The sequence below is a fragment of the Azolla caroliniana genome, unplaced genomic scaffold (assembly GCF_043228905.1).
Source record: "Azolla caroliniana isolate FFs.n. ecotype wild unplaced genomic scaffold, voAzoCaro1.0.p SCAF_22, whole genome shotgun sequence".
In the NCBI taxonomy this organism is placed as follows: Eukaryota; Viridiplantae; Streptophyta; class Polypodiopsida; order Salviniales; family Salviniaceae; genus Azolla; species Azolla caroliniana.
In genome coordinates, this window is record NW_028230457.1 from 2,975,579 (window position 1) to 3,036,526 (window position 60,948).

Sequence of the window (60,948 nt, forward strand, 5' to 3'; positions counted from 1 at the left end):
CGACCACTGGCTAGCGGAACCAACAGCCAACCCTCTGTGCAGATGCAACAACAGGGTACCGGAAGCCAATGGCTCCGGTGGATTGGAGAACATATTGCCAGAGTGGTGCAGTACATAGAGGAGGAAGAGAAAGCGCAGATGGACCGGTTGCTAGTCACAACCGGAGAACTAGAGACGGCCCGGTCAAGGATACAGAGCCTAGAACAAGACTTGGACCTGGCCATAGAAGAATTGGCCGCCTTAACCGGACCACAGATCCAAGCACCGGTGACTCCGGTAGATGTACAGAATAAAGACACACCAGCATTTGTACATAGTAATAAGACCCCGAAGATGGTGGTGGCGCAAGCAAAAGAGCTTGCCGAATTGAAAGATGAACTGGCCGCACAAGAATCATTACGCACCCGAGAAAGGGACTTGAAGAAAGCAGCAGAAGAAGAACAAAGAAAGACTGTTGAGAACCTCCGCCGGGCAGAAGACAATCTGTGGAAAGGACATTAGGCATATGACCGGCTTAAGGAGGAGAAAGAGAAAGTGTTGCAAGAAAAGGATAAGGTGTGACGGATGGCGGAAATGGAGATTGAAAGACTTAAAGAAGAACTCCGTCAACAGAAAGATCGGGAAGACTGCAAGGAAGTAAACCCACATGTTTCTACTGAAGTCGTCGACTAGCAACATATAGTAGAGAGATCCACCCATTGCAAGAGTCACCATTTTTCCAGAGAGATCGATGTGTATTAGTTGTAGAGGAGTCTTTGTCCGATTTTGACTCTCTTTTGGAATAGCTGATCTTTGATGCTTGCCCATCATACAAGCATCACAAACATGACTTAAGTCAGATAGGGTTGGCAACCCAACTACCATATCCGACTTCTTCATCTCCTTCAACACAACAACATTGAGATGCCCAAATCTCTCATGCCATTGCTTTGTGTTAGTACTTGTGTTGTGGTCAGTAGAAATGGTAAGTGCGCTCAGCTCATAGAGATTGTTGCACCTTACCCCTATTCCTACAATCTTGTCAGCAGAATCTGTTATGTCTGCACCCGATTTCTTGAATCGAACATCAAGACCCTTGTCGGTCAGTGCAGAAATGGACAATAGATTCTTCTTGAGATCTGGCATGTACAACACTTGAGAGAGATGCTTTGTCCCGCTGGTCGTTGCTTTGAGGGAGACGGTTCCGATTCCTTTGGCTGGACATCGAGCATTGTTCCCGACCACAACATTGATGGGCTCTTGTAGAGGTGTCCAAGAGCTATACCAGTCACGATTACTGGTCATATGTCGGGACGCTCCATATGTCGACAACTTGGGTGTCAACTAAAACACACACTTCTTCAGTTGCGACCCATAACTCAAGCTCATGTACGACGTTGTTGGGGGACTCGGGCTCTCTCCAAGAGGTCTTACTAGAACCATTCTTCTCGTCCGTCATCTTCTTTCGACAATCCTTGATTGTGTGACCCTTCTTGTCACAATAGAAACACGATCCATTGAACTTCTTCTTTGGTATCCTATTCACATTGTTTGAATTGGATGCTCCTGTACCCTTAGTCCTAGAGACAAATGCCGAATCTTCCCTTCCTTCTCTTGTCTTCGGCCGAAGCTCCTCTTCAAGTAGCATCGCACTTAGTTCATCAAATTTTAAAGGAGTGGGTCGAACCTGAGTGTTCAATGTTGTCACAATGCCATCATACTTGAAAGGAAGTACTCGAATGCACCGACGAGCCATATCCTCTTGAGAGACGACTACTCCCAACAGCCGCCAGTTGATCTTGAAGATCCTTAATCCTTTTTACAAAGGATTCTACTTTCTCTCCATCAACGAGCTTCTCTGCCGCAAGCTGATTTTCAAGGTTTTGTATCCTTGTATAGTTTCTGGTCTCATACTGGTTGGCCAATATGCTCCAAGCTTCATGTGCCTTGGTTGTATGTTGCACTAATGTTAGTACAGAGTCACATACACCAGTGACTATGGTACACAACGCATCAACATTCCTTCTCTTCCAAGCTCGAAGTAGATCAGCATTTGGAGGGATTGATGTGGTAGGGTGTGTAGGGTCAAAGGTCGTCATGGGCTCAGGGTCTCCTTCTGTTGGTCCCATGATTGTCTCCAACAACTCGTAGGAGTTCAAAATGGCAGACATTTTGAACTTCCATAGAGTGTAGTTGGTTCCATCTAGCTTTCCATCAGACAATGGAGGTGGGCGAATGCGTAGTGGAGCAGCTGCAACATTCATGGACAAGGCCATTGATACTCTCTCTCTCTCTCTATTTCTCGGTGATGCCAGACATCAACTGCATGTATATACCTAATCTAGATCAACCTCTCTGCTCTGATACCATGTTAGAAATATTGAGAATCGATTAGATAGGTATATAGAGTTACAACTACAGAGATGGGATATATGAAAACAAAACTTCTATTACATATGAGAGTAGCTCACAATGGTAGTTTTCCCATACACTCACACCTTAGAGCTTAGATAGGATATGGACCAGCTCACTACAAAATTAGTGGGGACTAATAATCAAGCCAACCACTGTGAAAAGAAAGTGGATTGCTTTCTATGTTTGGTCTAAGTATAACATTATATATGCAAGTCATTTGATAGTAGTGGAGATATTCATTTTCTATCAACTGACTTGTCATTTAATATGACCAACTCCCTAGGTACAGGCTAGTGCTAGATAGTACTTATCTTGAAGTCAATGATGCATACTTCAAGACTAAGTACATCGTAACTTGCCCACAAAATATTCTAGTTGACTTGATTAGCCAATCTTATTACCTATTTCTCTCTTTCCTAAATACATTGTGTCCTACGCATCTACAGTTTCCTAGATTAACACCTTATCGACCCATATGGTCGAGTTGCACACTAGCCGCTCCTCATTTGGGGCGCTATCACAAAATGTGCACTCTAAGAGCACATATGGGGATAGATTTACAACTTGGGGCTGATCATTGATTATATCTAACAATTATGACACGAAACGGACTCGTACCGACACACTACCTCTTCGATCAGGAACCGGCATACCGCCGCGGTTGTCTTGTTCTGCAGTGCACAGCCTTCCACCTGGTTTGTTAAGTCTTCCCGCGCAAGCACCAAGTATCGCATCTGTCCTACTCCCATCGGCATCGTCACCAAGTCCACCATCCACTTGAAATGGACCGCAGGCGGGTAAGTCGGGTGTAGCTCGTCCCGATGTCAGACTACGGAGTGCATCTGACAACTTTCGCAAGTCATCACGAACCGATGCACGTCCTAGTACAGCCCCGGCCACCAGTACTTCTCCTTCAGCTTCTCGAACGTGGCCCACGTCCCGCGGTGCCCGTCCCAGGGACCCTCATGAAATGCCGCCAGTAGTTCCTCCTGTTCTTCTTTCTTTGCCACTACACGAAGCGGGATGTCGTTTTTCTTCTTTGGGTGCCTCCATATGCACTCATCCCGCAAGAAGAATCGGTACACCTTCTTCCGTACCCGGCTCACCCCTTCTCTCGTCCACACTGCGTCCGGCGTCATCGCCCGTAGGAACCTCCTGATTTGGAGCCACTCCCCGTCGTACCTTCTTTTGTCAAATTCGTTAAGCGACGGAGTGTCCCCTTTCCTCGTCGTTACGTTAGCTGACCCGAAGAAGTCCTTGCCGACTTCTTCGTCATCCGAAACCATGCCGTCTTCGTCGTTGAACCTCGCTCTCGAAAGCATGTCGGCCATGACGTTATCTTTTCTGGAGATGTGTCATATCTCCGGGTTCAGGGACTTAATGTACGCTATCCACCGGAGCATTGCTAGGTCCGGCGTCGCGCATCCGGATACCATGCCGAGTATCGGCTGGCAGTCAATCTCGATGATCACCTCCGTCCCGATCAGATAGTCCTTGTCGGCCTTAACTGCCGAAACGATACCCCAAAGCTCGCGCTTAACTTGGGCGTACCCTCGTTGCCACTCGCTCAATACCTTCGCCCCGAACCGGATCGGGAATCGTACGTCGTCCTTGTCCTCCTGACTTATTACCCACCCGATCCCGGTTGGGCTCGTGTCCACTGTCACGCAAATGGGGACATCCTTACCGTAAACCGCTTTACGGAGAGTCGGCGCTACCGTAAGCGCCTCCTTTAGTCTCCGTAACGACTCCATGTGCTCCGTCCTCCACTCAAAGTTGCACCCCTTTTTCAATAGTCCGTAGAGGGGCTCCGCAACATGTGCGTAGTGCGGGATCCAGATGTGGTAGAACGTGCATGCTCCGTGACCGACCCGCAATCATCCATCATCGTGGAGATGGCCTCTACCTTTGCCGGAGACGGCTTCCTACCGTAGGGCCCGCACAGGTGTCCGACCACCAAGATCTCCGACTGCCCGAACGCCAATTTTTCCCCAAAGAAGGTGAGTCGTGCGTTTTCGAGCCTCTGCAGCACCTTCTCGCAGTCGTTGATGTGGTTCACGACGAACCTCCGGCATCCGTCTGGCCCGACAGTCTCGTCCACATCATCCACCGGACACCCCTTTATCGGGATGTCATCCAAGAATGGCATGGTGATGTCCGGGATGCAGTCCCTCAGCACCTTGTTCATTGCGTTCACCATATGCACCACCGAATTTGTCCCGCCTTATGGTAGGGTACACATCCGTACTAGGCCGAGAGGGGTTCGCATCGTCGTGATATCCCTGCTCTCCACGGCTAGCTGGAACTGGTCGTACCCCGAGTATAAGTCACCAACCGAATAGATCGACCTTCCAACGAAGGCCTTCGCGAACTCATCTATGGTCGGTCCGATTCCTGCATTACGGATGGTCACCCTGTTGACCAGTTGCAGGTCCTGAATGAAGCGCAGCATGCCGTTCTTCTTCGGCACCGTAAACCACCGGCTCGAATATGGGGCACTCGACGGTTCGAGACCCATCTCCACCTTTTGTTTCAGAAGCTCCATCAATTTCGGGATGTGAGCTCTCGGTACCGGGATCGGTTTGAGATTCCACGGTACATGCGGTACCGTGAAGATTACCATCGGTTCGACGATCGTCGGGTCCACGCACCCGATCTCCTCTGGCGAGAACGCGAAGGCTTTCCCATGCCTTCCGAGCATTCTCCGAAACCTGTCCTCCTCAGCCGGCAGTAGAAAGCCACCCCCACCAACCTTGAGCTCCCGTAGCGTTATGTCGGTGAACCGGTGCCCTATGCCAGCCGGATTCCGTAAACTTGGGTCCGACGCAACCACTTTTATCTGCTCCTCGCTGCCCTCCGGCAAGGGTGCCGCGACTGGCTTCACCTTCCAGTCCACAGTCTTGTACTTTGTATCCACGCGGGCCGTCCGATCCGACCCGATCCTTTCCCCGAAGTCCGTGATGACTTCATACATTCCCATTGAACTAACCGGAACGGTCCGGTCTTCTCTAAGGTCTTCACCGATCACCTTTTGCAATTCCCCCAAGGTGTCGTCAAAAGAGACCGCCTCCACGGCGTCGTTGATGTCTTCGTCGGGGGAGAGGACTCCGCATCCCCTGAGCCGCTCCTCCGCTCGCTTCCTCTCCCGGCCGTTGACGTCGGTTATAGTACAACCTCCGTTTTCAAAGAACCAAAACTTTCTACCTATTGTACATGTGTGGGGTTCTTCCGATATGTCCGGACTACCACGGCCCCACGCCTTGATAGCCCTCTCTAAAAATCCCCTCGGCTGCCGTTGCCGAGGGTCTCGCGATTCCTCTCATGATTTGGACGTACCGTCATGAATTGGACGGAATGCCAACCGTCCTGGCTCTTGATGCACGCGTACGCCGAACCGTTGTCCAGCACTTTCGTCTCCATGCGTGTTGCCGTAATGTATGGTTCGTCGAGAATCACCAGGTGCGAGGATGTTTCCTGCAGGAAGAAATGTTGATCTATCTCGACGTCACCGACCTTTACGCGTATATTTGGGCACGCACCATGCAGCTCCTCCGTAGCACGCGTCGCCGCGCGTATCTTCCACTCGTGCTTGGTGTTGATCGGCCATTTACCCTTCTTGTAGAAATCCATGGACATCAGGTTGATTTCGGATCCATGGTCTAGCAAGGCCACCACCGGTTCCGGAACGTCGTTGATCCGCACAGGGGTTTCCGTAGTTGCCCTGGCCCAATGCGGCTTCGCGTAGTGGCTTTCCGCTAACTCTTCTTCTAGGGCCGCGTCTTCTAAGTGCGTAGTCCGCACCTCCACCGGCTTCTCCGGTTCTGGCTCCGTGGAGAGCCTCTTCCGCTTCACCAAGTCTACGATGGAGTCGTGGAACTCCCTCTTGGCGTTCCCAACACCTCTCGCAACGACAGCTCCACTTTACTGTCGAGGATCCGCTCTTCAAGGACCTTCCGTAGGTCCGTTGCTCTCTCGATTTCGGTGCTCAACCGAAACCCTGCCTGCTTCTTTCCGTTCGGCGCGCCTGGGTTGCCGGCACCAGTCGGTTTCGGTCCGAACTGGGTCTTGTACCTCGGGGGACCCACCCCCCCGGCCTTTCCTACCCGTTTTTCTTCCACCAGAACCTCGTAGTTCTGGCAAGCGGCTTCTACGAAGCCCGTTTTCTCTTCGACCGGATCGTCCCATCCGGTGACCTCCTGGACTCGCTGTTCCGCACGGTCCGCCTCTTCCTTCTTCAGCCGAACTCCGGAGAAGCCTTCTAGCACTAGCGGCCAGAATCCGGAGTCCTTCACCTTCCAGGACTCGTCACCCCCGACCCGAATTCCCGCCGACATTGAGTAGTTAACGGCTTCTACATGCCGTGTCGTGGCCTCTTCCATCAACCTCTTCATTCCACCGCGCCCCGTATTTAGTTCTAGGGCTCTCCGGGTCTCGCTCGCGTGCACCCACCCGTTCCAGAGGTACACCACGTTGGACCTGAGCGCGTCGGCGAAATCCGCGCAATCCTTCCGAATGTGACCGATCGCGTCACACCACATGCACCGCTGCCCAGCCGGTGGCCTCCGGTCCCGAGGTTGTTCGTCGCTGCCTCTTCGTGCTTGTGCGATCTACAGATCGCGCACCATCTGTGTCAGCTCCTCCAGAGCCGCTCCTCCGGATGGGCCTCTGACTACGTCATTCGATGCCGACCCCAACTCCAACCAAATTCGGGTCTCTTCCTTCCTACCGGCTGGCACCGATACCGGCTCCTCAAGCCTCCCCGCCGGAACCGGCCTTGACCCTGACGAGCTTCCGTCGCTCCAATCGCGCCATTTGTCGAAACAGCTACAGACCCATTTTACCACGGCCCAATCTGTCGTGAGCCCTTCGTCCGTTTCCAATAGGGGACCCACCTTTTCCCTATCGAGCGCGTCTACCGACTTGACAAACAGTAGTACTCAACTCGTTTCGAGCACGGTCCGGTTCAGCGTCGACAGCCGCGTTGTCGGGGTTACTACGCCCTTGCGTGTAGAAAGGAGGAGGGACCACGGGGGTCTTGAACCGAAGAGCAAGAGAGAGAGGAGTAAGAGAGAGAGACCCGATTACACAGAACCGAAGATCCGATTGCGCAGAACCGACGATTGCACAGGGACACGGCCCAACAAACAGAGATCACAAATAAACGCCGACGCAGATGGACGCAACAACGAAAGATATGTACTTATGAATGCAAGAAAATAACAGACTAAAGTATTACAACCCACGGTGGGGCACGAAATAGATACTAACGAAAACGAACAGGGCGGCGAACAGATGCCGACCCCTGTATGTCGCGACGCACAGGAAGGGAAAACAGGTCGGAGGTGCTGCAGGACGCACTCGGGGCGTTCCACGGAACAGCGCAAGCCTCCTCGAAACCTGCACTGGTACGCGATGGAGCAGAAGACAGAGAAAGCAGGAGTGAGAGAGAGCTCCGAAATCGGTTCGGCAGCACTTCGTCCTCTCCGCGCGAGATACCCCACTTCTATTCTTCCTCTTCCCTTTTATAGCCCGTCAAGAGGCCGTTTGGCATTAACTGCATACCAACCGAATCTACCCACCTAGGATCCTCGTATGTACCTACTTCGTCCTTAGGTACTTCTTGGGGCGCGTGTGTGCGTAGAGCCGTTTCCCACGCCTTGTTCCTCCGATTCCTCTTGTGGGCGGTTTTCTTCACGACATCCGCCCCCACCTAACCGCGCATCCACCGGCATGCGCCAAAATAAGTTGGCACGGAGAAAACCGGCCCGCCTTTACTCTTCGCCTGCCGGCCCTTCCTCGGCCTCGGATCGGTCGTCGCTGCTGTTCAGGAGAATCGGGTCGGGTTCGTCGTCATGCCGCTTCTTGAAAGCTTTGATCCTCTTCCCGGCCACGGGTATCGCTATTCTCGTACCGTCGAGCTCCGCCAGATGATACGTCCCGTTGTCGTTGGCGCTCTGTACCGTGTACGGCCCGAACCATCTCCGTGCGAACTTCCGCGTTGATCGGTGCTGGTTGTCGAGGCTGCTGTCGTAGACGAGCACCCAGTCACCTTGTTCGATCTTCTTCGGTCGGAGTCGGTGCGTTCGGTCGAACCTGGCCTTGTTCTTTATCCTCGCCACTCGGATCCTTTCTGCAGCCGTCTCCACGTCCTCCGGTCTCCGTTCGAGTTGTCGTATACGCGCTGCCAACAAGTCCTCCCGGCTCATCTCGTCCCTCCAGTCGACCGTCGCCCATGAGGAGATTGTTTGTTCCACCGGCATGATCGGCTTCTGGCCGAACATGAGCTCTGTCGGCATGTACCCGGTTACCGAACTGTGCGTAGTCCGGTCGGCCCACAAAGCATAAGGTAGAAGTCGCGGCCAGTTACCGACTTGGCCCCCGCATGCCCGAACCAGCGCTTTAACGATCGGCCCGTGTCCGCGCTCCACCTTTCCATTCGCCTCCGGGTTGTACGCAGTGGTGAGCGAGAGTTTGACTCCCACCCGATCGAACAGCTCCGCGGCCTCCTCGGCGTCCAACTCCCCCCGGTCAGCCACGATCTTCCCGACGCACCCGTACCGGCATATCACGTCCTCGATCAGGAACCGACACACGGCCGCGGTCGTCTTGTTCTGAAGGGCTCGGCCTTCCACCTGGTTCGTCAGGTCTTCCCGCGCTAGGACCAGATACCGCATCTGTCCTACCCCCATCGGCATCGTCACTAGGTCTACCATCCATTTGAAGTGGATAGTCGGAGGGTACGTAGGGCGAAGCCCATCCCGGTGTCGGACTATCGAGTGCATCTGACAACTCTCGCAAGTCGACACGAACCGATGCACGTCCCGGTACAATCCCGGCCACCAGTACTTCCCCTTCAGCTTCTCAAATGTCGCCCACGTTCCACGGTGTCCAGCCCAAGGGCTGTCGTGGTAGGCCGTCAGCAGCTCCTCCTGTTCTTCCTTCATCGCCACCACCCGGAGCAGAGCGCCGTCCCTCTTCTTCGGGTGCTTCCATAGGTAGCCATCCCGGAGAAAGAATCGATATGCTTTCTTCCGGATCCGGTTGGCCTCGTCCTTCGTCCATGACGCATCAGGCGTCATTGTCTTCAAAAACCCGCCGATCTGCAGCCACTCCCCGTCGTACTTGCTCGCGTCGAACTCGTTAAGCGCCGGAGTGCTCATTCCGTCGGTCGTTATGTGTGCCGCCTCGAAGAAATCCACGCCGACTTCTTCGTCTTCCGAAACCATGCCGCCCTCGTCGTCGAACCTCGCCCTCGAAAGCATGTCGGCCATGGCGTTGTCTTTCCCGGAAATGTGTCGTATTTCCGGGTCCAGGGACTTGATGTACGCTATCCACCTGAGCATCGCCAGGTCCGGAGTCGCGCATCCGGAAACCATACCGAGAATCGGCAGGCAATCCGTCTCGATGATCACTTCTGTCCCTATCAGGTAGTCTTTGTCGGCCTTAACCGCCGAAACAATACCCCAGAGTTCGCGTTTAACCTGGGCGTATCCTCGCTGCCGTTCACTGAGGACTTTCGCGCCGAATCGGATCGGAAACCGATTGCCGTCCTCGTCTTCCTGGTTCACGACCCATCCGATCCCGGTCGGACTGGTATCCACCGTTATGAATACCGGGGTACCGTTCCCGTATACCGCCTTCCGGAGTGCCGGTGCCGCTGCAAGGGCCTCTTTCAGCTTCCGGACCGATTCCGCGTGCTCGTCTAGCCATTCGAACCTTCGCCCCTTTTTCAGCAACCCATACAGTGGCTCCGCGACGTGTGCGTAATGCGGGATCCATATGTGGTAGAACGCGCATGCCCCCAGGAATCTCCGTACTTCCGTGACCGAGCTGCAGTCGGGCTTCATCGCGGAGATGGCTTCTACCTTTGCCGGAGACGGTTTCCGGCCATACGGTCCGCACAGGTGTCCGACCACCATGATTTCTGACTGCCCGAAGGCCGACTTCTCCCCGGAGAAGGTGAGTCTCGCATCCTCTAGCCTTCGCAGCACCTTCTCGCAGTCGTCGATGTGCGTCGCCACGAATCGCCGGCATCCGTCCGGCCCGATCGTCTCGTCCTTCTCTTCTACCGGGCATCCCTTGATCGGGATGTCGTCCAGAAACGGCATGGTGATGTCCGGGATACAGTCCCTCAGAACCTTGTTCATCGCATTCACCATGTGGGCCACCGAGTTGGTCCCTCCTTGCGGCAGTGTACACATCCGAACTAGGCCGAGGGGAGTTCGCATCGTCGTAATGTCTCTGCTCTCCACGGCTAGCTGGAACTGGTCGTACCCTGAGTATAGATCCCCGACCGAGTAAATTGACCTTCCGGCGAAGGCCTCCGCGAACTCGTCTATGGTCGGTCCGATCCCTGCGTTCCGAATGGTCACTCGATTGACCGGCTGCAGGTCCTGGATGAAGCGCAACGAACCGTTTTTCTTCGGTACGGTAAACCATCGATTCGAATATGGGGCGCTCGACGGCTCGAGAATTCCCATATCAACTTTCTGCCTCAGCAGCTCCATCAACTTCGGGATGTGAGCTCTCGGAACCGGGATTGGCTTGAGGTTCCATGGTACATGCGGTACCGTGAATATCACCATCGGCTCCACGATCGTCGGGTCAACGCACCCGATTTCCTCCGGCGAGAATGCGAAGGCTTTCCCGTGCCTTCCGAGCATTCTCCGAAACCGGTCTTCCTCCGCCGGCAGTAGGAACCCGCCCCCACCGATTTTGAGCTCTCGGAGCGTCTCGTCGGTGAAGGTGTGCCCTATGCAGGCCGGATCTCGTAGACTAGGGTCCGATGCAACCCCTTTGATTCTCGACGCGCTGTCCTCCGGTAAGGGTGCCGCGACTGGCCTTACCTTCCGGTCCACAGTCTTGTACTTGGTGCTTACGCGGGCCGTCCGAACTGACTCGAGCCCTCGACCGAAGTCCGCGATGACTTCGTACATCTCCTCGGAACACACCGGTATCGTCCGGTCTTCGTTAAGGCCTTCTTCGACTACCTTTCCCAGCATTCCCAAGGTGTCGTCGAATGAGACCGCCTCCACGGCTCCGTTGATTTCCTCGTCAGGGCCGAGAACTCCGCACGCTCGAAGTCTCCCCTCCGCCTTTGTCTTCTCTCGGCCGCCGATGCCGACTATCGTACACGCTCCGCTGTCGGAGAACAAAAATCCCCTACCTATGGTACAAGGTTCCTTCGGTTTTATCGTACAGGTGTGGGGGTTTCCCGGGGTGTCCGGACTGTCGCGGCCCCACGCCTTGGCAGCCCTCTCTAAAAATCCTCTCGGTTATCGGAACCGAGGGAGTCGCGGTTACGCTCGTGGTTCGGCCTAACCGTCAAAAACTGGACCGAATGGCGCCCGTCCTGGCTCTTGACCCGCGCATAGGCCGAACCGTTGTCCAGCACCTTGGTCTCCATTCGAGCCGCCGTGATGTACGGCTCTCCCAGTATGACGGGGTGCGATGACGACTCCTGCACGAAGAAGTGCTGGTCTATCTCGACATCGCCGATCTTGACCCGTACATTCGGGCAGGCCCCGTGAAGTTCCTCGGTGGCGCGCGTCGCCGCCCTTATCTTCCACCCGTGCTTGGTGTTGATCGGCCATTTGCCCTTCTTATAGAAGTCCATGGACATCAGGTTGATTTCCGATCCGTGGTCCACCAAAGCTACTACCGGTTCCTGGACATCGCCGATCTTTACCGGGGTTTCCGTGGTCGCTCGGGCCCAGTGTGGCCGCGAATAGTGGCTCTCCGCCCACTCGTCTTCCAGCGCCATGTCGTCCAGGTGCGCCGTCCGCACCTCTACCGGTCTTTCCGGTTCCTCCTCCGTCGACAGCCTCTTCCGCTTGACCAAGTCCACGATGGAGTCGTGGAACTCTTTCTTCGCGATTCCGAGCACCTCCCGTAGCGACAGCTCCACCTTGCTGTCGAGGATCCGTTCCTCCAGGACCTTTCGTAAGTCCGTGGTTCTTTCTATCTCCGTCCCCAGACGGTACCCGCCCTTCTGGGGTTTATCTTGCGTACCGGCCCCGCCGGCTTCGTCCCGTCGTGGCCCGGACCGGGTCTCGTATCGTTGTGAGGGCCCGGTCGTCCCGGGTTTCCCCACCCGCTTCTCTTCTACCAGAGCCTCGTAGTTCCGGCAAGCGGCTTCCACGAAGCCCGTCTTCTCCTCGACCGGGTCGCTCCACCCGGTCATCTCCCGTACCCGTTTCTCCGCACGGTCCGATTCCTCCCTCTTCATCCTCGTATCGGCAAGGCCTTCCAGCACCGTCGGCCAGAATCCGGCTTTGCTTCCTCTTCGGGCCTCGTTGCCCCCGACTCGAATACCGGCCGACGCCGAGTAGTGGACGGTTTCCGCATGTCGGGCCGCCGCCTCTTCCATCAACCTCTTCATTCCGCCTCGCCCGTCGTTTCGGTTTAGGGGCCTTCTCGTGTCGTTGGCGTGAACCCGGCCTTCCCATAGGTACACCACCCGGTTCCTCAGCGCCTCTGCGAAATCGCCGCAGTCTTTTCGGATGTGGCCGACCCCGTCGCACCACATGCACCTGTTCCCTGCCGCCGGCCGTCGGTCACGAGCAGGTCCTCCGCCTTCTCTGCGGGCTTGTGCGATTTGGAGGTCTTTTATCGCCCTCGTCAGTTCCTCCAACGCAGCTCCTCCAGTCGAGCCTCTGATCACGTCGGTCGTAGCTGAACCGGATTCCAGCCACTCCCGAGTCTCTTCCCTTCGCACCGGCTGCGCCGGCTCGAGTTTCCTCGCCGCGACTGAGCCCGACCCGGTTGCTCTGTCATCCTCCCATTCTCGCCGTTTGTCGAAACGGCCGCAGGCTCTCTTGACCGCCGCCCAGTCGGCTGTCAGCCCGTCTTCGGTTTCTAGCAGGGCGCCCACGTGACTCCGATCCCTCTCGTCAACCGATTTGACGAACAGCAGGACCCGGCTTGTATCCAGGACCATCCTGTCAAGCGCCGAAAGGCGCGCGAAGTTCTCCTCGAACTCCCGGAGGAGTGCCGACGCATTTCTTCCTTTCCCGGGAGACTCCACCCACTCCATGAAGCTTCGCTTCGAAAGCCGGAGCGCGTCGTCCAGTCCGTATTTTTCCAGGAGCCGACCTTCGAACTCCTCCCAGGTACGGCTCTCCGCCCGCACCTCGAGCACCTCCGCATGGATGCTCGGCATCGCCACTCGGGGAAAACCGGCAAGACGCCTGTCTTCCGGAATGTCCCGCATTAACATTTCCGCACCGTAGGACGCCAGATACTTCGTGGCATCCTTCCCATCGAACCGGCCGATCGTGCCGACGACCGCCTCAATAGCTCTGTCGAGGGCACCGGTGCCCTCGCGCGCGTTTACAATCCGATCCACGGCCGAAGCCATGGCCTCTGCGAGATCCGACCCCCTCATCTTCTGCTCTTCTGCCGCCTCTTTCACGTCGGGTTCACCAAGATGTCGGGGTTACTACGCCCTTGCGTGTAGAAAGGAGGAGGGACCACAGGGGGTCTTGAACCGAAGAGCAAGAGAGAGAGGAGTAAGAGAGAGAGACCCGATTACACAGAACCGAAGATCCGATTGCGCAGAACCGACGATTGCACAGGGACACGGCCCAACAAACAGAGATCACAAATAAACGCCGACGCAGATGGACGCAACAACGAAAGATATGTACTTATGAATGCAAGAAAATAACAGACTAAAGTATTACAACCCACGGTGGGGCACGAAATAGATACTAACGAAAACGAACAGGGCGGCGAACAGATGCCGACCCCTGTATGTCGCGACGCACAGGAAGGGAAAACAGGTCGGAGGTGCTGCAGGACGCACTCGGGGCGTTCCACGGAACAGCGCAAGCCTCCTCGAAACCTGCACTGGTACGCGATGGAGCAGAAGACAGAGAAAGCAGGAGTGAGAGAGAGCTCCGAAATCGGTTCGGCAGCACTTCGTCCTCTCCGCGCGAGATACCCCACTTCTATTCTTCCTCTTCCCTTTTATAGCCCGTCAAGAGGCCGTTTGGCATTAACTGCATACCAACCGAATCTACCCACCTAGGATCCTCGTATGTACCTACTTCGTCCTTAGGTACTTCTTGGGGCGCGTGTGTGCGTAGAGCCGTTTCCCACGCCTTGTTCCTCCGATTCCTCTTGTGGGCGGTTTTCTTCACGACAGCGTGAACCGTTTTTCGAACTCCTGGAGGAGCGTCGATGTGTTCCTCCCTTTTCCAAAGCTTTCCACCCACGCCATGAAGTCCCGCCTTGACAGTTGAAGCGAGTCGTCAAACCCGTACTTCTCGAGGAGCTGCAGCTCGAACTCCTCCCAAGTCTGGCATCCGGCCAACACCTCGAGCACCTCCGCATGGATGCTCGGCGTCACCACCCGAGGGAATCCAGACAGCCGCCTGTCCACCGAGATATCCCTCATGATCATTTCGGCCCGGTAAGCCTCCAAATAACTTGTGGCGTCTTTCCCTCTGAACCGGCCTATAGTGCCGACGATTGATTCAATGGCTATGTCGAGGGTACCCTTCCCCTCACAAGCGCTTACCAGCCGGTCGACAGCTACCGCCATTGCCTCTGCTAGCTCCGATCCCCTCATCTTTTGACTCGTTTGCCGCCTATTCACGTCGGGTTCACCAAAGATGTCACGAAGTTTGTGTTCGCGTGTAGGAAGAGGCGGGACCATGAGGGTCTTGGACCAAGGAGAGAGAGAGAGAGAGAGAGAGAGAGAGAGAAATTAAGAGCAAGAAAACAGGAATCCGATTACTATAATCAATAGCTTACAACTCGAACAGTTACAACTGGCAACCCGGTAATGGACTTGACACGGGGTCCTACTCACACACACAGACGACAACCACGCGACTCCAGGAAACAAAAAGGGGAGAGCCTCTGCTTGAAGCACACGGGTTGGGCTGTCAACGAAGCAGAGGCAGCGAACTCCCGACACCCACAAAGACCGACGACCGGAGGAGGAGAAGAGAGAGCTCGGCACTCGGTTCTGCAGCAGCACTTCGTCCTCGCCAACGCGCCATCCCTTTCCTTCCCTCTCTCCCTCCTTAAATAGTTCGTAAAAAGGGGGGGTGCCCCTTTCTCCCTAGTCAAATTGCTTTATTCCCTGTCCCTTTCGACAGAGATATGCACAATCCCATAATAAATGTATACTACCTAGTATCTACATCAACCGACCTAATTATGAATCATGTACAAAATATCAATTCATGCGTCCATCCGTGTAAGAGCCGGTTCATGCGCCCTTTTCTCCAATTCCGCCTATGGCCGGTTTTCTTCACGACAACGTGTTGTTCCAGGAAATTATGAAGGTCTTGCTAGAGTATGGATTCGTGCATCCATGGCTGCTAGCAATGCCAAAGAACAAAGTCGGCTTCATCATTGCATCATTTGAAGGCTTGTGGGTTGATTGGCCGCTTTTTACAACGGACTCCCTCCGGATAGCAATCGCAGTAGTGGCAGATGGGAAGAAGTCCTGGACCGGAGTTACACAGTGGTTTGACCATCCTTGCATCACGACAACTCGCCATCAAGCCCAAAAAGAGAGGAAGAACATAAATGATTGTTTGCCAAGAATACTCCCGGTTGGGCTGAAAAAGAGTCCCAACGCTCAGAAATGCCCCAAGCCACTATGAGAGGAGCACTTCCCCGACCATTAAAACCCATTCGCATTAAGCTAAAGGGGAAAGATACGGTGCAAGGGCAGTCGGACGGCAGGGACCACCCAGATACTACTGATGAAGACGAGCTTGAGGAGGAGGAAGAGCATGTCACGGCGAGCAAGAAAAGGATAGATCGGGTCCAATGTTGGACAGAACGTTGACTGATAGCTCAGCAGTGGTGGAGCCAAGACCGGCGGAGAGTGCATCTATGGCAAGATCAAAAGCAGTTCAAACGGTTCAACCGGAACCGGAACCGAAAATGCATACTAAACCGGGCCAAGCCAATCAACAAGCGAATGAGACAGACAACCAGTCAACGAACCTGCAAGGTCAAAGCAACGAAACGCAAGAAGAGCAAGCATTTTGGACACTCAGGGAAGCCGGAGGACAAGAAGCAGAATGGTCAGAGGCAGCACAAGCATTTGCTATAATTACTCTGGTACCTTCCAACAACTTGTGGAATGACTAGAACAGAAGGACTGGGACGATCAGTTGCGAATGCAATCAAACCGACATCTGAAGGAAAAAACTGACGATTTCGAGAAGCTATAACAGGAGCATAAGGAGCTCGAGAAGCAATATGACCGGTAGTGTGACAAGTTAAAGGAAGCCTGCACATAAGTAAGAGATAAAATGGAAGCCTTGGTGGTGCAAGAAAAAGTCCTTGAGGAGACGACGACAAAGTTGTTGGCGGGCGCGGTGAAGGAACGGTCGAAGCTGCTGATTGAGCAAACCTGGATAATCGAAGAGTCAAAGGTTGTATTAGATAAAGTGCTGACAACCTACCAAACCCAAATCATGAATTACGAGGTTCAAGCAACTATGATTATCGGAGGCCGGCGTGAACGGATGCAAGCATGAATGGACGAATGTTTCGCGGTTGTATGGGAACAATGGTCAAAGCAGGTAGCCGAACTCTAGATACTCTGTGCCGATGCAGAAAATCGGAAGAAATACGGAGACAAATTCTACAAAATGGACCAAGAGAGGATCATAACAATCCACGAAGCGTTGTTAGAAGATTTCTACACTCTGGCCCAGGTACAAATAGACGGGTTCCGAAGATTATTGGAGTTTGAAGACAATTAACTGCAAGTAACGCTGGAGTTGGAAACGTATGAGAGGGAGAGAAGGCGGAAAGCAGCTGAGCAAAGGACGGAGCAGATCAATATCAGCGATGAAGACCAACAACGGAGCCGGTGTCGCAGAAATCCGCGAGTACGTGTAGGATCCTAGGCGGGACCACGGGGGTCTTGGACTAGGGAGTAGAGGAGAAATAGGAGCTTTGCTCAAGAGGAGATGAGGAAGAACAAGACATTAACATTGAACAACAAATAGATGGAGGCAAGATACAAAAACAAATTATATTAAGAATCCGCAAACGATTACAACTATGGCCGCATAGGCCAAACCAAACGATTACAAGAAACCCTAACCGGATAAGTAAAGAAGAAGGGTAAAACCCTAGACGAAACCCTAAAACCGAAATAGGAAGAAGAAGAACCTTAGAACTAAGTGGTATACCTCTCACACTCAAAATAGGCAACCCCCTCCAAAGTGATTCCTCGCTCCCTTTATAGTAGTCAAGAGTGAGGCACATTACAAAAAGGAGTGGTCAAATCCCCTTTCTTTCAAAGGAGAATCTTTGGCCTCGATCTTAGGTGGAGAGATTGATGGGCCTCAACTCTCTCTCCTCTAGCCATCCTACTCAATGCCCATTACTCCCTACACGTATGCTTCATGTACCTCTCTCTAGCCTACAAAGTGCACATCACCTTTATGCCTTTACGAACCTCGTGGTGCACTTTTAGCACCTTAGATTATTACCCTTCCCCTTACATTTCGTTATCTTATTCTCATTATACAAATTTACAAGTGCATGTGCAATGTTGCACATCCCCATTTTATTTGTCCCACCCGAGTTTCTCACCGTAGCCGGGAATCTTCACAACACCGGATACAACAAAGGAGCACCAGCCAGAGACACAACCTGAGCAGCGGGCAGAGCAAGCACCAATACAACAACAGGGTGCAAAGGAGCAATAAACGACTGAACCAAGTCCACAACAACAACAACAAACAATAGAACAAGAAGAGCAGTCGGAACTGGTCGACCAAGACATCCTGGACATACTTGAGGAGGAATAGAGGAGCTGATCAAGACCCGTGGGTTCGACATGTAAGGCACTATCCCACGGGCGTGCTATGTGTTGCCCAAAGAGGAGAATATGATCCAGAGGTGTGAACAGGAAGCCAGATAATTAGATAATTAGAATATTATATAGTGACGGATCCATATAGATGTACCGATCCAAATCCGCATCGTTTTGTACCTTGCCAATTAGTGCATGCACCATTTTGTATCAGAACCGGATGCCTATATAAAGGATCCAGATTGTATGTATTAAGGAGCGAGTAATATAATATATTATTTTCATCTTGCGTACTTGCCTGTTGTACTTTCATGTTATAATCTTATGCATGTTAATGGGATGTTATGTATGTGTTCTGGAGCGTACCCAGATAAGTTATAATTATATGTGTGCATTAATCCATTCCTCCAACCACACCTTTGGTGAAAGTATTCTAGAAGGGGATAGCTAGTGTGTGTGGCTAAGGTCTAGCCCAGGATAATCATTTCAATCGGAAGTGAGCTTCCCATACCTCTGTCCATGTTCCTATTGTTCAGGAGAAAACTCTTCATCTCTGTGTTAATTTGTTTTGTCGACAGGGAAGGATTCTTCTAACCCTCGCGCTCTGATACCATGTAAAAGAATACGTGTGGAAGCTTATGCAACACAAAGAAAGCCCAATCGGTTGTCTGAAAATACAACTGTTAGGTATACGTAGAGATGAGAGAGAGAGAGAGAGAGAGAGAGAGAGATTGAGTGAGCATGCAACAAAAATAATCTATTATCAAAAGACTCATTACATACAATGTGCTCACAGAGCACTTTTTATACAAGTCCTCAAAGGGACGGACAGAAGTACTGACAAGTACTTCAATGCTCATAAATGAGCTATTGACACTAACATCTAAAATATTTCTACGAAGAATATAGGTCCTAATTGTCCTGACGGCTCCCCACCGATCCGGCCTAACTGACCCGGCTCCTGGCATCTTCAGTCGATTCGGGCCTAACCAATTAGTTTCCATACGATCCGGTTTTCGACTTCTTCAGCCGATCGGCCCAAGTTGAGTTTGCTCGCTCAACATGCTAATTTCGAGTTGAGCTCAAGGGATGATGCTTATGCTTAGCAATCCCAATGTTTGCTAAAAATAGATCAATTTCAACTCTTTACAACATGTATGTTACATTATGACTCTTTGCTTGAGGAGATAGCCAAAGCACTTCCCACCAACAAATTCACCAATGAAATTGAACAAGGTCTTATTGATCTGTCTAAAACAAACAACAAGGAAGCCCTTGATCGCTTCATATTTGAGGGGGGGCTCCTTTACCAAGAGCATCTCTTATATGTTCCAGAGGGCCTATGTCGAACTCGAGTTCTTCAAAAGTGTCACAACAACCCATTGGCTAGCCATTTTGGAGTTACAAAGACCCTAGAATTAATCTCGTGAGGATATTGGTGGCCTCAACCGTGGAATTTTGTCAAGGAATTCATCAAGACATTACTTGGGCTTGATCCAAAGTCACCCACCACAGGCCATATGGTTTACTCCAACCACTTCCCATTCCCAACCAGCCTTGGGCATCTATTTCCATGGATTTCATCATTGACTTGCCTCAAGTCCATAGATATGACGTAGTGCTCATCAGGGTGAATCAGTTTACAAAGATGGCTCATTTTGCTCCTTGTGCAAATACTATTTCACGTCAAGAAATGACATATCTATTTTTTAACGAATGTGGTGTGGTTTCACAGGGTGTCAGACGATGTCACCTCGGATCGTGAACCCTAAATTGTCTCTTGTTTTTTGTGACAGCTCCTTCATACACTTGCACAATAGTGAATTTGTACTCATCCTATCATCCTCAAACCGATGGGCAAACTAAGTAGGTGAATCAAATTCTAGAGCAATACATCATGTGCTCATTTAGCTACCAACAAGACGATTAGATCGACCTCCTACCGTTGGCGGAGTTCACATATAATAATACGCTACATGGTTCAACTAGGGTCACCCTATTTTTCGCCAACGATGGTTTCCATTTTCGCTTCAACATCTCCATCCCTGCTAACTCTATCAACCATTCATCAAAACCCCTCCCTCGAGCTCATCCTTGTTGTGGACCATTACAAAGCGCAAGCTCATTGTCATCGCTCAACCACACCCCCATTTGTAGTCGGTGATCAAGTCTAGCTCTTACATCGCCATGTCGACATTATGCAACCTTGTGCAAAGTTGGACTACAAAAAGTTGGGGCCTTTTCGCATCAACCCAGTCACTTTCTGGCTAGAACTTCCTCCGCATTTCCAGATTCATAATGTCTTCCATGCCTCTCTCCTTTACCCTCATCATCCATCCACCATTCCTAGAACATACTCTCCACCTCCACCTCCAGTCGGTCTTTCCACAGGTGAGGAGTATGAGGTTGACAAGATTTTGGACCCTTGTTGGCATGGACGACAACTTCAATACATTGTCCTATGGAAAGGGTGCCCCATTTCAAAGGCAACTTGGGAACCACCCCGACAGTTGGTGAATGCACCAGATGTTGTTCACGCATTTCGTCACCAATATCCACAAAAACAGGGGTGACATCTTAGGAGACGGCATTAACTAAAGGATAATGTCATGGAAACGACATTTGTCATGTCAAGATTCAAACGCTTGACCTCTTGTATTGTAATCAAGTGTTGTGTTTTAACCAACACATCCGGTACATGGTCATGTTATGTACATGTTAGTAGATTATCTATTGCATGTTCTAGGAGTTTTTAGAAGCTTCAAGAAAGCTCTAGAAGTTGGAACATTCCAGAAGCTTCTGCACGGAATTCAAAAACTACATGCAGAGCCCACAAACATGTATAAATACAGGGGTTCACCTTGATCCCAGTCAAGGTGAACAACGCCAGTTACGGAATCCTATATTCAACTTTGTCTATCTCTTGTTTCTCACTTCATCTCTCAGTATCTTACCTTTTTCCTTGCTTTGTTTTGCTCTGCTCTATCTGTCCATGACAACAAGTACTAACTAATGATAGAAGTGAGGAATGAAAATTTTGAAGGAAAAGAGATGTATTTCCAACTTTTTTGTACTATAAGAGAAAAAAACTACGTATGTCATGGACAGATAGAGCAAAGCAAAACAAAGCAAGGAAAAAGGTAAGATACTGAGAGATGAAGTGAGAAACAAGAGATAGAAAAAGTTGAATATAGGATCCCAGTCAAGGTGAACAACGCCAGTTACGGAATCCTATATTCAATATCTCTTGTTTCTCACTTCATCTCTCAGTATCTTACCTTTTTCCTTGCTTTGTTTTGCTCTGCTCTATCTGACCATGACAACAAGTACTAACTAATGATAGAAGTGAGGAATGAAAATTTTGAAGGAAAAGAGATGTATTTCCAACTTTTTGTACTATAAGAGAAAAAAAAACTACGTATGTCTCGAAAAATATGAGGTCATTCCCTAAACAATGTGGCCAGTTCAAGTTTTTCTTATCACTCTGTTAGGGGAGAGGTAACAAAAAGACATGTCACAAGCCATACAATGAAAAATGTTGTAACGTATACTGTCAAAATTTAACATCATTATTTTATTTGCAACTCATTCACAATAGAAGATATCTTGTAGTTTCAGTTAACAAGAAGGGTAAAACCCCATCTTATAAGCCATCTTCATTTGAAAAGGGCTTGAGTTTGCTTGTTGGTTCCTCAAGGAGTCAGTGACTTGTAATTGTTAAAGTGCATCATAACATACTTTGATGATGTTTCTTATGTTTCTCATCATTTGGATGTTAGTTACATACATTTGAGGAATCCAAACTTTCTACTTTGAACTTAAATGCTTAGCTTTTTGCAACATGGATACGCCATCAAATCTCAATATTAGAATAGTTGAATTGTGCAAGATAAGACGATTGATTGATCTAAGTGAGGGCAATGGTAATAATAGGTATTGCCATAGACAACTCACATTTCAATCCTTCAATGATGAATGTATAAGTTTGAGGGGTTATTTCTCTCAAAAGTTCAATAGGTTTGGATGATGCACTACCATTTTTGGAATGATGATTAGGGCAGTACTTATTACTTTGGTTATCAACATAAGATCACAAGTCTCAATTGGTAAGTGGTAAGTTAGCTAAGGTTTTCAAAATGCAAATTAGATGATTCTAGTCACAAAACAACACCGACATTCCATTTTTTGTCCTACCCAAATTTATTGGAAGGCTCTCGTTGCTATCTTGGACCATTTATCTTGCCTAGGAATGTATTGAGGATTTTTTAGACTACAATCAGCCTAACACCTATAATTTCAAATGATAATATATTGAATTTAGCTTAGCAAAGGTGTCCCAAATGCAAAACTGATAGTTCTATTCATAGTGATAATTTCTTTTAATTAATAGAGTGAAAGTATATGAGGATATGTTCAATAGTGCATTGCCCATGCTCCTCAGCAAAAACCTACAATTTACATATGACAGAATAATCCAGATTTAAACATCAAGATGTAGTTTTTGGTTCAGACATTCATTGGACCAGGGAGGGCAATACGGATTTCGATTCATGCCAAAATTCAGCACACAAGAGGATCCTTAAATGTTCATTCTTGTAGGGATAAATTCCAGACCTAAAATATAATGGATGTTTTTTATGACAACAATGATTCAAGCATTAAGATACATAACACATTGATTCATGAAATACCAAAAACTTTGCCAAGAAACAATTCCAGATCTTTTTTGTTGCATTCAACATAGTGATTATGATGTTATATTGATTTATTCATGCCAAGATTGGACACTAAATTTCAGATATTTTTTATCACAACAATGATTCATGAAACACAACCATCTTTGCCAAGAAAGAATTGCAGATATTTTTTGTTGCATTTGGCACATCCCTTGTGATGTTATATTGATTAATTCAAGCCAAGGCTGGACATTAAACATAAGAATCGACAATAAGATTTTCTGGAATCTTGGAAAATTCCCCCAAAAATCTTCAATTCACAACTTAAAAGCTGTGCCATTCTGACAATGGGATGGTCTCCAACTCCATGGTGCTCATGCTCATATCAGTATATCTATCACCTTTAGCACATTGGCTATGGAATATGGCTTCTAAATCTTCGATATCTTTCTTGGAGAGTTTAACATTGAAACAGCCCACATTCTCCTCCAAGTTCTTTTTCCTGGTTGTGCCTGGAATGGGAGCAACATCATCCCCTTGATGCTGTACCCATGCCAATGCAAGCTGGCCTGGTGTACACCCAACTCTAGAAGAAATCTCATTCAACTTCGCAAACAGCTCCACGTTATGGTCCAGATTGTCAGAAGCAAATCTTGGTTGTGATGTCTAAATAACAATAAGAAGATTAAGGTTTAGCTAAATAATGCAAAAGAATTCCATTATAAGTTTTTTCTTAATCTTGGTTGTGATGTCTAAACAACAATAAGAAGATTAAGGTTTAGCTAAATGCAGAAGGCTTCCATTATAAGTTTTTTCTTGAAATGGGAAAACATCCTCACTAACCTTTCGCATATCATTGTCAGTTAAGTTTTCTAGAATCTTCTGTCCAGCTGAGAAAAACCCTCGTCCTAGTGGACTAAAAGGCACAATACCAATACCCAGCTCCCTGTAATCACATGATTCTCAAAACCCTAAAAGAAAAGAAAAAACTCTAAAACACAAATCAAAACACTAGAAGAATCCAACAATCATTACCAAAACACAAACAAATCAGGGAAGGAACAAAACACTAAAAGTAAAAAAACCCTAAAATACAAATCAAAACACTAGAAGAATCCAACAATCATTAGCAAAACACAAACAAATCAGGGAAGGAGCAAAAACCTGCAAGTCGGAATGATTTCTCGTTCTGAATCACGAGTCCACAATGACCATTCCAGTTGAACAGCCGTAATTGGGTGTATTGCATGAGCTCTCCGGATAGTAGAAGCTGAAGCCTCAGAGAGGCCCAAGTACTTTATCTTCCCTTCTTCAACGAGCTTTTTCATCTCTCCAATCTAGGCATAGAAACAATGGCTTCCCACAAAAAATGAGCTATTACACCACACAATGGCTACTGCTACTCTAGATCAAACATTTCCTTCTTTCCAAAGGAACTCTTCTCAATTTACCGTAACCTCGATCGGCACTCTAGAATCGATGCGATGAACATAGTATAAATCGATATAATCCACATCCAATCTCCGTAAGCTTGCTTCACAGCATGATCGAACATAGCTCGGGTCTCCTCGGAAAACACGTTTTCCATCCTCATAACAAATGCCGAATTTGGTGGCTAGCTGAACTTTATGCCGAATGCCTTTCAAAGCCTGCCATGTACCAAATACAACAAATCAACGACTATGGAAAATCTATGGGAAAAACGCCAGTGGTGAAAACCTCCTAGAAATTCTATATTCAAGAAAATTCAATCCCCCCCTAAAGTCAGTTCTATGGGAGAAGTGTGCCTTATGATTATGAAACTCAGCTGCAAAACATGACTAACCTTATAATGGTGGCTTTAGTGTAGATTTTCTGGTCCAGAGGAATGAGTCAATAAGGTTCTTAGCACACATAAGAAGAATGGCAAAACAATACAAAAAACAAAACAGAGCAATGATTTAAAGATGGAAAGAAAACAGAGTTTGTTCAGGTTTAGCACACATAAGATAAATGAGAAAGAAATACAGACTAATGATTTAAAGAAAAAATAATAATGGTTAGGGTTTTAGCACACATAAGCAGAACGAAGGAATGAATGAATGAATGAATGAATGAAGTTAGATTTGATAGATCACCTTTCCAAGAAGGATTTCATTGGTGTGAGGGCCATAGACATCAGAAGTGTCGAGGAAAGTGACGTTTAGCTCATTCACTGCGTAGCGAATGAGATCGATCATCTCCTCCTCAGGCTTGGGGGGTCCATAGGAAGAAGACATGCCCATGCATCCCAACCCTTGAGCAGAGACCTCGAAACCCTGCGATCCAAGCTTGATGCGAGGTATCTCCATCACCATAGATCTCTCAGGCTCTGAGCTCTGCCTCTGTCTCTGCCTCTGGTTCTGTCTGAAACAGGGGAAGAATCATATGGCTCTGCTATTCCATTAGAGCTGGGTTTATTTATTTATTTATTTATTTATTTATTTATTTATTTATCTACCCATGAAAACTCCCATTATGTAGGATTTTTTTATTTTTTATTTTTTATTTTTTATTATTTATTTATTTATTTATTTATCGATGAAAACTCCCATTATGTAGGATTTATTTATTTATTTATTTATCTATGAAAACTCCCCTTATGTAGGATTTATTTATTTATTTATTTATTTATTTATTTATTTATTTATTTATTTATTTATTTATTTATTTATCTATGAAAACTCCCCTTATGTAGGATGGATTTATTTATTTATCTATCTATCTATTTATTTCTTTATTTATTTATGAAAACTCCCATTATGTAGTTATAAAGGAAGGATTAGTTAAAAAACCATGTGATGATGATAAGAGCAGTAGTGAGGGAGGTATTGGCCAAGATAAAGACCATCAATTGGTGATGAATGTGCCTCAGCTCTCTCTCTCGTTATTTCTTTCGGGGGAGTTTCAGTACAATCTTTTTTATGTAACAGTCGGCAATTGGTTCGGCTACAAAGAACCGAAGAGGCGAGGCCGGTACGAATTCGACCTATGGGGTAGCATCGGTGAAGAAGACCCATGAGAACGCCTGCCCACGCATTCCTAAGAGTTCGAGCATCGTTTCGCCCAACTCTCGATGAGGGATCGAAGATTGGTGGGGGGCTGAAATAAGGTCCTAATGTTCGTAAGGTCGATCGATCGAAAGGAAAAGGACGAAGATTCGGCCAAAATGGAAAGAGTATGTCGATGACACGACGAAAGGGAGGCACGAATCTTATCAACAATGGTGGAGCCCACTATCGATGGTCGAATGAGAACGAGACAGGTCGACCCATTGCCACCTAAGGACATGAGCTTGGCGCAAAAAGGTACTACAGTACTCAACATGGAAGCCTTCGTGAGGGAGGCTTATGAAAGCTTAAGGGTATGAGTCAAAGTTGAAGTGAAGTCTACAACGAAGCTAAAACCTACGCAAAGTGTGGACGAGGAGGAAGTCACCTCCCAACAAATGTGGATGAATGATGTGGTCGATATGAATGCCCAAATAGGTTACAACAACAGTACTACGGGAGAAGGTCTGGAACAAGTCTCCTTCTTGGCATGCGACGAAACGACGGCTAAGGATAAGGCCTATAACACAACTATGGGAAGCACCACTCCGAGAGTCGATGAGGGTTTCGAAACATGTGTTGTGCTCAAAACATTGAGAGATAACAGGACAAGCATAATCGAAGCTTACATAATCGAGGAGGACAACGAGTGTGAGGCCAAAGGTCGACAAGCCTTTGCGCGACAAGGAGCCTTCGGTCTTTTCCGCCTTTCTGACTCCCTAATCCGAGACCCCCATGATCTCGCTCGAGTAGCACACGCACACACATTATCCCAACAATGCAATGCTTTTGTATTTGATGATAGGCATGGAGTGAAAGCATATCTACGTAAGTTGAAGGGAGTACTAATGTGGCAATTTTCTTTATTGGAGCAAGTGGAAATTCTTTCCTCGGTGGAGTGTTCCTCTTGCCTATTGGCAATTCAACATGTTCCACTACCCATGTAGTGTAGTGTAGTGTAGCTAGTGGGTGACCATACTCTATTGTGACACCCATTGCAAGTACTAATTTTCACACACATTTATTGATATAATTGTGTGTTTTCGCCAAAGAGAGAGAGAGAGAGAGATTGTTTTTCACGCTCTACTATTTTATAGTCAACAACAAAAAGTTACAAGAAGTTGTATTTGGATATATTATGTATGTGGTCATAACCACATCCACACACACACACTATTATTCAACCTCCCCCGTAATGGGCATACACAATGTAATCAAACTCAACTCGTCAATGCATGAATTAGCTTCAAAACCCATTTGAGTGCACAAATCTCGAAATATTGTTCATAACATCATATATGTTGTTGAGTGTTGCAATCTTGTTGATGACAATTCTCTTCTAGGTGACATATTCCCTAACAACTTATAAGGTGATCTCTATATGTTTTGATGTCAAATGATTGATTGGATTCTTTGCCCAAAAATATTCCACCATGGTTGTCACTACATAAGGTTAGATCCGAGTTTGATTTTGTTGAGAATCAAGCTCAACATAGCACAACGTGTGAACACACCTTTTAAGAATCTATGATTACTCAAAGGTCAAGAGTCACACCACTACTCTCTACACATTAACTATGTGTCATAGAATCATATTTTATGACACATAACTAATGAGTTACATATTCCCCATAACTATGAGTCTTCACATTCCCCAAGAGAGAGTGGTTGTTGTAAAGTAAAGAGAGAGGGTGACTCTCCTCATACTTCATACTAAGTCGGTTGTGACTCCTTGTTATGCTACATTTTGTAAATCTCATTCTACTTGTGAAATATACACCTTCTTCTTGAGTATTCTATTTTCCTATCATTTATCTATATTGAGTTCTCTTTTCTCTCCACTCTTCTTCTCACACACATAACACACATCTATTCCGCTACACAAGAATCATACCTGATTCTTTACAGATTTGATTTGTCAAAATGTGCCAACTAGTCAACTAAGCTATAGTGCTTCCTTGGTTTCATTGAATGTAGGTGTTCATGCTTAGTTCTGATAGCAGGCACATATTTTGCTTTGGTTTTGGAGTCCAACTAATTAATAGAGCAAAAAATAAGGAATTATTCACCAAAGAAAGGAAAGAGGGGTGCAAAACCACCTAATAACCCCCTGGCAACGACATGAAACAAACCTAAACTGAGGGTTGATTCGAGTTGTACCTTGGATCCTATGAGGATCGCACGTGCTTAGCTAACAAGAGCCATAGCCAAACTATCATATTCTCAACATAAGTTGAGCCTCCCTGATAAGAAGGTAGTTAGCCTTCTTATATAGGCATAAACCCTAGGCCCTATTGTGTCTCACTTTATTGCTTTATTTGAATTGGTCAAGTGATAACACAATTAATAGTTATCCCACATCGTAGAATTGAATATTACAATTCATACCCTCGTTCCTTTTAGAATTAACCCCCAAGTACTCATCATAAGACTAAACCCATCTCGTGATTAGTTATGGTTATGCACATAACATTTAACCATTGAGGTCATTGCACACGCTTGAAGTTCTGATCCCCATGAGATTGGTTCACTTGCGAATTGGAAGAAATAGATGCAATTTTATTTCTCACTATCCAGGTATCTTGCATAGTCTAACCAAATGACCTAGTTGTTTGAGTCGAGGGTTGAATTTGATGCTCAAGTCTTGTGTGCCAATAAGGTATTTGAAGATATGTTTCACTGCATTTCAATGTGGTATGTCGGGTTTGTGCATAAATATGTTTACTTTACCAACCACGCCCACTAAATTAGGTTGAGTTGCGACCATTGTATACATCATTTGCTATCAATTTCATGTGGACCCCCTTCATTTGACCGGATGTTAGGCAATCTCTTTGAGAAAGTAGAGATCAATAGTAGTGGTGTCATTGCTGATTTGGTGAATGCATGTTGGATCTTTCCAATATTCACAAGATTTAATCGAACTGAGAAATTCAAGTGCAAGTGTTGTTCGAGTTTGGCAAGCTCACCAACATTTTGGAAATTGATCAACATATCAGCCACTCAGAGGGTGAGATAGATGGTTGAACCGTTGGATGTGTCTTTTGAGTATAGGCAATTAGTGAGCAACATCTCATCTATTACGGGCATGGCCATATAATATCCCGTGGTGAGAATTTACCGTAGTATTCTTTACACTCTCGTTTAACCCTCACACTTATCCACGTGTATAGAATGAGGGTGAGAATTTATCGTAGTATTCTTTACACTCTCATTTAACCCTCACACTTATCCACTTTACAAGAGTTGACCCACCACAAGATAGAGTCTCGACGTAGTCAACAAGATAATGAAATGAGGGTAGCTAGGCCTCTATTTATAGTGATACCCAAGGCCCCCAACCCTGTTCACACTTGGCCTAATGGGTTGTCTCAATCTCGAGGATTTAAAAGTAATCCTCCACTTCTTTACACTCTCATTTAACCCTCACACTTATCCACGTGTATAGAATACTACGGTAAATTCTCACCACGGGATATTATATGGTCATGCTCATAACATCATTCGTGTAGAGGATGAGATAGATGGTTGAACCATTCAATGTGTCTTTAGAGTACATGTAGTGGTCCTCATTGCTTCAAAAAAACCCGATCGATTGCATGAAATATTCGAATTTTTGATATCGTTGTCAAGATGCCTATTTTAGGCCACATAAACTATTCTTAAGCTGGCATATTAGATGTTTCTGGTTAGGTGACACGAAACCTTCCAATTTCTCCATAGAAATTTCCTCATCAAGATCACCATGGAGGAAGACCATTTTTATATCTACTTGAAAGATCATTGACAACTACTAGCCCAAGTAAGAATTGAATGGTTGTCAAATTCAACACTAGTGAAAAAATCTCGTCAAAATCGAAATAGTATTCTTGGGTAGAAAACCTTTATAATTAATGTAGCCTTATACTTTGGATTGGCCAAATTAGATGTCAACTTGAGTTGGAATTGCTCGTCGATAATGCGGTAGTGGAACTAAGTCCCATGTGTTGTTTTCTTGAGTGAAGTTCATCTCTAACTCCATAACTTGTTATTAGTGAGCCTAGTAAGTTGTTGTCGTAATGTCTTTGTATGTTCAAGGTTCATCAGAACCTCTATAGAAAATGTCAAGTGAATACCTTTCAGGTGGATGGGATAGTCTTTCAAATTGGTGTGGTAGGATTAGACTCATCAAATCATTGTTGACAATGTCTTTAGTATGTGTGGGGGTGGTAGCGATGGTTGTTGGTACAGTCTATGGTCTATAATCAATTGCTTATTGGGTAGTTCATCAAGTGTATTGGGTGGGGTCCTCGAGAGAAGTAGTTAGATCGACAAAAGTTACCCATTTGAGTTTGATCGAGTGTTCAAATGCTTTTTGCATTGTCGAGTCATTAAAGACAATGTCCGAACTTCAAACAATTTGTCTTGTCTTAGGGTTCCACAATCGATGACCAAAAGTTCCATCATAATCATAGCCGAGAACAATGCATTTCCTCGTGTGAGGTTCCAACTTTCCTCTCTCATCCTTTAGCATAAGGGCGAACACTTCATGTCCAAAGCTCTTGTCAAATCTTGAAGTCGAGAGGTCTACTCAACAACAATGAGTAGAGATTTTGCACAAAATCCATCAAATGGACTGGAGTTCTTCGTTATGGCAACAAATCTCTCTTGAATTGTTCGTTCAATGACGTCATTATGTTCCAGACCATAAGTTGTCATGAATTCACATTGGATGCCTCATTGTTTGTAGAGCAATGCAATTTTCATTGGGTTTGTTCTCTCCCTTCTTACAAGGTCACAAACTTTGAAGGTAAACCAAATGTGGAGTCAACAGTAAAGGTCAATTAGCGGAAACTTAAAAACAACAATTGATGACTAATATTTATAGAGAACTTTTTGAACCTCGAAATAGTAGCTACACCAACATTCACCATTATAACAACAACAAGAAGTGATCATTTCTATTGAGAACTTGTCAAGCTCAAGGATTTGAAAACAAAACATATCATACATACAAGACATATTCTTTTACTGAGAACTTATCATGCTCAAGGATCTTAAAACGACATCCATCGATCCATCGATCCATACATAAGACAAATGTTGTATGAAAGAGATTTTAAAACCTTGGGATCTTAAAGAAGGTGACAACGAACGACATTGAACTTTTGGTAGAAGACGTTTTCAAACTCCGGAGCCTTCAATGGCAAGAAGAGGATGGCTAGCAAAGTGCCAAGATGACTTACCATAAAGAGAAAGATGCTTTACCATAGAGAGAAAGGATCCACTTAACAATTGGCAACAGTTCTCGAACCGCGAAACCGTGGCTTAATGGTAAAAGCAGTTTGATGGTTTAGGGTTGTGAGTTAATTTTAAAAAAAAATATTTTTTTAAACAACATTTTCATTTTTAGGCCTAATTCTCACATTTTAGGAAAAATCTTTAAAATTTTGAAAAATTTAAATTTGAAATAATGAAAAATTTGAAATTTGACCTAACTTGAAACCTGAAACGGAACCATGAAATCGTGGTTTTAATGGTTTAACGGTGTGGATTTTTTGTAACGGTTCGGTTTAAACGGTTTTGATTTAAATGGTTTCGTGGTTTGGTTCAGTTTAAGTTTCAAAATGTTTAAACGGTTTGGTTTTGAGACTCTCGAACCGAACCGACCGAACCGTTATGTTGCCGATTGTTAGATCCAATCCAAGTCATAGGGGCAGGGCAGACTTTGCTTTTCTCACACACCCCTCATGGAAACCAGAACTGAGCTGCACTCTGTTTTTTTCTGCATTTATGGTTTTTTGTGTGTTTGGGTTCCTATGTAAATTCAGTGTTCTCCCAAACGTGGGTCCAAGACGAAACAGGGAGATGAAGAACAGATCCTTAAGGTCTTCAGCTTCAGCAACTACGCCTCTCGTGTCCAAGAGAGCATGGAGTCGTTGTGAGTAAAACAAATTTATGTTTTCTTTTTGGGCTTTAATGCTTTTTGATTCTGCTTCATATGTCTAGAGAGAGAGAGAGAGAGAGAGAGAGATGATGATGATGATGATGATGATGATGAAGTGGTGGTGATGGGTGGCGATTAATGTGGATGATGACTGGATATGTCTTATGTGACCCAGAAAGAGGTTCCAAGAGTCCCATATGCAGTGGTGAGAAAGAAAAGAAAGAACTATTAATGTCCACCGGAGTCCGAAATTGATCCATCAGACAAATCACAATTACGAATATGTGTAACATCTGGTTATGCATACTGAAAAAATAAAAATTCTAGCTGTTCAAAAGATCCATGGTAATGATCTTACCAGATCAGGTGGCTTTACAATTGGTAATGTTTTTTGAGATGGTTTTACAAGCATAAACTACTCTGTGTGGGATGAGTGATGCCGAGGAAATATGGTATCCAATATCAATTGGTCCGGTGAAGTGAGGTATTGACAAGGTACACTGATTGCACATGGGTGTCTTCACTCAATTCTATAATTTTGAGGCTATGGTGTAAACTACCAAGCCAACAGCCAAAAAGAAAGAGATAGATTATTAACGTCCACGAGGATGAGGCAAGGCCGAGCCCATGGTTAGGATTGACCTCGGATTCTCAGAGAGAGATAACTGGCATAGGAGAGAGAAAACTGGCACGTACGTGTCCAGGTATCCAGAATAGAAACAAATGACAATGTACAAAAAATGTAAGAATACTTGGTGAGAGTACAATGAGAGAGGTAAATGAAGACGAGGAACCTTGGAAGGAGTTGTTGGTTTCTCGAAAGCTAGAGTATCAAATGTATTCTTATATTCTGTGGATATACAAGTATGAGATGCATATCCAGAGAACCTCAAGAGGGATCATCTTAGCATGTTCCACTTGGGTGGAGGTTTGTAAAGGGCCCTGACATTATTGTCTCTAGGTCTTGAGTGCCAAGTACACAAGCATGAGTGTTGATCCAAAGGGATCAGTCTGTGTGACAATTCAAAAGTATGTTAAGTATTGTACTTTAACTATTCAATAAAGGAGCGTTGAACCTCATGTTCTTGGATCAATTCCTCGTACAACTTATACTCCCACACGCAACATCTTCTCTTGGATATGTCACTCGTGGCAGGCCCAGATATGTGTGATTCCTTCATTATACATCTCATGGTCTCATACTCAATCTTATGGCATCTGCTCCTAGCCTTAGTGTCATCTATTAGAGTTATGGGTGGTATGGTTCTTGCAAAAAATTCAGTAATCTGATCTCGTCTCTATATGCCATGAGTTGATGAGTTGACTGTTGGAAAGTCTCACCTTGTCATTAGTAAATCTAGGCCGTTACCACCCATAACTTAGATGACCCCTCTAGCGTGGACTTGTCCATATTGGAGAACTTTTGAACATAGAAGTTTCAGTCCATTCAAGCTCATGATTTTATAGTGCTTAGTAGCAATGGGCCTGGTTTCGGCTCAAACCGAACCGTTAAGCCATGGTTTAAAGGTTTATAAGTTCCAAAATAATTTAATTAAATGGTTGGTTTGGTTTTAATTATTAATAAACAGTTCAGTTTTAGTTCGGTTTGGTTTTGAAACTAGGGTTTATCGGGTTATAGGTTTAAGTGCTTTGGTTTAAAGGTTTATAGGTTTTTGGGCTAACTTTTTTTATCCTTTAAATGTTTATGTAATTTAATGGTTTAATTAATGTTTTTTATTGATTTAATTCATTAACTAAAATGTTTATTTAATCTAATGGCTTAATTAATGCTTATTTATTTATTTATTTAATTAAACATAAATGCTTATTTAATTTAGTGTATTTTTATTTATTTAATTTTTTAATTAGTTTGGCTTAAACATTCTGAAATGCACATAAGAGATCAAAACCAGCCTACTTAGCTTCTTACTTCTTGCTCAATTTATACTTGATATAAAGGTACCCATTTGGGTTGGCTTAGCACACAAAGGGTGTGCTAAAAGGGTGGGTCGGCTTAGGTACATGCATCCTAAAAAGGGTATGCTAAAAGGGTGGCACAAAGGAACACATGCACACCACATTTCCCCTCGAGAGAAACAAGAGACCGAGGAGCAGGAACAAGAACAAGCATAGGAACAGGAGCAGTGGCTTGTCGAAGGAGGGGGAGCATCTGTTGGAGATAGAGCTCCCAAGTGGCACTATCCATGTTGGCAGGTTTCGAATAGACATCAATGGACGATTTTGGTGGGAGGCAAGGGTTACGCCAATAGAGTGCTCGAAAAGGGTTGATCCATGTCAACACCTGTATGGATGTATTGTAGGTGTGGGTGACGAAAGGCAAGATTTGTGTGGCCATCTCTTGCTTGAGGGTCTTGTTGTGGCATTCAATCAGGCCATTTGTCTGAAAAATCAATTGCTCCTGTGGACTGAGGGCCACCTGGACTTGGTTGAGGTGGGGGACAGGAGGGCTATCGTGTAGGAGGGGGATCGGGGAAAGATCAATTGGCGGAGAAAGATCAATCACTCGTGTGGACTAAGGGCCACTTGGACTTGGCTGAGGTGGGGGACAAGAAGGCTATAGGTGGATAGAGATCAATTGCCCCTGTGGACTGAGGGCCACCTGGACTTGGCTGAGGTGGGGGATAGGAGGGCTATAGGCGGATAGAGATTAATCGCTCATGTGGACTAAGAGCACCTAGACTTGGCTAAGGTGGGGGATAGGAGGGCTATCATGTCGGAGGGGGATCAGAGAAACTCGTGGGACAAGAAGTTAATGGGCAACCTAAGGTGAGGGGGAAGAGTTGGAGGGGCAAGACATAAAAGTGGTGTGAGAAAGTGAGATTGCTTAAGGTGACGATGCAACGGGCTTGTGTGCGAGAGTGGTATAGATGTTGGTGATCGCCAAAAAGGACTTGGATGTCGGGAGCGGTGGATGTCAGGAGGCCTAACTGGTGAACTAAGGCGGTGCTAATGGAAGAGATACTACTACCAGAGACTAACAAGATAGTGGGGGTTGAGTGATTAATCGTGGTGAGAGCGATGCACACCTACGAAGCGGCAGAGACGGATTCTTGGACGTGGGGGACTAATACTCCGCATCTCCACCAATATGTGAAATGCACATAAGAGATCAAAATCAGGCTACTTAGCTTCTTACTTCTTGCTCAATTTATAGTTGATACAAAGGTACCCATTTGGGTTGGCTTAACACACAAAGGGTGTGCTAAAAGGGTGGCACAAAGGAACACATGCACACCACATTTCCCCCCTGTAAAGAATCGATGGTGATTCTTGTGCAGCGGAATAGACTAGAGATATGTGTTGTGAGTGTGTGTATGTGAGAGAGAGAGAGAGAGAGAGAGAGAGAGAGAGAGAGAGAGAGAGAGAGAGAGAAACACAAGAGATTTGAACAATAATAGAATACTCAAGAAGATGTATATTACAAAGGAGATTAATCGACCTGATTACAAGTACGAGGAGAGTGCTTTATATAGTCACTCTCCCTCTTCATTAACTACCGAAGCTCATGGGTCATGGGGAATGTGAAAACTCATATTCTATGACACATAGCTAATGTGTAGATAAGAGTGGTGACTTTTGACCTTTGAGTGCACACTCTCAAGGGTGTGTTCACACACTAGACTAGGTTGAGCTTGATTCTCAACACCCCCTAAGAGAAACAAGAGACTGAGGAGTAGGAACAAGAGCAGTGGCTTGTCAAAGGAGGGGGAGCATCTGTTGGCGGTAGAGCCCCCCAAGTGGCACTATCCATGTTGGCAGGTTTCGAATGTACATCAATGGACGATTCTAGTGGGAGGCGAGGGTTACGCCCATAGAGTGCTTGAAAAGGGACGACGTTGAGGACATCCTCCTGGAACTGGGGGCCCTGATCAGATAATAGTTGGACGGGGCTAGTAATGGAAAACGAGCTAACAATTGGCGGATAGAGATCAATCCCTCCGGTGGGTTGAGGGCCACCTGGACTTGGCTGAGGTGGGGGACATGAGGGCTATCGTGTCGGAGGGGGATCAGGGGAAGATCGATTGGCGGAGAAAGATCAATCCCTCCTGTGGATTGAGGGCCATCTGAACTTGGTTGAGGTGGGGGACAGGAGGGCTAGAGGTGGATAGAGATCAATTGCTCTTGTGGACTAAGGGCCACTTGGACTTGGCTGAGGTGGGGGACAGGAGGGCTATCATGTAAGAGGGGGATCGGGGAAACTCGTGGGACAAGAAGTTAGTGGGCAACCTAAGGTGAGGGGGAAGAGGTGGATGCTTGGACGTGGGGGATTGGTACCCTGCTTCTCCACCAATATGTGAAATGCACATAAGAGATCAAAACCAACCTAGTTAGCTTCTTACTTCTTGCTCAATTTATAGTTGATACAAAAGTACCCATTTGGGTTGGCTTAGCTAAAAAAGGTGTGCTAAAAGGGTGGCACAAAGGAACACATACACACCACAATATAGTTAGGTTTAAACTTTTTATTAAATGGCTCGGTTTGGTTTCAACTTTTGATTTAAATAGTTTGGTTCAATTTATAGTTGATACAAAGGTACCTACTTGGGTTGGCTTAGCTAAAAAGGGTGTGCTAAAAGGGTGGCACAAAGGAACACATGCACACCACAATATAGTTAGGTTTAAACTTTTTATTAAATGGCTTGGTCTGGTTTCAACTTTTCTCTAAACGGTTTTGGTTTAAATAGTTTCGTTTACTTAAATAGTTTTCTTAAATGGTTTGGTTTAATGGCTTCAAAGTTCATAAACGGTTTAGTTTGGTTTTTGTTTTATATAAATGGTTTGGTTCAGTTCGGTTTGGTTTCAAGGCAAAGAAACCAAACCAAACCGAAACCAAACAGGGCCTATTGCTAGTGCTTAGCTGCAAATATCTACATTTTTCTTATGAGCATGGAATGTTTTTGTGTTCTTAGCCAAATACTCGAGATAAAACCAGGGAACATTGGAGGTTTTACTAATTTGTTTCTATTTATATACTGTCTCCAAGCTGCGACAATTTTTCAGATGTAATCCCGTGTTCAGTCTCATGGGACACTTTGGCCTCTCAAGCAATATATTTTCCACCACCATCAAATTCCTTCTATATTGCAACTGTAGGGTTACTTTGGCTTGACTGAAACTTGCCCTCACCTCTTTTTTCTGAATTTGTGGAATCATCATATTTGTCGGGAGATCATAGATTTTACTCAGATGATGATTTATGCAGCCTGATTTTGTGCTGGTCTCAACATGGGTCCATGATTCCACATGGGACACTTTGGCCTCTCAAGCAATATATTTTCCACCACCATCAAATTCCTTCTAGATTGCAACTGTAGGGTTACTTTGGCTTGACTGAAACTTGCCCTCACCTCTTTTTTTCTGAATTTGTGGAATCATCATATTTGTTGGGAGATCATAGATTTTACTCAGATGATGATTTATGCGGCCTGATTTTGTGCTGGTCTCAACATGGGTCCATGATTCCACATGTAGTAGATGAAGGCAGCACGAGGATTAGGGTTTAGGTCAAAAAACAGAGAGGGAGAGAGTCTGAGTGAGAGAGAGAGATGCACGCTGTCTTGGGTACAAAAGAGTGTACCTCTTTTTTTGGTTTTTAGATATTATGTATATACAACTCAAAAGTGTGCTACGAGTGCGTTCACACTCGTGTACTAATAAAAGGCACGATGGCCCTTTATTCCCAACAACCTCCCACCTAAAGGCAATGTGCCGTGAGAAGAAAAAAACAAAAAAAAAGTCAGCTAAGTCCAAGTATGTACAAAGCTGAACTACATACATACATCTATCCAACTCCCATCATCTATCGGCAATGAGCAAATCGCTTAGCTGGAAGACCCTTCATGAGAAGATCTGCAGGATTATTATTTGTATGTACTTTGACAAGCTCAATGTTCTTGCTGTCAAGTACATCTCTGATGAAGTGATACTTCACCTCTATGTGCTTCGTCTTTGCATGAAAGAGGGATTTCGAGCTAGCATGATAGCACTCTGGCTGTCACAATGAAGAATAGGTAACTCTGTAATGCCAAGATCTCTCACTAGATATGAAAGCCATAAAGCCTCTTTTCATGCCTCAGTGGCAGCAACATACTCTGCCTTTGTAGTAGACAATGCAACACACTTCTGTAGTCTGGAGATCCAAGAGACCGCTCCTCCTGTGAAAGTAAACACATACCCAGAAGTAGACTTCCTGCAGTCTGCGTGACCTGCATAGTCCGCATCCGTAAAACCAACGACAGATGCCTTTTGCTTTCCAAAGCAAATACACAAGTCCTTTGTGCTTTTGAGGTATCTCATAATACCTTTCACTGCTTCCCAATGCTTTTTGCCGGGATTTGCCATATACCTACTAACCACTCCCACTGCAAAGGCAATATCAGGGCGTGTAGCAACCATCACATATATCAAACTGCCAACGGCAGAAGCATATGGAACCTTAGCCATTTCAGCCTTCTCATCATCAGATGTAGGGCTGTCTTCTGCACTGAGTTTCAAATATGGAGGCAATGGAACCCCAATTGTTTCCCCCCCCTCCATATTGAAACGCTGCAAAACCTTAGAGATATACTCCTGCTGAGATAGAAAGAGTACCCCTTTCGATCGGTTTCGGAGTATTCGCATGCCAAGGATGTGATTTGCATCACCAAGATCCTTCATATCAAAGCTGCCATGAAGGCTTTGCTTCAATGAATTCAAGGCATGAACATCCTTGCCAGCAATCAACATATCATCAACATACAAAACCAAGATAATCAGGCTGCCATCTCCTGCCTTCTTGGTGTACAAGCAATGGTCCACTTGACTTCTACGAAAACCTTGAGACTGCATAAATGCATCAAATTTATGATACCATTCTCTTGGTGCTTGTTTCAACCTATACAAACTCCTTTTGAGCTTACAAACCATCTTCTCTTTGCCTTTAGTGACAAAACCTTCAGGCTGTTGCATATATATGTCTTCATGCAGATCGCCATGTAAAAAGGCAGTCTTCACATCCATCTGTATGAGCTCCATATCTTCAGCTGCAACTAAACCCAAATGATTCTTAATGTAGTCATCTTGACTACAGGCAAGAAGATCTCATCAAAATCAACTCCATATTCCTGCTTGTATCCTTTTGCAACCAATCTTGCTTTGTACTTTGGCGAGGAATCAGAAATGACCTTCATTTTATAAACCCATTTGCATGGAAGTGTTTTCTGCCCTTTAGGCAATTGCACCAAATCCCAAGTATCATTTTTCTCAAGAGATTCCATCTCTAACAACATGGCTTTATACCATTTCTTATTGTCCTGTCTGTCCATTGCTTCCTTGAAGCAAGTCGGTTCGCCACAATCAGTTACCATGACATAATCAGCCACATTGTTTGCATCAGGAACAAATTTGTCAGGCTGTCTAGTAACTCTAGATGATCTCCTAACCCAATGCTCATTGTTTGGTAGCTGTTGAGCCTGCAAATCATCATTTTCAATTTGCAGTCCAGGCATTTCAGCCTGCAAATCAGCATTCACAGCTTGCTGTTCTAGCTGTTCCTGCACATTTGGTTGCTCATCATTATTGGCAAAGACTGGATGATCATTTCCAACCTCATTTTCTGCATTTGCAGGTAATTTTACAGCAGGTGTTTGCTGCTGTACAGCGGGCACATTTTCCTGTCTAAAAGGTATTTCTTCTCAGAATACAACCCTACGTACTTCCTCAGTCTTTTCAGGTTGTTTATGCATGCGATTTTCCTGGAAGATAACATCATTGCTGCGTACTATTTTTCTTTTCTCGGGATCCCACAATCTATACCCCATTTCACCCTCGTCACCGTATCCTAGGAAAATACATTTGCAGGACTTTGGCTCAAGTTTGTTGCGTTGTTCTTTACGAATGTGCACAAAATCCTCACAGCCAAACACTCTCAAGTGAGCATATGAAGGTGGCTTGCCCGACCACGCTTCTTGGGGTATTCCCCCTCCCAAAGACCTGTTAGGTGACCGATTAATCAAGTGAACAGCTGTCATAACAGCCTCTGCCCAAAAACCATGGGGTAACACAGCATGAGACAGCATAGTACGGACCTTATCTTGAATAGTCCGATTCATACGCTCTGCAACTCCATTTTGGGGTGGATTATAAGGGGCAGTGAGTTCCCTCTTTATCCCTTTGCTGTCACAAAATGCTTGAAAAGCCTTGGACACATATTCCCCACCATTGTCAGAGCGAAGACACTTAAATGTCTTATCAATTTGATTCTCAACTAATGCCAAAAATGTTCGAAATTTGTCGAGCACTTTATCCTTGCTACGAATAGGGTAAACCCATACCTTCCGTGTAGCATCATTGACAAAAGTGACTAAGTATTTCTTCCCCCCTAATGATAGCCCTGGCATCTGACATACATCTGAATGTACTAACTCAAGCGGGGACGACTTCAGCGAAAGAGACTTTTTATGAGATGTTTGTACATGTTTACCATAAATGCAATGATCACAATGTTCAAAATCAGCATAATGAAGTCACGGCAAGTAACCCAAGCGAGAAAGTACTTTCATACCAGTTTCACTCATGTGTCCCAACCGGCCATGCCACAAAGAAACACTAGGCTGCTCGGTTATGGCAACAACATGGTCACTCACACTAGATACATGGAGAGGATACAAAGTATCACTTTTACTATCCTTGGCAATAACTCTAGATCCCTTACAAATCTTCCATTTCCCATCACCAAAGGTTGTGTGAAATCCATCATCATCTAGGTGTCCTGTGCTAATCAAGCTCTTCTTGAGCTGAGGTACATGCTGTACATGCTGAAGTGTGAAAGCAGAACCATGCTGAAACTGTAATTGCACAGTGCCAATACCTGCAATTTCACATGCATAGTTGTCCCCAAGATGGACAACACCATGTCGACCCCCTATGTAATCTGAAAACCACTCACGATGAGGGGTGACGTGAAAAGAAGCACCTGAATCAAGTATCCAAGTGTGCATGTCACCATCCGTATCTGCAAGTAAAGTATGTTCTCTATGGCATGATGAAACAAAGAGTACATCATTTCCACTATCACTATCATGAGAGACTACATTCACCTCTTCACTTTTAGTATTGCCTTTCCTCAGTTGAATGTCTCTCTTTTCTTCTATGAAATCATCTATCTTCTTGCCCTTTCCTTTCTCTTTCTTCCATTTGAAATAATCATGTTTAAAGTGACCCTTTTTGCCATAGTGATGGCATTCTACATCTTTACCATGTGATTTACTACGGCCATAACTATCAGATTTGCCTCTTTGTTGTGACCTACCCCTCATATGCAACGCACTAGAGAACTTATTGGATGCATTATTTTGCCGACTCATCTCTTCCATGAGTAGAGAACTCTCTACATCGGCATAAAGAAGCATCGCATTTGAATTGCTCATAGCAGTCCTGAAAGTATCCCAACTTTCTGGCAAGGTGCAAAGTAAAAACGTGGCCTTAAACTCATCATCAATGATGAATTTCAAGGCAATCAACTGGCTGAAAACGGAATTGAACTCACTCATGTGAGTTGACATGGGTGTGCCCTCTATCATACGCAAATCCATAAGTTTCTTAAGCCAATAAACTTTGTTAGTTGCCGTCTTTTGGGCATACAGTTCCTCTAGTCTAATCCATATAGAATAGGCGGAGTCCAAACCTTCGATATTAAAAAGCAAGGCATCAGAAATCGACAACTCAATAGTCGAGTGTGCAAGCTCATTCAACTCTTGCCAATCATCTTCGTCCATATCTATAGGCTTTACCCCTTTGACTTTTATAGGCTTTGCATGCTTCTTTTGCAGCAGGATGTTGTAGCATTGCTTTTTCCAAACCGCAAAGTTATGTGCACCCTCAAGCTTCTTGATGTGCATAAGGTGGCTACTTTCTCTGTTGCTAGTCATGATTTTAGCCCAAACGGAGGACCAAACTTGCACTGCAGAAAACGTGACCTGCTCTGCAGAAACCCTAAACTCTGCTCTGCAGAAACCCTAATCTCTGCTCTGCAGAAACCCTAATCTCTGCTCTGCAGAAACCCTAATCTCTGCTCTGCAGAAAAACCTAATCTCTGCTCTGCAGAAAAACCTAATCTCTGCTCTGCAGAAAACCTTAAACTCTACCTGCAGAAAACCCTAAACTTTTCTCTGCATAAAACCCTAAACCTTGGCTCTGATACCAGTTTGAAGGCAGCACGAGGATTAGGGTTTAGGTCAAAAAACAGAGAGGGAGAGAGTCTGAGTGAGAGAGAGAGATGCACGCTGTCTTGGGTACAAAAGAGTGTACCTCTTTTTTTGGTTTTTAGATATTATGTATATACAACTCAAAAGTGTGCTATGAGTGCGTTCACACTCGTGCACTAATAAAAGGCACGATGGCCCTTTATTCCCAACAGTAGATGCCCTTTTGATGAGACTAGAAATTTCAAGCATTGTCTATCACTGTACAATCAAAATGATTTGACATGGCACAACACATCTCTTTTACTATCTTGGGAAGGTCTTCAAGAGATTTTGTTACTACCTTGGAATTAAGAAGATGATTTGCCTTCATAATTGTAACTAGCTTCTACTAGAGAAGGGCATTAGTCTATTTATCTTTTTATATTTGAATTTGGGCTGCAAAAATTAAGTTTTATTAAGCAAATACTTTGCATTTATTTTATAATTGTATTTTTTGAAGGTTTGGATTTGCTGCTCTTGGGAATCGTTGTATTCCACGTATGGATGGCACCATACACCAAAGTGGAGGAAAGTTTCAATATTCAGGTTCGACAAGCCCAGAGGATATAAGAGAGTATTTGAGGGTTTAAAATATATATTTGACTATCATGCTGTGCTGAACACATGCTTACTTTTGTGTTATTACCTTGTTTTCACAATAGTCTTGAAGCTTAGGCTTGTCTCACTCATAATATCCCTCTCCTTATTGTTTGGCTTATGAAATGTTGCAATATAACTTCGAGTTTCAACTTTGTGATAGGTTTAAGGGGCTGATTGGTAGTGTAATCTTTATGTGAACAATATTTTGGGACTATAGATGTGATTTTGAGTGGTTTGGAAATCCATTAAGCTGTATGTTTACAAAAAGCAGGAAAACTTATGGAACAAAACCTACAAGCAATAAAGAAATATGGCCAATAGGATAGATGATTACATTTGGCTGTTCAGAATCTGACCCAATGGCTCAGAGAATTATGCCTTGGGAGGTCATAACACCATATCCCTACAACACTGGTTAATGTTGGGTTACTCATGACATTATCAGCTAGTATTTTGAAGACATCATGTATTAAAAACATCTCTGAAGTTGTTAAGGCTTTTCTAGAAGCCACGAAGTAAACGAAAAAAGCTTAGCTTTCTAAATTTTAGACACTTAATTAGTATTGGCAAGGTTGATTTGTGCCAATTCAGGTAAGCATCAGTGTAAAAGGACATGGTAAACATGGTTTTTGGTAATATATATACTAGCACAGGCTGAGTGATAAGGAGAACAGTAGATTCAGCTTTTCTAGATTAATGTAATGTGGCACTAACCCTGAACTTTTGGAAGATCAGTCTTGTTGATCTATAATCTGAGAATCATTTACTGATGCTTTTTAAGATATAGAAATAAATCAAAATATAGAATAGGCTGTAGAGCTTGCATAAATTTCAGGAGGATTAATGTAGCAGACAGATAATTGTAGTGCATGTGGTACACAATGTCATGTTATCCTTTTTATAAAGATTTTGTTTGTAGATAGTAACCTTGTGACATTTATTTTTGGCTTGGTGAAGTGTAGATCCTTTTTAAGTAAAGAATTTAATAGAACTTCCCCATCACTATTATGTATGGACAGGCCATTCATGATATTTTATACCACAGGCATCAAATACATAAGGTAAGTATTTACCATTCTATGATTTGTTGATATTCTAGATTTTCTAGAACTGATTAACTTTTTTATTTCCTTTTGGATGTATGCCATTTGGTTATATTGATTTTCCATGTTTCAGTATGACCATCTGGCGTTTCCCGGAGTTGTGCCACGAACTTTTATAGGTTTGCTCTGTTGCTTCCTATTGTACATCAAGGGTTTAAACTTAGTCTTATTTTTACAAGTGATTTAGGTAATCGTTCTCTTCATGTAACCTAATCTTCTTGAGTTGCAAGAGTGGCTGCATAGAAGCAAGGTTATTTCATAGAACTTGATGCAAAAGACTTAATATTATAGATCTATATCCTCTCGAAGAGTGCCCATATGACACGGATGTGATTCATGTCATATAAGTCTCAAGGGCCAGAGTACATGCATGTACTAGAGTATGTGCATGGCATTGATGTAATCAAATGTATAACATAACATGAGCCATGGCCCATGACCAACCAAGGTGAGGGAGGGTTGCAGGTTTCTTTTTATAGACAAAGTTTTCTTATGTTTGCAAGAGTTCTGACTTTGTAAAATGTTATAACTCCTGGTTCTTGAATAGTCTCTTTGCCAGTAAAAACCCGCTCTAGTTTCCCAAGATGTTTTTTAATTCATAAGACAATGGATGATGTATTTGAGCAGGTGCAATCATTGTTAGTCTTTTATCTTCACCATTTGTAATCATATCAACTATGTGGGACATTCCCAAGATTTTGAGCCTTGTAATTGGTAAGCAATATATTTTTCACAGAAATATTATTTGATTTTCTTATTACATCCAGTCAGCTTCGTGATCAACATTACATTTTTTTTAAATGATGATAGTACGCCTTATTCTTGGAGGTTTGGTGCTCAGTTCATTTTTCATGCTGCGCTTCCAGGTTCTTCTTCTTTGAATGGGATTGGTATTTTCTGGCTACCACTTATTGGAGTATAATATTAGCTAAATATTATCTACTGATTTGCAGATACGTAAATATTTTGGATTCTCCGTTTCCGTTGCTTATACAATACTTGCAATACTTCAGTTCCATCTACCCTTCTATATTACGAGGCCACTTCCAAACATTTTTGCACTGGCCATAGGTTAGTATTAGAAGTAAAAAGAAGTATAAGAGTAAAAATAAATGTTGGTTGTCTTGATTATTGTTTTCTGAGTGTTAATATATCATTTGTCTTTGTCTTGTCAATGTACAGTAAACTTAGCCTTTGCAGCATGGATATCTGGACAAGTACAAATAACTCTTGCATTTCTGGTACCATTTCATAGTTCAAGAATTTTATTGGACAATTTTTGTATGCTATTTAATTCTATACAATCACTTTGGGCTTGTTTGCTAGTGCATTCTATTGCTCTTGGTTTAGGTGCAATGTGTGGGATGTAGGAATAACATGAAAATGAGATCCCGTCTGTTAATGTGCAACAATTCAGTTTCACTCTTGTACATCCAGGCTTAATGGCACTTCTTCTAAGTCTTGCCATCTGAAGATTTAGGGAAATCTTCTCATGCACAATCATGATGATACTAGTATAAGAAAATGTTCCTTGGTCCCAACTGGATCCATGCTCAATTGCAAGAACAATGTCCTTTGATGTGGATGGGTATGGATTTTGGGATGTTGTGCAAAATGCACATCTTTGGATGAACATTCTATCTCACTAAAACATAAAGAACAGTATGGGATGAGTTTAACCGTGACCTTAATTTATTTATTTGAAGATAGCCGCACAGTAGCACATGTTGAACTTCGGATTGGTAAACCAATGTTCGAAATGTGTTGAAGCATGAGAAGTCCTCAACATATTTAAAATATACAGTAAGTGCATTTTTTCTGAAAGAAGTTTGTTTCTATTACAGACCCTCGCAGCTGTCATATTTAGATGTGATGTTGTATTATTGGCTTTACCAATTGGAGTTTCTCTGCTGCTGGTATTCTTTAAAAGGACAATATTCTATTAAGTTTTTTTTCTTCTCAGATTATATGCATGAATTGTGCTCATCATGTGTTTTTGATGTGTCAGGGGAGAGAAATCAAGATACAAAAGGCTCTAATTTGGTGTCTTGGCATCTTACTTCTAAGCATAGGTATTTAGCAATTTTATTAGTATATATGGGCATTTGAATGTTTCATACTAGAAGAGATTGAGTTTGACTATTATGGTGACAACCCATTCGCATTCGGATATGCCAAATATTACCATTCTGAGACAATCCTGTGTGTTGCAACACGATAGGTAAAAGTCTTTGGATTATGTTTACAGTCATTCAAGATCCATCCGATTTGGAACATGTTCGGTGTCTTGATGCGGTGGGTCCAAAGGTGGAATAGAGAGAAAAGGAGAAAAAAGGGACAGCCACATAGATGTAAATATGTATATGTGAAAACAATAATATAATAACAAACAATAAATAAAGGCTGGAATGTCTTTTTCTCCTTCATCGACGCTACCATAGTGAGTTGGCCGAGTTTGGTGGAGAGCAGTTGGGTTTCAGTTCGCTTGGTTGGGGAAGGACGCTCGAAGTGGCACGAGGACCCTATGTCGACAAGAAGTAGTGTAGCCATTGGCCGTAGGCAAGCCTTGTTGAAGACTACAAAGCTTAGATCCTTACCGTTAGCGTAAGCTTTGTAATCACATTGCAATCGCATTCTAAACTCTATTGTGAGGGGATTTCTTTGAGTCTTGATTAAGAACTTATTGTATTGAACAAGTGTAGTTAGCCCTAATCTGTGTTAATCACTTGAGTGCCACTGTGGTGTGTGTGAGAGAGAGTGAGGTCGAATTGTGGTATGGCGAAAACAGGAAGAGTTTCCTCGAGCTAGGGTTTTCCTCGAGCCTGGTATTCCTTGAACCAAGATTTCCACGAACCAGGAATTCCTCAAGCGAGAAGTTCTAGGAATTCCTAGAACCAGGTTTCCTTGAATGTGGATTCCTCAGGCGAGGTGCTTCCTCAAAGTTGAAGTTTCCTTGAACCAAGATTCTTTGAATCAACTTTCCTGAAAGAGGTATTTCTCAAAAAGGGGAATTACTTGAGGGCTATCCACGAAGGTTTCTAAGTCTTCTCACACGGCATCACATCCTCCTTGGTCCAGGTCCCCCCGGTCCTGCTCAAATAGCACATACACGTGTGTTTACACAACTGCGTCTCTGAATGGGTTGAAGATTAGGTATATTGGTGTTAGAAATTTAGATATCACCACAGAAAATAGGTAGGTATAAGATATATTGGGGATGCTTTCTATATAGATAATTCTGTTTCATTGTGGTTCTGCGCCAATTCAATCTTGTTGCAATGGTATCCTGAAGCAAAGTTTGATAATGCCCTTCTAGTTGTCTTTATTGTGAAATTCCCTGTTTATGACTGTAAAATTAAGCTTCTACTGCAGTCATTTTGTTTAAAAGAAGAGATTATATCCAATTAATTTACACGTTATCATAGGGCATCAGTTGAACCTTGCCCTTTCTTAGTTATTTCTGACGTTGCCTTTGTTGATCATGGGAATACAAACTTTCCTTTTTCTCTCTTCATATATTGATGGAGTCTCTCATTGCGAACACATTTGTTTTCATAAACATGTTTCTGAAAGAATATGCCTCAACTTAGTGCTTTCTATCATTTTCTCATGTTCATCATAAAAATATGGGGAATATCATGCAAATATCCACATTTATAGGAGTTTTCAAAGAGATCTACATGGGTCAATGGATTGAAAACATAAGGCTGATAATAGAAATGCAAGATTAATAAAGTGTATCTTTGATCTCAAATATAATAGTGGATACGTCCTTGGCTTCAGGTTTAACAGTGGCAGTTGATTCAATTTTCTGGCAGCGTTGGTTGTGGCCAGAGATGGAAGTGTTTTGGTTCAACTCTGTATTGAATCGAAGCTCAGAATGGGGGGTAAGCATTATATTACAGATCCATTCATTCATGTTTTATAGTTGACTCCCTAAAATTGTGTGGTTAAGGATGACATAGGTTTCTCCAGCCCATTGGTACTTCACGTCAGCTCTGCCCCGGGCAATGCTAGGAGCTTATCCTCTTTCTTTTGTATGCAATGCTCATCATGCTCTATATAATTTTTAAGAGTATACTTAAATTGGGGTTTACATAGCGCACTAGATAATTTTTAAGAGTATATGTATATTGGTGTTTTCTTACCAGCTTGGTTTAGTGTTGGAACGACGAGTAGCCAAATATGCACTTCCAATATTTGCTTTTATTTTACTCTATTCAAAACTTCCACATAAGGTGAGCATTTTAGCCATGTATTTTGCATTTATTATATTGTAAGAATGAATTGAATATTTATAATTATGTATAGGATATTGCTACTGCAGGAACTCAGATTTATATTTTTTGCTCTGCCAATCCTCAATTTGTCAGCAGCAGCAGCTCTTTCCAGAATGTAAGGTGTAATAAAGGTCTTAAATTGCTTGATGTAATATGTATAGTACGAAAGAAACCAGAAAATTGGTTGATGAACACTCATGGTTCCCATTCTGTTATCATGCACAGTCACTATCTTTGATCCGACTGCCTATCATGTCTACTTTTCATATGCTATTTTCCTCCCTCAAGAATTTCAACAGAATTTTTTAATCATTATATGTGGTGTCTTGACCTCCAGTTACAATAATCGAAGGAAACGAGTATGGGCATTCATGTTTATTGGATGTATTCTTTTGTTATTAGCAAGGTAATCTGATGGGTAGATAATTGCTAGATTCTTATTTTTTCAATTACTTTGATGGAACAGTTTTCTTGATTTTTCAGTGCAATTTTTGTGGGGATACTGTCATTAGCTTCTTATGCAAACTATCCTGGAGGAAATGCTCTCGGTATCCTTCATGCCACAGGTGTGTAGAATATATGCACATAACATGGTCATTTCATAAATTCCTTTTATTTATTTTTATGGGTTTTAATTTCTTACATGATATTGAGGTTTCTCACTAGTAATAAAAGGTAGAAAAACCACGTAAGCACCTTATTAGTTTCAAAATTTACTGGAATGTCCTCCTTTAGTAACCCAACAACTACATCGGGTTATTTTGGTAATTTGGGTAAACTTAATTGTATTATGGTAATCGCCCAATAAATTTGGGGTATTGTGATATTTTCTTCCCTGTACTCCATTACCAAATAAAGTATGCATACCATGTGAAGTGTCATGTTGATTGGCTTTCTTTGGACATGACCAAACACGTTATCCTACAGATACTTCCACTACGGATGCAACGCGACTTGTCCACATTGATGTCCTTCCAGCAATGACGGGGGTGTCCCGTTTCTGTGAGAGAGGTCCACCATGGACTTATTCCAAAGAAGAGAACCTGTCTATTCAAGACTTACATCTGTATAACTTCACATACTTGGTCAGGTACGTTTTTTCTGTTGGTTGGGGTTACCATTATGTTTCTTTCAAATCTGTATGTATGTGTGTATGTGTGTGTGTGTTGTGTGTGTATGTATGTGTGTATGTGTGTGTATGTGTGTTTGTGTTAGATATATGTACATATATCTTATGCACACACATATATATACAGTTCACACCCCTCTGTCAACGAATATCGCTGCCTGATGTCAGTAAAAGGCTTCTCCAAAATTCAACTACATTTCTCACTTGTACCATTTCATCTGGTGAGTTCGTACCTCTCGCAAATATGTTTTGTAACTCTTATCATATCAATGTCACATTCCCATGATCACAAACTAAAAACATGAAAACTTGTTACAAGGAAATGTAACTTTGGACTTACACCCACAACCTTAAAAGTCATAAAGGATAGATAACCATTGGCGCTTTATCATCATGATCTTCAAGCTAGTCTAGACTTACAATTTTCTATGAATATTGCTTTCTGAGAGTGCTTTTAGCTACATAATGTCTGGTTTAATATTACTTTGTTCTTTTTCTGGCTCGTGGATCGTGTTTGCAGTTAATGAAGCCACTAGTTTACATCCATGGACATAAAAAAAGCATGGTGGTTGATATGAACAAATGGCCTGGTTGTGAAGTATGAATTTTGAGGTGTACATGCTTTTTGACATGAGCAAAATATGGGTGGATGCACCCAAGGCAGCAGATATTAAGGTATGATAATTCAACTAGAGAACATTGAATATAGCCGTAAACCTGCCATTTTATTACCGACATATTCACATTAGGCGATACTTCTGCATAAAACTAGTTCATTGAAATTTGTAAAGTCCCCACTCAAATCTACTTATGAGAATTTATTCATAGAAATGTTTATTTGAGAACCTTAAATATTTTGCATCAATATTGAATCATGGAGACACAAGATGTTGGTTGAGATTTATTAACATTTTAGACATTATTCTTCACATGAGGGTGAGGGTAGTTGAATGATTTCACAAGCAAATTCATCTATTGTAAGCTCACCCCTAAGTAATCTCATTGCGTTATATACATAAAATTAATTTGTAGCTTATTGGCTTGAGAATAATATGTAATATCATTTTGGAATTTTTTAGTCATGCGCTTGTATAGAAGTTTACATCTCTTGGAAAGTTATTGTCAAATTATCATTATTTTGTATACTTGGAGATCCATTGTTGGATTTAAAATTATTGGCTAATGTACACCCATTGATATATGTTTTATTACAATATTTGGTGTATTTGTGGAACTTTAGGATGGAGTGAATATGAAGAAATCATTTTCTTATCAAGATTCATAACATGAGCATAGTAGGATATAAAGCCATAATTCAATTTGATGAACTTTAAATGAACAAAGAATTTTTTAGATAAGGCCTATCTCTCTTTGCTTTCTTTATCTACTCTCCTTATTGTTTCTTCACCCCCAAAAGGTGTCTTGGATGTACTAAGTCCATATGAAGAAGTAATGACTACATTTGGAGGCCCATCTCCTTTGGCATTTTATTCTATTTGTTTCCTTGTTTCTTCACCTTGAGAAGGGATACTTCTTGCTTGCTTTGAAGGCACAATGCAATGACTAGGTTTGGACCAATAGACCTTGCATATACAATAAAACAAAATGCCTATTGTAGCACATGTCTAGCCCAACCCTAAAGGCCAATGTGAGGTTGATGTCATCCTCGATTTATTCAATAGTAGAATCACGAGAAATCTCTTGTGAGTGCAACATCAACAATGATAGTCATTGATCATAGACTAATCACAAATGGAATATAGATTCATTGCTAGATACCAAAAACTCAGTTACCATTGGCCTGTACTTAATTTGGTTATTATATCACCCACAACCCAAAAAGCAGGCTGGAAAGTTCCTCACAAGTTCTAGCTAATGAAAGGAAATGCATGTTGTATAGTATTAGGTAGGCACTTGAAAATCCATATGTTAGTTCAAACATGCTAGATGTGCACATGATTACATGGTGCTTAATGTAGTAGGAAATTCTATAAGATTTTGAAATCCAAACAAAGGTAATGTTTACCACTTCATCAAGTAATGGTTCATTTTTTGAAGAGGATCATAACTTGTAGACTTGTTCCACTCTATTTCTTAGTTAGGGTATAATGCTTCCATGGCTGAATTATACAAAGTACAAGCAATAGAGCAACTAGAGGATTGCGGCGCCTAATTGTTGGCCCAAATTTTATGTCCATGCTCAACTAGGAACTGATATAGTATTGACCTTTCTAGAACATAACTCATACCTATACTATAACATGATGTGAGTCTAGATGTCACTATCGATGACGTGTGTTCAATAATCTTTTGGCTATGGGGCCTAAAGTTTATCAAATCGTTGGATTTACCATTTGTTCCTATCATGCACTTTGATGAGTGAGTGGGGAGCAAATTCTCTCACGCACCTTGCTAACCTTGCAACATATTTGTCTCAAACTTTAATGAAGTAAAGTTGAAAATGTCATGTGAATCTATTGCACATCCTCATCATTGTAAACTTTGTGAAATATTGACGCATTAAGTATAGCACTAATATTTCTTACTTATGTAGAACAATTGTTGAGATACAAGGTTTTTGTCTTCACCATCTACCATTTTGTAACCTTGAACTACAACCTTAAGCTTGTGAAGTGCAAGCAATTCCTAATAAGGTAACCTATGCAATATATAAATGATGACCAATAGCTTGCAATGGAAAGAAAATGGATTTTAAAAGACAAAGAAACTTGTCAAAGTTGGTTTCATGGATTACAAGCATCATCTTGTGTTTTGGCCACAATTTGTTCATGTCATGTGGAATTATAGATTGCAATAAGGCAATATTTTAGAATTGAAAGTACCAAAGATATCATGTGCCCCCTTTCTTGTGGTAAACATTTTATTTGCCTATAATTACAATATTTATGGTCTTGCACCCCATAAGCATCATAATTAATCCACATATACATCAAAGCCATGTGTATCTACTACACAAGGCAAGTCATGCACCAACACTATGATATCTCACTCCTTTCCAATAGATTTGAGAAACAAGTCAAAATTATAGCGTGTGCAACAATAATCAATCATTCCCCAACAATTCCTACCAAATAAGAACATGGAAGCATTGCTTATCAACCTAAAAACAAACACTCGCTACTTTTGAAATGCTTTAGAACAGCTCGGAAAGCAAACTATGGAGAGAGATAGAGAGAGAGAATGTTCAGAAAGCACGGGGAAATTTGCAAGTACACCAACAAAACTAACATCCAAATTCGTGTTGAATAAGAACATGGACGCATTGCTTATCAACCTAAAAACAAACACTCACTACTTTTGAAATGCTTTGGAACAACTTGGAAAGTAAACTATGGAGAGAAAGAGAATGTTCAGAAAGCACGTAGAAATTTGCAAGTACACCAACAAAACTAACATCCAAATTCCATTGCACCTACAACGATAAGCAATGGAAGCAATGAAAATGTGAGTTGAAATGCATAAATCCTCCATGTCCTTCATGCAACAATACATACACTTTGAAAGGAGAGTATCTACGATAGAAAAAAAGGAGACACATTTTTAACGAAACTACCATCAAGTTTCAATTTGCACTTGCAATTGTGGTAAGCAAAGGAGCGGGCCAAAGAGAAGCCATAAAATGCAACATTCTACCAAAGTCCTCGAAGAGGGAAGCATGTCCCTTTTAGAGGGCAACATAGATCGACCCGGTTCTTCCACGTAACCATTGAAGCTACACTCAAAGAAGTGACCAAGAAAAAAAAGAACACTTCAGTCGTGCTGGCAATGTTGTTAGGAGGGGACATGTTTGGACATTTTTTATTGGCCCATAGTGTTGTCCAAGTCGGTACTTATTGCCACCCATTGTTTCCTGGACAACTGGTCTAGGCCTAGTCTCAACTGGTTACGAAGATTTAGGCTTAAACTTCCCGATGGCCGGCTGGCCCCTTTGATATGCGGACACATTGGGTTGGCCAAGTTAGGAAGGGGACATGTTTGGGCATTTTTTTAGTAACCCATAACTTTGTCCGGTCAATACCTCCTGCCACCCATTGTTTACTGGACAACTGCTCTACGCCTGCCTAGTCGCAAGTGGTTATGAAGCTTTGGGCGTAAACTTCCCTTCCCGATGGCCAGCTCGTCCCTCTGATATGATATGTGGACACATTGGGCTGGCCAAAGACGTTAATACATATATCTTTCTTTCTCTCTCTCTCTCTCTCCTTCTTTAAACCTAAGGATCCATAGATTGCCTCACACCTTTTGATATTCAGTTTCAAGAACTTGCCAATGCGTCTCCTGAACCCATCCATATCAATCAACAAGGTATGTATGTATGTATGTATGTATGTATGTATGTATGTATGTTTGTATGTGTATGTATGCATGTGCGTATGTATGTATCCCCTGAATCCATCCATATCAATCAACAAGGTATGTATGTATGTACATATATGTACGTATGTATCTCCTGAACCCATCCATATCAATCAACAAGGTATGCATGTATGTACATGTGTATGTTTGTATGTATATGTAGGTATGTATGTTTGTATGTATGCGTTTGCCCATGCGTCCTTGAGAGTGTATGGATGCATGTATGTATTTGTTCTCTTACTTTGATCTGAAAAAGGTTTTTGCTTCATTAATCGTGTTTACATGTTGATGTCATCCAGATTTTCATGTTAAAGTATTGCTGATCAAAATCAATCATCAAATCCTTGAATCGGAGGTGGGTTCTTTAACCACATTTTATTTCTGTTTTGTTTTATGAATTCGTGTTGATTTTTGTCTCTTATGTATGTGTGTGTATGTGATTTGGGTTTCTTAATCGATGCAGCAGCATACATACACACGTATTGCATAAATATTCTCCATATTGTCACATTAATCTCTGCTAATCAAACCCAATCATCAAATACGATTGCATGAGAGGTGATTTTTATCATTATTTCGAAATTCTGCCATGGTTAATGCATAGAAATGGCTTTCTTCTTATGTAAACATATGTGAGTATGTTGATGTATTCTCAACTGTATGGACAAGATTTTTTTTCCTCATCATGCAGTCATACTCAATGAACCCACACATATGTGAGCATCTCAATGTATGCTAAACTTTAACCAGTAAACTTTCATACCATAGGTTTGGCGACAGCCCAGACACTCGTCAGGACCAAGACCTTATATATATAAATATATATGTCCTCAAACCCTTGAATAAAGGATATATCTTATCGGAATTGTAGTTTTTATATCTATAGACTATAATCACATTTCTAGAAGGTAGCTATCCCTTATATGTATCCCTAACACCTAGTTCTAATGTCCGCAGTTGTTCAGATTCTCCATGGGTAAATACATCAACATACAAATGAGCTCATCTCGTTGTTATTTGTTTTGAATGTATCGGACAACTATGTCATATTCAACAAAAGATGAAATGGTTCATCAATTAATCAAAATCATGCTACAATCAAGAATTTTGAATAGCCTTCTTGGGTCAATTCTCATGAACTCATAACGCTCATGTACATATTATAGCCCTTTATACATGGAGGTTGCACACATTTAGGGATTATCTCTATCTACATTAACTTTCAAACATGTCATGGACTGTGTGTGTGTGTGTGTGTGCGCACACACACACACACACATCTGAAGCGTATGTGACATAAAATATGAAAGTAATCGTGCATTCTGTCATTTCATCCAAAATAAAAGGAATGGAGATAAACATCTAAATAAGTAATTTCACACATAGTAAATATGTTTGTGAATGTCCATTAAGTGTGTTTTCTAAAGAATGTTTATTGGTTCATGGTGGTCCTTCATACAGTAGGAAACCAAAAGAAGTGCAATGATATGAAAAGCTCGGTTCATAGGGCTTGGATTCACAAGATTTTCAGTTGCGAAAACTTTACAAGTACATGAACATGGCATACAACCTGGTTAAGGTTTCCACTTCCACATTAGTTTTATGCCTTCAGTGTCCGCTATGCAACAATTTGATCCATGATGCAACTACCATATCTGAATGCCTTCATTCATGTAAGCAAACTATTCATACTGTTTTCAAAGTATCTCACTAAAATAAAAAACGATTCATACATTTGGATTATGCTCTTAATATTCAAGTAGAGATTTAATATTAAGAAATGGGAGTTAAGTTTTTCACCAAAATTTAATGGTATGTAAAATGTGGGTACATGCAATTAATAACCTAAAAGAGCATCAAGACAATGCATAGAAAATGAGCATTTGTTTGTCACATTATAGAAAATTGGCCATTATCACTTCTTTAATGTAAGGTTTGTGCAGGAAGAATACACATATAAACAAACCAACCTGAGTTTTGTTTTTCCTCTTAATAGGACCACCGGTAGCTTTTAAAAGGAGTTAAGTAGTCCCTCATTTGTGAGAGCTAGAGGATGAAAATAATGTCTATATTACAATAAAATTATCTACAATTGTGCCATTGTAAGGGGAAATAGGTGAAAAAAGCAAAAGCCACTGCAAGGGATGGCATCCCTGCTATCATGAGCCATCATCTCTTGTTACAGGTGTGACCATAATTTATCCAGTGGTAAGTGTACCATAGTATTCTATACACGAGGATGAAGTGTGAGGGTTAATTGAGAGTGTAAAGAAGGGAGGATTACTTTTAATCCTAGGAATTGAGACAACCCATAAGGGCCAAGTGTGAACTTGCCTGGGGGCCTTAGGTTTGGCTATAAGTATGAGACCTCGCTACCCTCATTAGAAAGGTCATTTGACTACGACGAGACTGTGATTTAGTGGTGATCAAACTCTTGTAGCGAGCGCGCCAGTACTAGGTACGACTCGATGCCAAGGAGGTGGTATGGGACGCCGATTGAGGCTTGAATCGGTCTCGATCCCTTCGCTAAGGGGTGGTCGGGTGGATCTGCACCCATCTTTCTCTCTCTTTTCTTATCTATCTATATTATAATCACTTATTTCATGCTTACATTTGGATTAAGCTCTAACATCTCATGACACCTAGATAGGTTTATGACTATGAAAACAACATTTTCTCCCAAAAGTAATAGGACTCATAACTTGTATATTGTGCAATCAAGCCCAGTAGGTACATCATTGGTGTAGGCACTTCATGTGATTCTCTTCATCCTTTTTTATAGTAGAAGTTAAGATTAGGGAAGAGGGTGACATACAATCAAGCTTTAGTGGAACCTTGTCTTGTGAATACACTTAGTTCATTTCCAGAATAAGATTGGCGAGAAGGTATGCAGCATGGGAATCACTTGATAGCACATGGTATGAGTTTGAGAGCCTTACATCAAATTATATTTTTCAACTTGCTCGGTCATTTGTGACACTGATTCTCTTATGGGGAGCAATTTGTCTGTTCTGCATACGAAGTAAGTTCGGCCATATTGATGTCGAAGAAAATCTGTGAGCATTTTGAACCTGGGTATTATGGTAACGGATGTCCTGTATGTATGACCTGTTCTTTAAGGAAGAAAACAAACAGACCTTTCTATTCTTGCAGTTTGTAAAGTTTGCATATATGAGGAGTTAGATGATGGAGAGGGTGACTGCTGTCCAATCTGTGATGTTAATCTTGGTGGCTCACCTTTAGAAAAATTGAGGTATGGAAATCTTGTGTGAATCATTTACGAAATGATATAAAATCAAACATTATTTGGAGGGAGGGTTACTACATTACATAAATCAAACACACCATATGTGTATGCATTTGACATTTATGGTGTGTTTTGCTTAGCAAATTTATAATGTATTCCTTGGCTTGATTTCAACAATAACTCAGGGTGGATCGCCAACTCAATGACATCTGTGCCAAGTTGTTAACTGGCAAATTGAAAAAGAGAAAGTTGACTGATATTGATTTGGATGAAGATGCCAAGCCTAACAAAAGGAGGGAAAGAACGCTTGCATCACTTGGGATAGGGTTACTATCATGTGTAAACCCTGGATTTGTTCAACGAAAGACTATATCTGTTTCACGGAGGTCTACTATGGCCACCATGTTAACTGATACTGAGGAATCAGAAGACGAAAAGTCAATGTGTATTGCCTCAGACTTGGACTCGGACCATGAAGGCACCTTTAATATAAAGAATAGGATCCTACGCACTCACAATAGGTATGACAGCATGTCTTCTACAGGCAAGGAAGAAGTTGTGTCTATAGACAAAAGAGTTCATGAACAGGGAGTTGTAAATGAACAAACATTAGAAGGGAAACAAGTAAATATTGCTTCATCCAGAAGAGACATTATAGATGGAGGCAAAAAAGCGGACAGAAAGGAATATGGAAAGCTCCAGAAGGGAGTTCATGACAAAAAGAATAGAAGAGATGCAAGGGGCCCCATGCTTTTGGCCAAACCAGAAAAACCTAAGCAAAACCATATGATTTCTTATGTACCCCATGCGTCTCTCGTTCATGAGAAAATCCCATCCTTGTTTAATTCTTTTAGGCATGTAGATCAAGAAGTATCAGTAGCTGTTAAAAAAGGCCTTTCATATGACAAAGAAGTATCTGTAGCTGTTAAAACAGGGCATTCACACAATGGATCAAAATTGCCTCCAAATCATCTAGATTCAGTGGAGAAGCCAAAGAAACAAAGCACCACAGGTGTTTGGTTTATTCTTCAAGCTCGAGATGCTCGGTAAGTTTTTCAACCTTGTTTTGGGTTTATTGCTTTTTTCTTCACTTTAATGTTAGAATGACTTTCTTGTTTTGTTGTTTTGTTGCTTTCTTTTTTGTCATTTTTAGTTTTTTCTTCAATATTTTAGTTGCATTCTAGTACTAAGCCAAATTTTACTAACTCATGCATTCAGGTTCAAATCATATTATATTCACTCCACTCTTAGATACCATTGTTAAATGTATGGATGTATGTAGGGGTTGAATGCATGACCTTCTGGTCACCACCAGATAACATTACCAAGTACGCTACAACTGTTAGGGCACTTTTTTATCTTTCTCTCTATTGATGGGGTGTCAGTCAATTGTTAATTGGGATGATCCAGACATAAAGTTTTCCTTTAGTTTTAAGTGTATATAGAACACTGAATTTTCTATTGATAATGCTAGAATGGGAATGAATGGTCTTCCACAGCTATCTAATCAGTACGTAGAGATCAGGTACTTTTTTTTCTTCGGATGTTCATTTAAATTTTATTCAAACATGCCAATAACTGTTTTATTTTGTCTCTATATTTTCACTAGAGATGGTAACATTCCAATTTCTGTTGTGAAAGAGTATGTGATGAAACAGCTCCATTTGAAGAGTGAAGACGACGTAAGTCTTGTTAGTTGCATATTTGGCCTCGTCATTTTGCTCATCTTTATCGGATCTAATTCAAATGATGAAAAATAGCATATGTTTTGTTCACATTTTGTTCAACTTTATCGGATCTAATTCAAATGACAAAACAAATTTCCTTGGATTTTTTGCAACTATCTAGGTAGAAATCGCTTGCAACGGTCAATCTTTGGCTCCAAATTTATCCCTCGAAAGTGTTCAAGGAATGTGGTTTTCTGCGGCACCGTCGATTAGAGTTCCGTCAATGAAGCATAGTCATTCAAAGGATTACACGATGGTCCTAACATATGGGCTTACCCCTCGCCACAAATCCCTATCCTCAAACCCATGCCTTTAGGTGGTGGTAAGAGATTTTTGCTACAATAATTAAAAGACAAAAAAGACGCTTTAGAGAATGATAAACACAAAATACCATGGCAACCTTCTTACTTCAGCTATAGTAAATATACAATCAATCTACCCCCCTTGTACCATCTTAATATAATAAAATGTTGCCTTTGAGAGGGTTATGTTAGGTGTAGGCATGTCATGATGAAGCATACAATGATATGATATTGATGTGAGCACAAACTGTCAATCTTTTGAGTGCAGCCCCCGTGAGATGCCCTTCGGAGTCCTTAAACATGAAGCGAGAGATTGTTAAATCACTATACATCAACTAATGAAAAGAACAGTATAGTTTCCTATTATATCATACACCATGCATTTTAATCATTTGTTGGGTGCACAAATACACACTAAATAATGTACATAGATGAATAAGGCAATCAAAAAAGGTTATTACTAGGAGTATGGCTAGGAGAACATATAGGGCCATGTGTCTAACCTCATATGTATATAGGCTTTTGCAAGATTGGTTGATTCTTGTATGAGTTCAATTTGTCTATGACAGTGAGAACGAGTATTTTCTATGCATTAGTGTTTCTTGTGAATGAATAAGGTTTGGTGTTGCAATGAAGGTAAGCATTTGTATGCATTTGCCAAAAGCGTTAATAGTTTGTATACCGAGTCGGTACACATCTTCTACTAGTTTAGGTATAAAAGATGATATGGTAAGATAATATTCTTGTTTTGTAGTAATGCTTTTGCCTTAGGTGGTTATTGTATTGTCAAATATATAATCAAATTAATGACAACTTAAAACATGTAAACATTCTTTTTATGCTTCATTAGGATTTGAAATGCACCATTGCTCTTTTCTTGTTCACAACATGTTGAAATCTCCTTTTGTTTTTCTCTCTACTACCCATGTTTGACATGTTCTTTGCGCATGATGATACAAACTTGCATTGTCTTTCTCTTTAGTCTCACTTTTTTTCTCCCACTTCATCATAAATAATGCTTCTCTTGCTTTATTTTTGTTGCATATGGGTTTTGCCTTGCAACCTTCAATCAAAATGTCTCCCTTGCCTCCTTTTGCCAATGTATACCTATTTATAATGACCCCTTCTTTATAGAGAATATGAATGCTTTGCTCACACATTCAAAGAACAAGTAACCACATAAGGCAAATCATCAAAGAACTTTGTTTGATGATCGTTGTAAGTGCACACATCATTTGGGAAGCCACAACAAAAGTGAATTTTCAAGATAATGAATTGTAGAACTACAAGAGGTAATAAACTTGAGCTTTGTGGAAAACCCTTCTCTATGATGCAAGTTATCACAAGTTTTGTGGTTTTTGTTGTAGAATAATTGCAAAACTAGACAAGTTGGTTTGCATATAAAGTTTCACAACCAGATAACCAACAAAAACATCACAAATGTTTCATTTTACCATGCCCATTCAATGGCAGTGTTAGCATTAAATTGAAAGAAGACACGATTTTTTTTTGTTTAGTTTTTGTGGATTGAATGAAGAAAAAACAATAAACAACCATTAATACTAGTCCAATCAAATAAGGAAGTATTAAAAAAGTGTTCTACTAGAATAATGGATAGCCATAGGAAATTAAAACACCATACCATTTCATATTAAATACAATATATGAATGTATGACTATTTGCCCATGTTGTAAAGCCCCAATGGTGGGTTTTTCTACATTGCTCTTTGCATTGTTGGATCATTGGATTGCAATCAATGAATCCATGTTCAACAATGGGTTATGTAGACCTATGTGAAACTTGCATTGAGAGTGCCATCACTTTAAAAGTGGGTTTATATTAAGCCAAAACCACAATCTCAAGGTGACACACAGCATTTGATTACTTTGGCAACGCAACACTTGGTGGATGCTCACTACAACTTATGTGTGAAAGCTTGTGATACCACAACCAAGCGTCAAAAGTAGGGAATGCCCTTCATTACTTATTGTGGGGTAATGTAGCAATCTTTGATATTGAGTGAAACTCTATTCACATGTGTTTCACATGGTTCCCGACATTAATGTTAGTGC

General features: G+C 43.0%; 3 protein-coding genes and 1 long non-coding RNA gene across 9 annotated transcripts; 3 read left to right on the top strand and 1 right to left on the bottom strand.

Moving 5' to 3' along the window:
* Window positions 1-22,724: 22,724 nt before the first annotated feature.
* On the bottom strand, window positions 22,725-25,268 carry LOC147849794 (auxin-induced protein PCNT115-like). Its single transcript, XM_087337108.1, has 5 exons — window positions 24,990-25,268; window positions 24,324-24,521; window positions 24,037-24,209; window positions 23,716-23,818; window positions 22,725-23,538 (listed from the first exon to the last, which is right to left on the bottom strand). Exons 1-5 carry the CDS (start codon window positions 25,206-25,208, stop codon window positions 23,197-23,199), a joined length of 1,035 nt encoding a protein of 344 aa, XP_087193234.1. The 5' UTR covers window positions 25,209-25,268; the 3' UTR covers window positions 22,725-23,196.
* Window positions 25,269-31,697: 6,429 nt separating this feature from the next.
* On the top strand, window positions 31,698-50,074 carry ALG12 (homolog of asparagine-linked glycosylation 12). 2 transcript variants are annotated; one of them, XM_087337101.1, is made up of 19 exons: window positions 31,698-31,860; window positions 42,571-42,656; window positions 43,730-43,771; window positions 43,887-43,932; window positions 44,441-44,527; window positions 44,624-44,679; window positions 44,767-44,884; window positions 44,996-45,054; window positions 45,658-45,729; window positions 45,822-45,885; window positions 47,597-47,700; window positions 47,779-47,850; window positions 47,965-48,051; window positions 48,125-48,213; window positions 48,431-48,499; window positions 48,577-48,659; window positions 49,021-49,183; window positions 49,350-49,443; window positions 49,743-50,074. In XM_087337101.1, exons 1-19 carry the CDS (start codon window positions 31,713-31,715, stop codon window positions 49,824-49,826), a joined length of 1,623 nt encoding a protein of 540 aa, XP_087193227.1. In that variant the 5' UTR covers window positions 31,698-31,712; the 3' UTR covers window positions 49,827-50,074. The 2 variants fall into 2 exon arrangements, with proteins under 2 accessions (XP_087193227.1, XP_087193228.1); XM_087337102.1 differs by having other exon boundaries at window positions 48,141-48,208.
* LOC147849796 (uncharacterized) lies at window positions 42,663-43,494 on the top strand. The gene is made up of 2 exons (XR_015531722.1): window positions 42,663-42,942; window positions 43,097-43,494. It is a non-coding gene; the product is annotated as an uncharacterized LOC147849796 (long non-coding RNA).
* A 3,402-nt stretch (window positions 50,075-53,476) lies between the features above and the next one.
* On the top strand, window positions 53,477-59,209 carry LOC147849797 (E3 ubiquitin protein ligase DRIP2-like). Of its 5 annotated transcripts, none has more exons than XM_087336891.1 (8): window positions 53,477-53,548; window positions 53,899-53,954; window positions 55,061-55,272; window positions 56,753-56,852; window positions 57,032-57,892; window positions 58,321-58,371; window positions 58,456-58,528; window positions 58,695-59,209. In XM_087336891.1, exons 3-8 carry the CDS (start codon window positions 55,152-55,154, stop codon window positions 58,887-58,889), a joined length of 1,401 nt encoding a protein of 466 aa, XP_087193017.1. In that variant the 5' UTR covers window positions 53,477-53,548; window positions 53,899-53,954; window positions 55,061-55,151; the 3' UTR covers window positions 58,890-59,209. The 5 variants fall into 5 exon arrangements, with proteins under 5 accessions (XP_087193017.1, XP_087193015.1, XP_087193014.1 ...); XM_087336889.1 differs by having other exon boundaries at window positions 55,064-55,272; XM_087336888.1 differs by lacking the exon at window positions 53,477-53,548 and adding an exon at window positions 53,757-53,820 and having other exon boundaries at window positions 55,064-55,272.
* Window positions 59,210-60,948: the final 1,739 nt, after the last annotated feature.

What these genes read in the sequence shown, in the direction of transcription:
- LOC147849794 (XM_087337108.1), bottom strand. Translation starts at nt 25,208, where the DNA reads ATGGTGATGGAGATACCTCGCATCAAGCTTGGATCGCAGGGTTTCGAG. An exon ending in GAGTGCCGATCGAGGTTACG is followed by an intron (nt 24,210 to 24,323) that starts GTAAATTGAGAA and finishes TTCTATGCCTAG; the next exon opens with ATTGGAGAGATGAAAAAGCT. An exon ending in CTGACAATGATATGCGAAAG is followed by an intron (nt 23,539 to 23,715) that starts GTTAGTGAGGAT and finishes ATTGTTATTTAG; the next exon opens with ACATCACAACCAAGATTTGC.
- ALG12 (XM_087337101.1), top strand. Translation starts at nt 31,713, where the DNA reads ATGGTTTTTTGTGTGTTTGGGTTCCTATGTAAATTCAGTGTTCTCCCA. An exon ending in CAAGAGAGCATGGAGTCGTT is followed by an intron (nt 31,861 to 42,570) that starts GTGAGTAAAACA and finishes TATTTTTTGAAG; the next exon opens with GTTTGGATTTGCTGCTCTTG. An exon ending in CGGTATCCTTCATGCCACAG is followed by an intron (nt 48,660 to 49,020) that starts GTGTGTAGAATA and finishes GTTATCCTACAG; the next exon opens with ATACTTCCACTACGGATGCA.
- LOC147849797 (XM_087336891.1), top strand. Translation starts at nt 55,152, where the DNA reads ATGAACATGGCATACAACCTGGTTAAGGTTTCCACTTCCACATTAGTT. An exon ending in ATCTGAATGCCTTCATTCAT is followed by an intron (nt 55,273 to 56,752) that starts GTAAGCAAACTA and finishes CTATTCTTGCAG; the next exon opens with TTTGTAAAGTTTGCATATAT. An exon ending in CTTCAAGCTCGAGATGCTCG is followed by an intron (nt 57,893 to 58,320) that starts GTAAGTTTTTCA and finishes TGATAATGCTAG; the next exon opens with AATGGGAATGAATGGTCTTC.